This window comes from Sander lucioperca, chromosome 19, assembly GCF_008315115.2.
Source record: "Sander lucioperca isolate FBNREF2018 chromosome 19, SLUC_FBN_1.2, whole genome shotgun sequence".
NCBI classification, from domain to species: Eukaryota; Metazoa; Chordata; class Actinopteri; order Perciformes; family Percidae; genus Sander; species Sander lucioperca.
In genome coordinates, this window is record NC_050191.1 from 22,776,086 (window position 1) to 22,846,413 (window position 70,328).

General features: G+C 39.2%; 3 protein-coding genes and 2 long non-coding RNA genes across 8 annotated transcripts; 2 read left to right on the top strand and 3 right to left on the bottom strand.

Moving 5' to 3' along the window:
• Positions 1 to 6,620: 6,620 nt before the first annotated feature.
• LOC116041986 lies at positions 6,621 to 7,245 on the bottom strand. Its single transcript, XR_004103074.2, has 3 exons — positions 7,155 to 7,245; positions 6,858 to 6,967; positions 6,621 to 6,675 (listed from the first exon to the last, which is right to left on the bottom strand). It is a non-coding gene; the product is annotated as an uncharacterized LOC116041986 (long non-coding RNA).
• Positions 7,246 to 10,083: 2,838 nt separating this feature from the next.
• Positions 10,084 to 29,128, top strand: agbl5 (ATP/GTP binding protein-like 5). 3 transcript variants are annotated; one of them, XM_031288094.2, is made up of 17 exons: positions 10,084 to 10,223; positions 11,470 to 11,758; positions 12,944 to 13,115; positions 13,250 to 13,416; positions 14,174 to 14,351; positions 14,454 to 14,632; positions 15,446 to 15,977; positions 16,201 to 16,370; positions 16,748 to 16,883; positions 17,137 to 17,354; positions 17,475 to 17,677; positions 20,220 to 20,396; positions 23,479 to 23,621; positions 23,732 to 23,784; positions 27,756 to 27,949; positions 28,323 to 28,456; positions 28,598 to 29,128. In XM_031288094.2, exons 2-17 carry the CDS (start codon positions 11,544 to 11,546, stop codon positions 28,673 to 28,675), a joined length of 2,949 nt encoding a protein of 982 aa, XP_031143954.2. In that variant the 5' UTR covers positions 10,084 to 10,223; positions 11,470 to 11,543; the 3' UTR covers positions 28,676 to 29,128. The 3 variants fall into 3 exon arrangements, with proteins under 3 accessions (XP_031143954.2, XP_031143953.2, XP_035850931.1); XM_031288093.2 differs by having other exon boundaries at positions 10,115 to 10,222; positions 11,465 to 11,758; XM_035995038.1 differs by lacking the exon at positions 20,220 to 20,396 and having other exon boundaries at positions 10,116 to 10,222; positions 11,465 to 11,758.
• On the bottom strand, positions 28,475 to 47,555 carry LOC116041985. Its single transcript, XR_004103073.1, has 3 exons — positions 47,414 to 47,555; positions 33,572 to 33,582; positions 28,475 to 28,493 (listed from the first exon to the last, which is right to left on the bottom strand). It is a non-coding gene; the product is annotated as an uncharacterized LOC116041985 (long non-coding RNA).
• Positions 30,427 to 32,305, bottom strand: ost4 (oligosaccharyltransferase complex subunit 4 (non-catalytic)). Of its 2 annotated transcripts, XR_004895821.1 has the most exons (3): positions 32,061 to 32,305; positions 30,784 to 30,921; positions 30,456 to 30,554 (listed from the first exon to the last, which is right to left on the bottom strand). XR_004895821.1 is itself a non-coding variant. In XM_031288100.2 (2 exons), the coding sequence occupies exon 1, from the start codon at positions 30,918 to 30,920 to the stop codon at positions 30,807 to 30,809; it is 114 nt and encodes a 37-aa protein (XP_031143960.1). In that variant the 3' UTR covers positions 30,427 to 30,554; positions 30,784 to 30,806. The 2 variants fall into 2 exon arrangements, 1 of the variants encoding a protein (XP_031143960.1); XM_031288100.2 differs by lacking the exon at positions 32,061 to 32,305 and having other exon boundaries at positions 30,427 to 30,554; positions 30,784 to 30,920.
• selenoi (selenoprotein I) lies at positions 32,401 to 47,505 on the top strand. Its single transcript, XM_031288096.2, has 10 exons — positions 32,401 to 32,626; positions 35,763 to 35,831; positions 36,364 to 36,472; positions 37,130 to 37,204; positions 42,097 to 42,359; positions 42,506 to 42,614; positions 44,323 to 44,371; positions 44,465 to 44,645; positions 44,786 to 44,965; positions 46,986 to 47,505. The coding sequence occupies exons 1-10, from the start codon at positions 32,570 to 32,572 to the stop codon at positions 47,091 to 47,093; spliced, it is 1,200 nt and encodes a 399-aa protein (XP_031143956.1). The 5' UTR covers positions 32,401 to 32,569; the 3' UTR covers positions 47,094 to 47,505.
• Positions 47,556 to 70,328: the final 22,773 nt, after the last annotated feature.

Here is a 70,328-nt window from a genome sequence, read left to right on the forward strand (position 1 = left end):
TTAATGACTTTCTAATTCCTCATCAGTGGGTAGCTAGCCTCCACAGCAGGCAGACAGAGAGCAGTGGCAGGGTGCCATCCAGGAACAGGTGGTCTTCCATGTTGTGCTTATGCTGTCCGTAGGCCCCAGTTACATCCTTTAGGTTGCTTTTAAATTAGGAGCAATACAGTGGGTTCAGTGCTGAGCTGAACGTTTCCTGCGCACTGGACTTTTTTGACTCCAGATGCTGATTAATTTGTGGCTGCTGCTAACTTGGCTAGCTTTGTTTTTAACACGGTGGCAAAGTTAACTGGTTGCAGCAACAGTGAGCAGGAAAGAGATTGGCTATGTGCTAAAATTATGTGAAAGCAAGCTTGTGACTAAAGGAAATCAAAGCCACATCACATGGAGGGTGTTTTACTGTGTCTTTACTGTGTATTGTGAAAGAATATAGCACAAGGTCTCCATGTATGTGTTTCTGATTTGTGCCAGGATGTCTCCGGACACTGTTTAATGTGACTATACTGCATATTTACAGTAACAGTACACATTAGATGATTTTCTCCAGAAAGAAAACAAGTGACAGTGATTTACACCTGTCAATCTAAACTAAATCATTAACATAACTCCATTTAAAGTCTTATGAAGTTCTTAGAGAACATTAAAATGTAAACTAAAGGTCAAACTGTTATGTCAGGAGGGGAATATGTAAGATGTTTATGTTTCTTCCATGCCAGTGACAATATTTTATTGTATCAGGTTACATTTTACAAATACCGTACACTTGAACTGTCAGAATCACTAAGCAAATATTTTCATTTTTTTGCTCATTAACTCTCAAACAGTCTTGTGTGTTCCCATGTGTTCTCCTTCTATCTAATTTAAGGCTTCACGCTCTCACATTGCTCAATATTGACAGACTGACATCTAGGACAACCAATTTCTTTACATCTCCCTGGATATTTTGCGGGCTCTGCAAATCACTGTGTATGCACCACCTATCTGCCAGGTAGTACAATACAGTAGGTACTTCTTATTTGCAAGATTAAGAGTCACGTATAGTTTCCATACAAGATTAGCACGAGAAAAAAAGAATGTTTATCTTGATCAGCTGTTGTCAGTTTTTTTCTTATTGTCTTTTTATAGTGTTTTTGTTGCTTTGTTGCTGGTCTCTTAAGGCTATTAAATGAATATCACATGCAATTGTGTGGTGGCATTGTAATCTTTGCGTGACTCCAAAACATCTGATTTACACTGACATCAACAAGGTTCCATCAAATCTGCATATGTGTGTACTAAATCAGTTTCTTTCTAAATCTAGCCTAAATCTGGCAACCCATATTCAAATCATAGGATGAAGTATCATATTTTTTGAAGCTTGATTTAAAAGGGGAATGAATTTTGAAGTTGAATTGAAGTTTTCCATCAGAGAGGATGGCATTGCGCTGACATCCTTGCTTCTTGTATTAACCCCTGACCAGCTCAAATATTGCAAAGAAATGACAGAACATTCACAATGTTTACAATGTTATTTAGACAATACATACAATACATATTTTAAAGTGCATGGAAGGGTTTTTTTCCAAAAGAAATATCTCAGTTTTAATTTTTTCTTATGTTTTTTTTTGTGCAGTCAATGTAATACAATTAAACTGGTTTCGGTTCATTCTTTTTTTTTCGAAAATGAAACTCTACCAGTTATTTACATACAGTTACAATTAATCCAGTGCAGAATAAAGACAATACTGCTGGGGTTGACTATATGATGTCAGCCCAGAAAAACAAAGAAAATATACAATAAGAATAGGATAAAGTCAAATAAAACAGGGGTTGGTGATGGAGGGTGAGGATGTAGTTTTTCCTCTTTGTCAGAAGCTGAATCAAGTATGCCTGCTGTAAGAAATACGGGAAGAAACAGGGTTGTAAGACTTGCAAGTTCACAGAGTAGCATGTAACACCCCTCTAAAGGTCACCCATGGGTGCCAAAAAATTGTAAGTAGAAAGAGTTTAGCTACCACACTGTCTGTTTCAGGTGTATGCATGTACATGCCAAAAAACAAAACTGTGTGTACCAAATATCAAATCTGCATTGTTGGTATTGAGTGTGGTGTAGTACATTTTATAATAACCTTGATAAATGAAGTATTTATTGTTGGAGCCAGCTTACTACTATTTGCAGTAGGGCTGGGCAATATATCGATATCATATCGATATCAGGATATGAGACTACATATCGTCTTAGATTTTGGATATTGTAATATCGTGATATGACATAAGTGTTGTCTTTTCCAGGTTTTAAAGGCTGCATTACAGTAAAGTGATGTACTTTTCTGAACTTACCAGACTTTTTTAGCTGTTCTATTATTTGCCTTTTCCCCACTTAGACATTATATCCACATTACTGATGATTATTTATCTAAAATCTAAGTGTGAAGATAGTTTGTTAAAGCACCAATTGTCAACCCTAGCATATTGCCGCAATATCAATATCGAGGTATTTGGTCAAGAATATAGTGATATCTGATTTTCTCCCTATCGTGAGCCCTAATTTGCAGTTGTTTAAAGTAATTTACAGCATGATAGTCAGCTAAGCAAAAAAGAATCCTGACAGTTGGAAGTAAAGCAAATTCCTTCAAGGAAAACCTGCCACAGACACACATCCCAGTAAGTCTGTCCGCAATGACACCTCTCCTCCACGACGCTGGTCAGATCACTCATAGCAACATAACAGCACACATCTACCGGGCCTCCTCTGATCTCACCCGGGAAGGAGACAACACTTTCATATCAATACACCTGTCATCTCACAATGTGGCATCTTCCCCTTTGAAGGCACAGTAGCATTGTTGCAGTTTCTCAGATGTGAAACTCTAGCTTTTATCATCCTGTTTTGGGCGAGAAGGAGAGGAGTGGGAGATGAAGGAAGCGATTTCTTTTTAACTTGGACCCACCAAAGTGGAAAGAAACAGCACGTTGACAGGTGTGTGAAAGGAGTGCTGCTGGGTCAACTGGGGAACTTCAGAGACCAGTTTAGAAGCCTTCATAACATCTCCGTAGAGGAGGCATAGCAGTGCTCACTGGCAGCAGAGTATCAACGCTATCAGAAGTCAGCATCGAAGGCTAGTTTCTATGGATGCCTGCACCAGATTTTACCATAGATTATTGTTCGCTCAGATCTAGCCACATAATGGAAGGCTTTGCTAACATACCACCAAAGAGTCTAAAGCCAGAGAGATTTGCTCCTTGTCCTGAATTACCAGCCAGCTGTAAACTACAAGTCCCATTCCACAGCAGGAGGATCACTCCTCCCATTAGCCCTGGCATAGTGCCGACTGCAAATGTGAGATCCGTTGTCGTCAGGAGGCCCAGTTGGGACAAGACCCTCTGTCACTCACGACGACACATGTCATAAACTCATTGTCTTGCCATCAATCTGGGGACCTAACCACCTCCGCAGCAGATGGAGGCCCAGCAGGAAGACAGGGGGCCATGCCCTGAGCCTCTGCCCCACACAGAGTGCACGCGGCGGGAGTAAGAGGGGCCACAACTATAGGGGAGCCCCATACCCTAGACTGGACCTCCTGTGGATACACCTCTGGATGAAGTCCTAATGTTGTCCATGATTAATTAGAGACAAATGTAATTATGCCGTTTCTGTGTAAGAAAATAGGCTTGCTTTGCTGTTGATAACTATTTAAAAGTGTGTCTCCCTATTCAGCTTCTCCTTTATGTCAGCAGTTACTCTGCATCTATCAGTAAATACATGAAGGTCTAAAACCACAGTGAGCAACATCCCTCCCAAATTTAGGAGTGAAAATAGCGATAAACATGGTCTGCAAGGGATAAAGATGCCTCGCCTCCCCTGAATGGGGATATATAATGATATTCATAAAGAGCCCACCTACTGCATGGGGACACAGCAAAAACTGTTCCTAAGCAACAACATACACGCTCTTACAAGCTACATCTTGGGAAATTTTGACCGGATTGGGATGCAAACAACAGAAAACCCTTAACTAGGCCATGTTATGAGTCTGCTCCCTATGGCTGGGTATCTGGGTGTCTTGTCTGGCACGGATTCCCCCCCCCCCCGACTAATGATACATACTGTATTTCAACAAAAGACAATAGAAGCAAGCTTGTGGTAGGTTGTTTATCCAAATTTCAACTATTGTCAATCAGTTCAAAATGAACTGATGACAAGTCATGTTCATTAATCCATCAAAGGTAAAAGTCAAGTCTCATTTTTCACAGGAAAAAATACCTTTTGAGCTCTTTTTTTCTTTTATTGTACAAGACTGCTGTACAAGTTCATGTACAATGAATGCATACTTCAGAGGTCAAGAACTGGTCAACCTAACTATCTAATTCCTGTTCTCCCTCCAGCACTCAGAAACCATTTCACATTATCAGTTGATGAGAAAACTCTGATGGCCCAGGTGCATTAAATACGTCTTATGCCCATTTTATGTAATTAATTGGTTAGTCCTGTTCACAAATTTGCATGGTGGGATTACTGAATGTCAGAAATGTTACATTTGGTGAAGAAAAAAAATCAAAAGCCAAAGAAGAAGGTGAAAATTTAGTCAAAACCATGGGAAAATATGAAACTACCTTATAAGGCAATGTAGCATTTTGTCATATTTTCTACTGTGGATGCTATTTACATATGTTAAAGAGGACTCTGTGATGTAAAACTAGGCTTTAGACACTTTAATTCACCAGTTTCATCTTGTCGTCTGCGATGCAATGGTGTTAGATTGAGTGTGATTTTTGTGGTACTCAAATCTTAAGTATACTTGCTATTATGCTCTTCATTCAAAAAGGCCTATAAACAATTACCATTCAATAATGAGTGATGTTTGTTTCTCCCTGTCATTAATTACAGTTAATCAAAGCCAGCAGATGACTTAAAAGCGCCACTCTGCAAAGAGCTCCCACGGGTCAACTGACAAAACATTATCCTCTGGGTACAGCACTTCCAGGAAAATGATCAAACAACAGCACGAAAAAGGAAGTAAATATGTTTTTAAAGGACAGTGTGATAGATCATCCTCACAAATGCATCACAAAATTATTAATCAGCACCTCAATACTAATATATCTGCTCTGCAAATCAACACATTAAGGTGAAAAATGCAAGCGCTCAAAATCCTCATTTTCTTTCCGTGAGGACTCGGCCATTTATAAAAAGATTACAGAAGGTAAAGATGCTCCCTTAACTCTAATATGCATCAGCTTTTGCTGTCACCAAGTGACGAGTCTTTGAACGATGTGTCTGTGTGCGCCCAATCCTTTGCTACGGTTGAGGAAGAGGCCAGCAGAAAGGCTTCATTGCCCTCTTGTGGTGAAAACATATGACATTGGCCCAGCCCTATCAGTCCACCTTACAAGAGGCCTTCTACGAATCTTAGCATGAATACTGCATGTGAGGATGTCTGTCATATGGGGCACGCAACAAGGTAGGAAAGAGTAGAAATGTGTGCAGCTAGAGAGAAGTTTCCATTCTAGTTCTCTATTTTGATAAGTCGAATTTTGATGGCGAGTTTCACAACTGTAACAGGCTCGGTGACTCAACAGTGGGCAGACTCTGAGAGGGAACAGACATTGAGGTAAGTCACAAAATATGAATGTCTTTTAGACCAGCATTTTATAAACAGTGTGACAGAGCAGCAAAATAGGTCTCTTAAGACTTAGTACAAGCTGAGAAGTTGTATTTAATAGTGTATGTCAACTTAACAGAACACCTCTGAAGATAGTTTTGCATCCCAGGTCAATTCTGACTTTCTTGGTCGGCTTCTGAAGCTCAGGAGTTCAGGCTCTCTTGGGGCTTGGTGAGGTCACACTTTGAGCCGGACTGACTACTGAGTGAATCATCAAATCATAAGAGATGTTATCTCAGGACACTTTCCAGATAAAGTAGTTCTAGACCACACTATAATTTACAGAGACCAACTAGTCCCCCAAGAGCAAGCATGTTTGTTTGGCTCCTCGTCAGGTTTGAACTTGTTAGAAGAACTTTCAGAGTGGGGAGAACCAGGTCTCTTTGTGGCCCCGTGGACTCATGGAGGGGGAAGCAGCTTTACTGGGTGTGGACGCTTGGACAAATGAGCCGTTAGTCACAGACACTGATTCAGAACAAGGACAGAACAAGGAATATTTTAGTTTTTTTGTGTGACAACTGTAGCATGGGCTTGGTTGGTTGATTCCATTTTTATTCGCATCTTACCACAAGTACTTGGCATATTAAAGGAATATTTTTTTTTCACATCCAAAACCTGGTTTAGCTTATCTTGTCAGCTTTGGCCTTGGCTGGTAGTGTGTGACTATCTGGTAGTGTGGCAGAGATTTTCCGGCTCACTGTGGGCTTCGGTTTCGGACTGAAGACCCTTTCGCGTTCTCCATTAGGTATCTCCCAGCTGACATTGTCCCCGGTCACGTATGTGGCTGATATGGTCATCCCCTCTGCATATATCTTACAGCTGTCTGCCAAACTGTAGACTGCAACAGCACAAAATATGATTTGTAATTTCACACAACATTGCTCGATTTCTACTGAATTTAGAAAAGTAAAAATTATAAAACATAATAGCATCATTGAAGGACAGGAGTTCCAAGGTCAGGTCTAGTTTTAGGTTTTCAGAGCCCTCCGTATTAAAGACAAGTCCAGTCCGCCACCTTGTGCTCATTCGCTCTCTGAAACAGAAATACAGGCCAATGAGTACCAAATATTTGTTGCTGCAAACTGAGATTAAATATATAGCACCAGAACAAAAAATATTAATGAGTTAATAGAAATTAACATTATGTTAAGGGCTAATGCTCAAGAGAACTTACCGCCATAATTAAAATATAACCATAAAATCATGTGTCCTTACTTGGATCTGGATCCAGGGAAGGACTGAAATGAATGTGAGCCAGGGAATCGTGCACATTTCTCTCCATGTTTCCCACCAGGAGTCTGATTTTAGACTCCACCAGGCCAACCCTGACAGCGTGAACACAACCTAATTTTCAGAAAGCACTACAGTAGGTGGAAATAAAACATTAAAATTGTTTTCTCCTCCAGCGAGAAACATGGGGTTCATGAATAAGAAGCATTCTCACCCAAAGATATGAGATTGTCTACATTCGTTCCAGTTTTACTTAAACTTGGCTTTGCTCTGTGTACTTACCATTCAATCAAATGCTGTTTCTCTGTAGCTGAAGTAGTGTTCAGCTGAATGTAATGCCTTGAAACATAAGAGACAAAACAATGGTAACAGATTACACAGGCTGGAACCTTACTACTTTACGAATAGTCGTACTGTAGTTGAAGGGATAACTGATTGATATTTCAAGCAGGTCACACACTACAGCACAATGTGTAACATCACTAAACAAAGATGGACACTAGTCCTAATCAATTAATTATAAACTTTAAACATCTATTTTAAAAGACACAAACCTATGTTCACTGTTTTAAAAGGTGAGCAATGTAATGAATCTGCGTTCATGTATTTCATGTTAAATCTCAACAACTCAACTGCTTACTTCTTACTCAAGCTGGTAACTACATCATTAGGCATATCAAGGGTAATGCTTGTTCTGATCCTCCAATTGCTAAGTAACTGTGTCATTTAAAGGTGCTGTAGGTAGGATTGTGAAGATCCAGGATTTAGCCAAAGAATTTGAACATCAACTTCTCCTAAGCCCCTCCCCCCACAAGGGAGAATGAATGCGTGTGCATGAGCAGTGATTGACACGCAGTTAGACACCCTCCTCCCCGGCCCTGATTGGTGCATCTGAACAGGGGGCGGTGGATTTTTGCAAATCGCACTACAGGCTGTAGGTGGTGCCAGAGGAGCCGGATTTTATTTTAAATTACCTGCTTCATGTAGTTCTACTCGAACATAGGACCAGTTTCAGCAAATATGACAGAAAGTTAGTTTTATAAGTCTTACCTACTGCACCTTTAAGAAAAGGAGATCATGAAGCATTTCAGTTTATTTCTACTTGGAAACAGTACGTTCAATTTTTCCTTGATGTTGTATGAGATGACTCAACATAGACAACTTTGTGAGAAAGGTGCTAGCTATACAGTTAAAGGGACAGTTCCCTCCAAAAACAAAAATACACATAGCACTAGAGAAAAATATGTATTTTTGATTTTGGGGTGAACTGTCCCTTTAAGTAAACCTGTGTTTATTTCTGCAAAATAGTGATTGGGCTGGTGGTTGCCTGGTACCAAATGTAGACAAGACAAACAAAATAGCCATGGCAACATGAGACACTAAAACACATGAGCCATGGTAACGAAAAGCGAACAATGGCTGTGTCTGAAAGCACGCTCTTGAACTCCTTCACTATCCCCCACATCATAAACACTCAATACTTCAAATTGTGAGTGAATAGTGAATACTAAATTGAGATTAAAGTGATCATTTTGCACCACTGCATTGTTTGTGCAAATGTAATTATAATGTAAGGGGACCAGTCCCCAAAATAATCGTCAGCAAAGCGAGTCTGAAGTCATAAACGTTTGGCATGAGCCTGAGGGTCTCCTCTGTAACAAAAAATAGAATATGAAAAAGATTAAGAAATGGAAACAGTCACAGTAATAAAAAGGGGAAACCACAGTAGAGTAATAAAGAAAACTGATCATTTTCCTTGTGAGCGAACTCCCAGATGATAGGAGCCAAATGGGAAGATCTTTCCTCCAATGCTTTCAGTTACCAATTCAGGTAAGTTTTAAAATATTTCAATATTTTTATATGAATATTTGGTCAAATTACTACGTGTAATGTGAAAGGTTTCAGTAGAGACGACAATACAGAAAATGATCACCTGACTCTGCAGTTCCCCTCAGCTCTACAGTGAGTCAGATGTTTTAGCATTTTTCAGCTCATTGTTTTGGTGCAATCTCACTGCTCTCATTGGTGTTGCTTTTGGCTGCAGCATGCAGCTGTTTTCAGTAAAAACCCACTGCATGCTATGTGCCCAGCATCAAACTACAGACAGTTAGTGAAGAAAACACAGAAACATAATGGAGCATTCAGCTAAAGGGACAGCTTTTTTCTCAGGAGATGGTAGAGAACATGACAGAACTAAAAGGAGGGTGAATATTGAACTAACATGTGCCAGGTGACCAGACTCCGTAGTAATGACTTCAAATGAATGATCTGTGTCTATCGCATGTGTAAACAGGCCACAGTTTGCTAACAAGTTCACCATATCAACTTATATGTCAGTGTTGTGTTTACAGCTTGTTTCTAAGTTAACATCTCCCACCACGGATGATTGTATAAGCAAGCAAAAGTGTGTAATTAAATGTACTGTAGGTGTCACATCTGCCTCAGTTCATTTGGAATGCCAGAGAGAGGGTTATATAGATTATCTGACAAACTAAGGAGGTTATTTCATACCAAGTCTGTAACTAATTTACCGCCAAGTCCAAAGAAGAAACATGGTTTTATTAGGCTGTCAGGAAAGCCAATTGTTCAAACAATTGGTGATGATGAATAAATCACAGAAACAAGATAATGCAAAAAAACAACAACATAGATGCATCTATATCCAAACTATTTGACTTACCTATTCAAGCAACTGCTTCATAATCGGACAAAGTCCAAACCTTTTGTTTACTCGAGATAATTAGCCTAAGCCATTGTGACATAATTAAACCTAAGCCAAGAGTGGCTTCCATACTACAGTATTTCACAATTTTCTGTATTTAAACACAGCAGTTCAGTTAAACATCAACACAAATACAACACAAAGGTAGGCCTTATGCTGCAAAATGTGCATTGTTGCTGAGATTTGTTTTGTTTAATTGCTATATATTTGATTTGATTTTTTATTTATTTTTTACACTTTGTTTATTCTTGCTATTGATTTTTTTTTTTTGCTTTCTGTAAGTATTTTGCACTGTAGGGCCACCAGAGCCAGCGTCATAACCATAGTGCTGGTCACTTGATAAGAGTAAAATTGTGTGTGTCTAAATGTAAATATGGTTCTTATTGTCTCTGACTGCTAATATCTGTTACTTTTACAAACTTGTTTTACTACAATTATTGCCATTTGGAGCCCGTAAATAACAAAAAAACATCGTACTACTTGTTACTGTAAAAAAAAGCGAAACGACATTGAAATTCCAGGCAGCGGTCATTTCTACAGAGAAACCTGAACGCAGCATCCAGAGCAATGAATTGAGGGTTAAGAAGGACGATGACAACAAAAATGGACATCGAACGACAATAGCCTTGTAAGACTGAAAATTAATTTTGTCACCTAAAAACATTGGTGCAGCTACAATGTATTAACAGTGTAACGATGGAAAAACTTCTATTTGCTAAAAATACTGTCGTTTCGAGCAACGACTGCTAACGTTAGTTCGGTAACGTTAGCTAAGTTAGCCTCAGTAGCTTGGAAACGTATGCTAGCGTTATTAGCTGTGTGTAACATTAACGGTAACGGTAACGTTATGACAATGGCCACTAAGACTAGCATAGTAGTAAATACAAGCTAGCATTTGCTGATTTAAATAGTGTTTAACGAAAGCATCTTGTGAACCGACTGTAAAGCTTCTAGCTGTTAACGTTACTTCACACCCCCTTATTGCGTGCTAGATCTCGGTCAGCTGTTGTTGTTATTGCTCTCTGGCACTGAAATCAAACAGCAGCCATTGTTTTATCCTGCAGGACAGAGGTGCAGACATGTTGTCATAAATGATAAGCATGCAACAATGAATCTGCGCCAGTGGTACACTGCGTTGTAACTGTAGAAAATGTTGTATACACTTTGGCTATGGTTGTATTTTCGTTAGCGACCTCAGGTTGTCGCTGTTATGCATTTAAGCAAGATTTCATTTCCATCTAAATGATATCTCTAATTACATATTAACCAGCAAAACGGATACAGCCTGTTTTGCCCTTAGTTTAATTTAAATATCTTTAATTCAGTTTTGATCTGAAATATATGAATTCCATGTAACGTTACCTTCGTTGTTATTTTCAGTCAAATATATATTTCCTAATTAGTGTTAAGAGTTACCAAAACTATCTTTTTTTGGATATCTAAAACAAAGATATTACTCCCAAATGTGTGATAGGCTACTACCACAACATGCAATTTCAAATATCTAGAACTGGCAGTATGGCTACTCAAAACTAGAGTAGAAATGACATTTGACTTTTTACTAGTCACAGTCCCTTTTTAAGATATTTACAATATGGTCAGTCATGCAGTGTCCTGGTCATGTCATGATCCAGCAACATGCATGCTGTTTGGGTGTGACAAAACAGTGACAAAATGAATAATGACACCAATTTTGGAGGGCAAAAAACTGTCATTGCAATACAAGGCTGCACCATACGCATACAAGACTGAGGGGCTGTTTGTATTTTCGTTATTTTACTGGAAGTTCCACTAGAAGCACATCTTTTTCTTTCCTTATATTTTTTTTTCTTATTGTAAATTTAATTGCGTTTGTCTGATTTAATTCCAGGCTGTCTATGTCAGACCTCTGACTGGCACTTCACAAAGAACTAGCGGGGAGAAAAAGTGAGAGGCCAGAGTCCAGAACCATGGAGGCTCGCTTTGGTAATATTGTCTTCAGCTCCAAGTTTGACTCCGGCAACTTGGCACGTGTGGAGAAGGTGGAGAAGGGCAGCTCCAGCCCTCCTACCGATATAGCTCCTGGTGGGAGTGCCCTCTCAGGGCCAAACATTACCCCTGATTATGAGTTCAATGTGTGGACGCAGCCAGACTGCGGTGGCACAGAACATGAGAACGGAAACAGGTACAAAAAAAATTCTGCTTATGTAGCAAGTATTTTATGTTATTCACACGAGAGGACAGCAAAAGGCATTAGCAATGCCTCTTTGTAGATAAATGTGTTTACTTTCTGCACACAACCCTTACACTAGAGCCACACAGAGATTCCAAAAAGCGCCGCAATGAAGGTTTGGCTGTTATGTCAGCTTTGTTTATTCACACAGAACCAAGCAAAAGCAGCATAATGCCGCCCCAGTGTGTAATTTCACATAGCATACTGTAACACAATAGCCTAGAAATCTAGACACACCCTATTGGCAGCAAATGTAATTTGCAGCCAGGGTCGTCTAGCAACTCTCCGTTGGCTTGCAAGCTGGAAAAGCCAAACTCCAGCCGGGCCAATCACATCGTGTATAGAGTCAGTGGGCGGGCTTAACATAGTGACGACAGAGTTATGACGGTTCTGCGTGAATTCCCTGCTACTTAAAACAAAGAAGATGGCTGCTGCTGCTGGGAACAGCGGTCTTTCGAATCGGCTTTGGCCGCGACTCTGGAAGACTTGGAGTTAAGTTTTTCTTTGAGAAAAGAACAAAGAACGGCACTGAAGTCATTCTTAAAAAAGGAAGATGCGTTTGGAGATTTGCCGACCGGATACTTTCTTCGTTGCTCTGGTTGGTTGTAGCGCTATCCTATTGTGTGCAGAGGGAATTTGAAAGACAACTGTTTATCCCGCCCCTCGGATTGAGCCCTGCCAATGGTGAGTTCCCAGACCCAACATCTTGATGTGGGTCTGGCTTGTCAGGCTAGTAACACAACAGTGTCGTTGTCTAGTTTGTGTAAGCTGATCCGCACCGATCATCAGCCACGTGAACCCGGCCTGCGAACAGCATAATTGTCGGTAGAGAGAAGGACAGAGACGGCCGCAAGCCTTTGTTTCTGTAAGTTATTAATAACTTTGGCTACTCGGAACGCTGCTTTGTCACTTTTTGACCTGCCTGTGGGTTGACTTGGGCATATTACATGGGCATATAACGTAGTCCCGCCATGCCGGCTGTCCCTTTCACAAAGATGTTGGTTCGGCTCTGTTACGGCTCTGTGACTACCTCTGCTGCTGGCTTAAAGGTGCAACAACTCTGTCTTGAACAGGCTGTGTGAAAGGGACTTAGGTTACATTACTCCCAGCATCCAAAATCATGCTTTTGTGTTTCAGATCATGGTTTTACTTCAGCGTGAGGGGAGTCGCACCTGGGAAGATACTGAAAATCAATGTGATGAACATGAACAACCAGAGGAAGCTCTACAGCCAGGGCATGGCTCCTCTCGTACGCACCTTACCTGGCAAGAACCGATGGGAAAGGATCCGGGACAGACCCACATGTGAGGTATTTAGACATCCTGTGGCTGTCAGGGAGAGGATGTGGGCATCAGGAGCCAGCGAGGCAGAGTGCTGTCAGTCTGGCTTCTGACAGCTATTATTATCTTACATAATATGTCTCTGTCTTCTGTTGTGTTGCAGAATGTAGATAACCAGTTCATCCTCTCATTCACTCACCGGCTGTTGGAGGCGAGAGGAGCGACCACCTACTTCTCCTTCTGCTTCCCGTTCTCTTATAGTGAGTGCCAGGAGATGCTGCAGCAGTTTGACAAGAGCTACCCCAATGCTGCTCAACTCAGTCCGAGCAGGTAAAGCACAACACACACACAGAGATGCCTCTAAAGGTGCTGACACACCAACCCGGTTATCGGCCGTCGGACAGTCTGGCGAGGTCGGTGACTCGAGTCTGTTTGGTGTGTTCTGTGCCGTCGTCTGTTGGAGGAGCTGTCGGCATTCATTTTGGCCGACCCGACATGTTCAGTCGGAGACAGGGCAGTCGCGACTCACCCTGAAAATGAAATGGCGAGCGGATGAGCCTCTCAAAATCCGACGAAAATCTTTTGAACTGACCTTTGTCGATCTGAAATGAAGACAGATTCAGCAACTGCATGGCCTATTTCTCGCTTAAAATGTTTTCAGAAACACGTTTCGGTGAACTATTTTAGTACAATATGAGATTGTATTCTGAACAAGCCGCCATGACAGTCTGGCTGTGAATTTCCGGAGAAATCAGCTGCCGGTTTTCATTTTCTGGGAAACAATACAGAGAAGCGCCGCCTGCTGCTATGGAGACGTATTACGTTCGCGCACGTGCAGAGCGTACGCTCAAGTCGGCGTCGCCTCAGTGTGTTTTGAGGTGTTTTTTTGGACCTCGGGGACCCGACTGATCAGTCCGACTGCCTTTTCTGCCGACGGTCGGCCGTCTGGTTGGTGTGTAACAGCTTTAAAACAGACACAATACATGTAGTTTGAAACTTTTGGCTTTTTTTTTTTAATTATTATTACTGCCCTTCTAATTTAACTTCTTACTTTCTCTCCCACCAATTTCCATCCTCTCACTGTCAGTGAACCAGACAGTGTGTATTATCATAGGGAGTTGCTGTGCCACTCTCTAGATGGCAATAGGGTGGACCTGATCACTGTGACCAACTGCAACGGGATGCAAGATGAGAGAGAACCCCGTCTGCCTAAGCTGTTTCCCGACGCCAACACTCCAAGACCACACCGCTTCTCCAGCAAAAGGGTATCGCTCAGTCGTACATAAACACACAATCAGTATTCTCTTTCGTAATGTCAAAACAGTGAAGCCGACCGTGGGCCCTCGTGTGGCTGCGTGTGTTCGCAGGTGTTTTTTCTCAGCAGCCGAGTGCACCCCGGGGAGACCCCCTCATCCTTTGTGTTCAACGGTTTCCTCAACTTTATCCTAAGAAGAGATGACCCTCGTGCTCACGTGCTTCGAAAAATATTTGTGTTCAAGCTCATTCCCATGCTCAACCCAGACGGGGTCGTTCGTGGGCACTACAGGTAAGAATTGCACACGTAGTCAACATGCACCATCCTCACACCAACAACGTCAGTGTCGTTGATGGTGTGGTTTGTTATATTTTGTCTTTGTGTCACATGGTTTTGCATTGATATATGCACTTTACATTATATGTAAGAATTTTCTATTTCTGTTTCTCCATTAATGTGTTTTTGAAAGGTTCTGTCAATAGGGCTTGGGAATGTGACGTCATGTATTGTCATGCTGCACGGATCCACCATTGTTGTCACAAAGCTAGTTTGCTCTCTCTCATCATATGGCTCAGCCTGTAGCAGGGCTGCAGTTAAGTTACAGTGCAGTTACAATTTTCAGCAGTTAACAGGTGTTTGGTTGGCAGTGTTTCTTTTTTTCTTGTGCCAGTAACACAATCAGGTTACAAAGGAAATCATTGATTGCGCTTACATGCACTGTAGTAACGCCTGACTTTATTTTGGAAGGATTACGTACTAATAATTTAACCACAGTGATATAGTTTGTGTGTGTGTGTGTGTGTGTGTGTGTGTGTGTGTGTGTGTGTGTGTGTGTGTGTGTGTGTGTGTGTGTGTGTGTGGGTGTGGGTGTGGTGTGGTGTGGTGTGTGTTAGAGGACAGGATGTCTTGCATGTAAACACACTGCTGGCCAGGCAAATGTTAGAAGAGCCAGGTCGGATGTCACGTGTTGACCCTTTCAGCAGATGCAGACCCTTTCAGCAGATGCAATTCAATCCTGGAGCACTGTGTCTCAGACAATGATGTATTAAGGGTATCAGTAAACAGTGTTTACAGTGTTTTCAGTAACCTGTCTCTTGTTTGCAGGACTGATTCCAGGGGTGTGAACTTGAACAGACAATACCTGAACCCCAGCCCTGAGCTGCACCCTTCCATCTATGCAGCCAAAACACTTTTGCTCTACCACCACACACACAACCGCCTGCACAATCCACAGTCCAGCATTCACTGTAACAGCCCCCCACACCCGCAGACCCCGCCACTTAGCATCAAACCCGCCAATCAGCATCAGTCCCCTCCCTTCACTGCCCTTGAAGTCAACTTGAACCAACGGAATGCCGAGAAGGATGCAAATCCCGCGCTGCCAGAAGTTCCCATGGTGATGGAGGAAAACGCCTGGGTCACCACAGAGATGGGGAGGGGGGACCAGAACAGCTCATCAAGCTCCCCGGAGACTGTAGCTCCTGTTGCTGTAGAGGTAACAGTACCACAGGTGGAGGAACAGGAAGCAATTCCACCCCAGGATGGGGGTGTGGCATATTATGTGGACTTACATGGCCACGCCTCTAAACGGGGATGCTTCATGTACGGAAATAACCTTTCTGACGAGAGCCAGCAGGTACAAATTATGAAATATACTCAGCCTCCCTTTGCAGTGTTTTTGTAAAAATGCCAGAAATATTCAGTTCGTTTTTTTTAGCAATTAGTTTCTTTTATTTTACTGAGTTGTTTTGAATCATGTCCTTGACATATTTGTTTATCCCCATACGGCAGCCACAGCACACGCGGTACTATACTTTATACATCTAAGCTCCTGTGCACTGTGCACTCTCTCTCTGCAGGTCGAGAACATGCTGTATCCAAGGCTGATCGCGGTGAACTCTGCCCACTTTGATTTCCTGGGCTGTAACTTCTCTGAGAAAAACATGTATGCACGAGACAAGAGAGATGGTCAGTCTAAAGAAGGCAGCGGGCGGGTGGCCATTCACAAGGCCATAGGGCTGCTTCACAGGTCAGATTTCAATGAATTCACCGAAACCCAACAGTTGATGTGTATGGCTGTCCGCTCAAAAAGCACATACGCAGCTTTAAAAAAATAATCTATTTTTTTTAAACAGTTTTTTTTTTTTATCTCTGAGAGTCAGAGTAAGCCTTTCTGGAACGTAGAGAACAGTGATAATCCCACTGTTAATCAAAAATCTTTCATGGTGCTTTTAATCATGCTTAACTCTGTCAAAATGCAGTTTACAAGGGTCTAAAATTGAACTTGCAGAAAACAACTGCTGTAACAGTTCTTTCTCAGTCATTACCTTCACTGTAAATTACCTGATTTGTGTTCAAGCTTTAAATGTATATTTTTACAAGTTTCTGTTATTGGGTCCCCATCAGCTACACTTTGGAGTGCAACTACAACACAGGAAAAACCATGAACACCATTCCACCTGCTTGTCATGACAACGGACGGGCAACCCCCCCTCCACCTCCATCATTCCCTCCAAAATACACTCCAGAAATATTTGAACAGGTGGGAAAACAAGAGTGGTTTCTGTACAAGTATTCCTTCTCATTCAGAGGGGAATGTGATTCTTTGATTGAGGATTGCAGGTTTTTGGGAGTATGTGAATGAATAACTTTTCAACACATTGCATCTTAAGCTATTGATTTCCTTGCCATCAAACTGATAATTCCACAATAGCTGCACATTCATGTTTTTGATATGTGATAACTGCATGCAAAACCATACCTTGAGAAGTAAACCAGTGGATGTTGTGCATCAGGTGGGGCGTGCCGTGGCTATCTCAGCCCTGGATATGGCAGAGTGTAACCCCTGGCCACGGCTGGTGCTGTCGGAGCACAGCTGCCTGATGAACCTTCGAGCTTGGATCCTCAAGCACGTCCGCAACACCAAAGGCCTGAACACACATATCCACGCTCAGCCTCCAACAAGAATACACCACAATGGCAGCAAGGCGTCACCGCCAAAGAGCTTCAACAAGTGAGTTTACATCGCTTTTATTAAACCAAAAAAGACTACGCGCTTCAGTTCCCATAGTTTCTTTGTCACACGTAACATTTGGGTCATGGGTTTCTGTGCTTGTCTCGATTTTCCGAGCAGCTGTCTGTCTGGCTCGGCGTCGGAGAACACCCTCAGTCGCATTCGCTGCAACAGCCACAGTAGCAGCAGCCAGACTCCCTCCCCAAAGATGCACAGCTCCCCGAGCTTTACTTTTGGCTGCCCCCCACCCCGAACTCACACACAGCACAACAGCACGCACGGCAGCGGACGTGGAGGCAACAAGACGCTCGGGCCAGTCAGGGGTAAGTTGATCTCTCTGCCATCTGCTTCTGTGTTGCTGGCTGGCATTTTCTATCACGTCACATCATTTGTCATCTTGTTTCTCTCTTTCTTGCTACAGTCCTCTCTTTCTGCTGTTGAAGTTGTTAAGAAAGGCTACTGTGTGGCCGGGTTGGATCAGTGGGTAGAGCAGGCGCACATATACTGAGAGGTTTATGCCTCGACGCAGAGGTCCAGGGTTCGAATCCGACCTGTGACGATTTCCTGCATGTCTTCCCCCCTCTCTCTCTCTCCCCCCTTTCTCACCTAACTGTCCTGTCAATTAAAGGTGAAAAGCCCAAAAAATAATTGAAAAAATAAATAAATAAGAAAGGCTACTTTGTCAGTGCCTGTGTGACGGTTGGCTTCAGGTTTATTGTAGTCTCGCATTGCCAGACCTATCTCCACAGCGCTGTGGTGGAAGGTCTGGCAACAGGAGCATACACTGGATAGGAGAAAAAACGGTCAGGGGTTGTTTGCATTTCTTTAAACCAATCACAATTGTCTTGGGCGGTTGCAAAATGGTCTTGGGAAGGAACTTGTTTGGTGGAACATTTGCAGCCCACAAAAGGAAACGCCACATACAATAATAAATGACGTCAACTGTTCAAACAATACAGTAACGTGAGCTATAAAAATTAGCTGGATACATGATTAAACTTAATTTGCTCTTACCAGTGTATCACCGCGTGTACTTCGTCCATAGCTAATCCCCGCCAATCGGTCCCAAAACGTCCCAGTTAGAGAGTAAATGCCGTAAACATATTCTTTGTAAATCTTTGCAGTCATTCCCAGAATGAACCAAGCAGGCCTGCCTGCCTTGTTGCATGATCCACATTTTCTTTAAAACTTGCCATTTTCAGCATGTAACATTGCTCGGAGGTTCCGGTTAAGGCGCTGACACACAGCGAAGTCGGTGACTCGAGTCTGTTCGGTGTGTCCTGTGCCGTCGTCCGTTGGAGGAGCTGTCGGCCTTCATTTTGGCCGACCCGACATGTTCAATCGGAGAAAGGGCAGTCGGGACTCACCCGGAAATGGCGAGCGGATGAGCCTCTCAAAATCTGACGAAAATCTTTTAAACTGACCTTTGTCAATCTGAAATGAAGACAGATTCAGCAACTGCATGGCCTATTTCTCGCTTAAAATGTTTTCAGAAACACGTTTCGGTGAACTATTTTAGTACAATATGAGATCGTATTCTGAACAAGCCGCCATGACAGTCTGGCTGTGAATTTCCGGAGAAAATAGAACCACGTGGCGCGTTCGTCCTATCAGCTGCTGGTTTTCATTTTCTGGGAAACAATACAGAGAAGCGCCGCCTGCTGCTATGGAGACGTATTACGCGCAGAGCGTACGCTCAAGTCGGCGTAGGATTGGGCATCGAGAACCGATTCCTACTTGGAATCGTTTAAAAAATTACGATTCCAGTAGATTTGTTTCTTTATTGGAATCGTTTGGAATCGTTTAGAGGATTTGGTTTCAAATCCGATCATCGCTTCCCAATTTCCGAAGTGACCAGGCTCTTGTTGTGTTGCAGCCTTTATTTTACATTGAAAAAGCCCGGTAAAACTGCAAACCACCATTGAATCAAAATAAAACTTTCCTCTTATTTGTGAAAATACGCATATGATCCGTTTCATCTCCACCCCTCATAGAATCGGAATCGAGAATCGGTAAGAACCGGAATCGAAAGGAAGAATTGGAATTGGAATCAGAATCGTTAAAATTCAAATGATGCCCAACCCTAAGTCGGCGTCGCCTCAGTGTGTTTTGAGGCATTTTTTTGGACCTCGGGGACCCGACTGATCAGTCCGACTGCCTTTTCTGCCGACGGTCGGCCGTCTGGTTGGTGTGTAACAGCTCTTAATGTTGCTCGATCCGACCGGAGTTTAAAGTAAACAAAGAGAGCAGAAAGTGAGGGACATCCGGCGGAACTTCCGGCGGCACCGGAACTATCCCGTAAATGAACCGTCGTCAATATAAACTAGGTTTATTGTGATGGTGAGGTGAAATTGGTCCCAGGTTTGGGGTTAGCTGGATTTCAGAGACATGAACAAATAAATGAATGCCCTGGATGTCTGTGGCCTGGAACATCAGTATGACCCCTGCATGACTCTTCATACCTGCAAACTATCACTAACTGTCACCTTTTTCAGCCCTTCTGAGTTTGCAGGTATGACTCTTGCTGCTGCTGTCTGTGCATGCATGTTTTCACCTTTACAGATTAGTTCTACTCAGGATGAGCCCTGTTCCAAGGCACCAAGACCAAATAGATTTCTTGGGTAGAAAGATTCTGAAACATACTTTTTTTTTTTTTTTTTACCCACACTTGCATATTTTTCCATCATACAGATTCTGACATACAACTCGTCATTTGGCGTACCAAGAGCATCTAAACATCACGTGTGTCTCAGTACGTGGCTCATGTGAAGGGCACTTTGTGTTAGTCTGATCCTCGATCCCTGCATGTCTCTGAGCTGGGGCATGTGTGTGTGTGTGTGTGTGTGTGTGTCTCCTTCTCTGTAGACCCTAAGCCTCAGGAGAAGAGACGCCCCCCCCACCACCACTCCATCCTACGGTCTCCCAGCAACAGCCACACATCCGCCCGCCCCCCACTCTCACCCACTTCCTCCTCGTCCTCCTCGTCTTCCTCTGTGTGTGCAGCGGGCTCCTGTCCCCTCCCAGCCTCCGTCACTATGACAGGTCTGTACTCCCTCCAGTCCCCCAGCCTCTCCACCTTGCTCCCATCCCTGCAGGCTCTGCCCCGTACCGGGCTGCTCTCCAAACTCAGCCCCCTGCTCCTTCAGGGCCTGCAACCGCCCACCAATACTCCAGATGGGCCCACCCAGGACTCAATGTAACCTAACCTGTGAGAGCTTGGGCATAGTGTGTGTGTGGGTGGATTGAGTGTGTGTTAGCTCTTGAAAATCGCACCAGTACTAGACAAGTCAAGACACTGTGTGTGTGTGTGTGTGTGTGTGTGTGTGTGTGTGTGCACCTAAAAAATATCACTGGTGCTAGCACTACTAAAATATGATTGTTTTTCCATCTGCACATATCTGTGTAATGGCATGTTTCTGGCACAAGCGATCCTCAAATCTCAATTGTGAGTAAAATGTGTTGAAAATGTTTTTTTTTTTTTTTTTTTCGTGTAATTACCAACGATGAGTCAAGCATTGCTTATTATTACACTGTCCTCTCCTCTGGCATAGTTTTTGCTGCTTGTTTTACAGTCCCCTAGGACTTACATAATATACAGGATATATCTACAGTATACATTAATATTGGAAATATTATACTAATGGATTACATTACACTGATGAAGTCTCCTTTTTATTCTGTATACAAGTAATAAGCTACAAAGAATACCATGTTACTGTGCTGATATTTGGGAAATAGCATAATAACGTTTTTCTTTACTTTTTGCACACATACTGTTGAAATGGGAGCAGTTCAGGATCAGCTACAGTATGAATGATATACTTTTACTTTAGCCCTGCTGTGCTTGAATTTTTAATTATTTATTGGTTTTGTTTTATTTTTGAGAATTTGGTTTTGCCGAATTAGACTGAGCATAGTGTGGCTTTCTGATTCTGTAAAATCTGTCAAAGCACCTTATTACCTTTTTTGTTTCTTTTTTCCAATGTATTTGTATTTCGCTCTGTAATGTTTATATGTGAAACATTGCAAGACGGAGGCTAATCCCACCATCCACGTATAGTCATATTTGGAGTCAGTTCAAAGTAGAATTGAGCATTCTGTAGATTATATTTAATTTCTAGTGAGGGTTAGTTTTGTATGCAAGTCTGTGATTCATTTCTTTAATAGTTATGAAACCTGTATCATTCCAGTGTCAGTCCAGTGTTGGTCTTGGCGTTGTGATCTTCACAGCGTAGCCTGCTGCCAGAAACCTCATGTGGACCATAACTGAGTTTCTTTGAGATAAATAAAAGGTTGCGTTATGGAGCTGTTTGCCAATAAGCAATACGATATAACAGCGCTTTGTTTGGTCCACTGTTCAAGCAGTTTGGCTTGACGAGAAGAGAAGTTCTGTTTAGAATTTTTTCTAATACAATTCCCATATTGATTTTAGTGTGAATAAAGTGAACAGTTAAAAAAAAAAAAAAAATGGTGTTACATGTTTCACCAAACTAGTGAAAAAAAACATTGATCATTATTTATTCAAGCACATGTGTGTTTCCTAGTTTGAATTGAACCTGGCAGGTATTTAGTAGGCTGTCCATTGTCAAAGTTAATATATTTTGTGGTTAGCAGAGATGAGAAAATATCTTGTTGTCTTGGTCTATATGTAAGCCTCGTAGATCAATTGTGGAATTATTGTGTTTTTCGTCTGTAAATTCAGTTTTGTGTGCCGTCATCCAAGTACTTGATGATAGTCTGTGTTTTAGGACCAGCCATTTCAGATGCACTGAAGATGCAGAGGTAGTGCGTGCGAGACCTGGAGAGGTTTTCATGAGCAGCAGATAAACCAGATCACGAATCAGTTGGATCCAAATAGCTTTCAGAACATCTGGCCTTGACTCGCTGTAGCCATTCTGTTCCAGTGCTGTGTGACATTGTAGTTATGATGTGCCTTGCCCTGGTGTCTGTTGTAAGCAGTAGGTTTTGGAGGCTCTGCTCATTTAAAACAAATGGATCTGGTTGGTGATCCATCCTGCCTCCTTATCTGCTTTGTCGTAGATTTTCATTCATATTAAGGTCTTTTGTTGACCTTTTCACAAAAGATAAAGCTAGCTAATTAGAGCAGATATCAAACTAAAACTGATGCCAGTGATTGTCGTGCAGCATCGCCCTCTCTTACATAGATGGAAATGTTTCCAAAAAGAGAATATATGCCTGAAAGAGAAATCTCCGCTCTTAGAGAACCAATTATGAGGTTACCAGGAGTGAAACTCAAACTTCTACAAATTTGATCGTCGTTTTGTGCTCTGGGGATATAAAAGTCTTACTTAATGCTCCTGTAATATCACTAAAGCGAGGATTTTCATGTAGCCTCTGCCCACTGCATGCCACGCAGTGGGAGGGCTGTCACTTTACATCAGTGCCCTGAAAAATGTAGAGGGTACTGTAATTTTATTCTGCTTTCTCACTGTGAACTTTAATTTCCTGTTTCCCGGTTGTTTCAGTCCTAAAGCGTGTGTGTGTGTGTGTGTATATATATATATATATATATATATATATATATATATACACACACACAAATAAAGCTTCAGGTGGAAACACTTTATGCATAGTCACATTCTCACCAGGTCTTTCTGCTTTATACTCCTTATGAGAATTGTGCCGTTTCCTTCAATGTGGTGCTAACCTTCTATACCAGACTACAGTTGGTAGTAAGTGTTTGTCTGTGTAACAGAATATCACCTTCTTGAATGTCTGCTGTCTTTACCGCCTTTCTGTTTAACCTCTGGAATAAAAACTATCCCTTTGTGAAGCAACTTCTGTGTGTGGGTCCTCTACTGTGTGTGTGTGTGTGTGTGTGTGTGTGTGTGTGTGTGTGTGTGTGTGTCACAAACGGGTCAAAACTGCTTGGAAGTCAAAGCTCTGTCCTATTAGATTGGATGAGACTCTTCGTCAAAACACTGATTTACTGTATGTGAGATAAAGAGAAGGATCCACGGTAGATCGATTTCCAAATTTTTTTTTTTTTTTTGTTATTTACCATGAACATGGTGTCCATCTTTGAACACTGTGTTACTGCCACACACTGGTTCTCCTTTTTGTTCCTGTTCCTTGTATTTATGTCCCTTCGTCTGGTTAACAGGCCTCAGCTGCCCAGACTTTCAGGCTGGTGGACCCAGTTCAGTGGGTTGGTCCAGAATTCCTTTCCCCATGCATCCTGGGCGTGTGAGGAGAGGATGCCGGACTCTTACAATCACTCATCACCCCGCAGAGGCCCGCACAGAGGTTAGCTGACCTTGCAGGCTTACTCCCAGAGTTTTTTTTCTACAATAGATCCTACATATGACATACATTTGTTTTATGAAGTCTCACTGTAATGTCTCCATCTGTCACAGACTGCTAAAGCCTTGGGGCCTGAACACATCCTTTCCTCCATCAAATTTAGCAAGTGAGTCCAATCTTGTCTATGTATCTTGGAGTTTTTAAATCTCACAGGAAACAATTTCAAGCCAAGTCAAAAAAGGGTTGGAATTCACAAATGGTATGAAATCTATATGAAAAACGGTGCACAATGATGACAAAAATGATGATTAAAAAGGTTACACATAACGAAACTTTATTCTTGTTCGTCACATACAATTGACAGTACAGTGTAGTGAAATAGGATTACTGCATTTGAACCCATCCTACATATTAGGAACAGTGGACAGCTATACATACAGCACCGGGGAGCAACTTGGGGTTCAGTGTCTTGCTCATGGACACTTTGACATGTGGCCGGAGGAGCCTGGGATCTAGCCGAGCACTCTACCTCCAAGCCACCGTCACCCAACATCTGCATTGTCACCCTGAAACATTGTATATCATTCCTGCCATGATATATCGATGAGTGGTGAAACCATAGAAATAGAATGAGAGTAGAACGGACATTCCCATTCAGATAAACATAGCAGGATGGTCAGAGCGGCGGCCATATTTATGTGTACCATTGCCATTGCAAAGAACTGTTACCATCGTAGCGGACTTACTTCCGTATAAACTTATGTTTAAACTGATTTGCTGCAATTCGGGGACTCACTGAGGTGAGGTTTTGCAGTAATGACCATACTAGCAGTGGAGTGTAACAAAGCGTAGAGAGCCAATGAATAAAATTTAACAACTCAATGCTTCGTCCACACACTTTTGTCACAGCGTAGGAAAGCACATTGCTATCGCCAGATAAGTGACGACTTTGTTTGGCTAATTTTCTGTATCTAGTATAGCATGAAAGCATGGCGGAATTAGCAAGCTAGGTAGCTTACTAGCTAGGGTTCAAAAACCCTATGAAAAAACGAGGTAGAGATGGAGTGACCCTGCCCGGAGGAAGCCCGGGGCCCCCATCTGGAGCCAGGCCCAGATGGAGGGCCCGTCAGCGAGCGCCTGGTGGCTGGGTTTGCCACGGAGCCCGGCCGGGCACAGCCCGAAAAAGCTACGTGGCACCTCTCTCTCCAACCCCTGGGCCCACCACCTGTGGGAGGAACCGCTGGGGTCAGGTGCGCTGCCACATGGGTGGCAGTGAAGGTCAGGGGCCTCGACGGACCAGACCCGGGCAGCAGACGCTGGCTCTGGGGACGTGGAACATCACCTCTCTGTGGGGGAAGGAGCCGGAACTTGTGCGGGAGGTGGAGCGCTACCAGTTGGATCTGGTGGGGCTTACCTCTACGCACAGTCTCGGTTCTGGAACCATACTCCTGGATAGGGGTTGGACTCTTTTCTTCTCCGGAGTTGCCCAGGGTGTGAGGCGCCGGGCGGGTGTGGGGATACTCACAAGCCCCCGGCTGAGCGCCGCTACGTTGGAGTTTACCCCGGTGGACGAGAGGGTCGCCTCCCTACGCCTGCGGGTTGTGGGGGGGGAAACTCTGACTGTTGTTTGTGCGTATGCACCAAACAAGAGCTCGGAGTATTCGGCCTTCTTGGAGACCTTGAATGGAGTCCTGTATGGGGCTCCAGTGGGGGACTCCATAGTTCTGCTGGGGGACTTCAACGCGCACGTGGGAAATGATGGAGACACATGGAGAGGCGTGATTGGGAGGAACGGCCTCCCTGATCTAAACCAGAGTGGTTGTTTGTTGTTGGACTTCTGTGCTAGTCATGGATTGTCTATAACGAACACCATGTTCGAACATAGGGATGCTCATAAGTGTACTTGGTACCAGAGCACCCTAGGCCAAAGGTCAATGATCGATTTTATAATCGTTTCATCTGATCTGAGGCCGTATGTTTTGGACACAGAGAGAGGCAGAGCTGTCAACTGATCACCATCTGGTGGTGAGTTGGGTCAGAGGGTGTGGGAAGACTCTGGACAGACCTGGTAAGCCCAAACGGGTAGTGCGGGTAAATTGGGAACGTCTGGAGGAGGCCCCTGTCCGACAGACTTTCAACTCACACCTCCGGCGGAGCTTTTCGTGCATCCCTGTGGAGGCTGGGGGCATTGAACCCGAGTGGACAATGTTCAAAGTTTCCATTGCTGAAGCTGCGGCGGGGAGCTGTGGTCTTAAGGTCTTAGGTGCCTCAAGGGGCGGTAACCCACGAACACCGTGGTGGACACCGGTGGTCAGGGAAGCCGTCCGACTGAAGAAGGAGTCTTTCCGGGATATGTTATCCCAGAGGACTCCGGAGGCAGATGCAAGGTACCGAAGGGCCCGAAGGGCTGCAGCCTCTGCCGTGAAAGAGGCAAAGCAGCGGGTGTGGGAGAAGTTCGGAGAAGACATGGAGAAGGACTTTCGGTTGGCACCAAGGTGCTTCTGGAAAACCGTTCGCCACCTCAGGAGGGGGAAGCGGGGAACCATCCAAGCTGTGTACAGTAAGGATGGGACGCTGTTGACCTCAACTGAGGAGGTAATAGGGCGGTGGAAGGAGCACTTTGAGGAACTCCTAAATCCGACTAATACGCCCTCTATGATAGAGGCAGAGCTGGAGGATGATGGGGGATTGTCGTCAATTTCCCTGGTGGAAGTTGCTGAGGTAGTTAAACAACTCCACAGTGGCAAAGCCCCAGGGATTGATGAGATCCGTCCAGAAATGCTTAAAGCTCTGGGTGTGGAGGGGTTGTCTTGGTTGACACGCCTCTTCAACATTGCGTGGAAGTCTGGCACGGTGCCTAAGGAGTGGCAGACCGGGGTGGTGGTTCCCCTTTTCAAAAAGGGGGACCAGAGGGTGTGTGCCAATTACAGGGGTATCACACTTCTCAGCCTCCCCGGTAAAGTCTACTCCAAGGTGCTGGAAAGGAGGGTTCGGTCGATAGTCGAACCTCAGGTTGAAGAGGAACAATGCGGATTACAGACCCTACATGTGTTTTGTGGATCTGGAGAAGGCGTATGACCGGGTCCCCCGGGAGATACTGTGGGAGGTGCTGCGGGAGTATGGGGTGAGGGGGGTCCCTGCTCAGGGCCATCCAATCTCTGTACGACCAAAGCGAGAGCTTACCGGATAAGCGGAAGAAGATGGATGGATGGTAGCTTACTAGCGGATGGCTGGCTAGTTAGCTACCCAGCTTGTTAGTCAGCGGGCTGGCGGCCGGCGGCAGCGCTGGTTCTAACGGTCCATCTGCCTCCCAGACAAGCTAGCTAACTCTGCAGCAATCCGTCTCCAGAGCTGCCGTCTGCTCTCCTCCCGACGAAGTAGTCTGTGATACACTGTACGGCCCCACTGACGTGTTTTGTCACCATTACAACTAAAATCAATCACCATTGTCTTTAGTACTAGTCAGAGGGATCAAATGTATTCACATTCATTACTCAGGTAGAAGTATAGATACTAGGGTTTAAAAAGACTTCTGTAGAAGTTGAAGTATCAACTCAAGCTTTTTACTCAAGTAAAAGTGCAAAAGTACTGCCCATTGAAAATGAACGCATTTTAGTAAAATGCAAATACATTAAAGAACCATATGTGTATTACTGAGCATTAACATGTGTTTCATGGAGCGAAAGATATGATGACTAGTTGCTTATAATGGTGCAAAAAGTCAAACTTCAGAGGCTGTTATCAATAGCCTTTATTGGAATGTAAATGTACATCCAAGCTTAGCTGCAGGAATCTGTGAGGGCAACGGATGTAAGATAACAAAACTGGACAAGAAAATTGGTGTACCCAGGGCAGGCTTAGTAACAATTACCCTTGTGTATATATAGGAGTAACGAGGCTATTTTTTAAATGTAAGAGTAGAAAGTACAGATAATTGCGTGAAAATGTAAGGAGTAGAAGTAAAAAGTCTGCTGTAAACAAATTACTCCAGTAAAGTATAGATACCCAAAATATCTACTTAAGTAAGGTAACAAAGTATTTGTACTTCGTTACTTGACACCTCTGGTACTAGTCAAATGACTACTCTTGTTCCATTTCCATGGGTAAAACATGCTAACCTCTCTGTTGCCGGCCCAGATGTGAGCTGCAACCTCATGTAAGCCGCATCCCCATCAGGAGGGTGGGGTCGACTGAAAGCCCTCCTGCACATGACAGTACAACATCTCCTAGCAGCATTAACCCAGTTCCATCAGGAGATAAGGAGGTGTCAGCCACCATGAAGGTCTGGAAGCTGCTTAGACCTGGCCTCCATCGACACCTGTCACTGTCAGGCATGTATACATACACTTACACATGTTGCTGTGCTATTGACTGTTTGGTCTAGAGACAATTACCTGACTAATGCTTGCACCAGTCAAAATAGGTTAAGTGACATTCAGGGTTTAGCTAATTTGTCGGTTTGCAAATTTGACGGTCGGTATAACACTTTGGACCAGGTTTTAGTGAGACGGTGAAACTGCTTCCCGTTTCCATACTTGTAGCTCTCAATATGGCTTTAGTATATATTCCCATACAAGTGTCACAGCTATTTTCCTTTGTTCCATAAGTTTAAAGTGCTGCATGACATTGCTTTTAGAGTTTACTCTTTCCAGTATGTAAACTGCACAAATCCACAGTTAACATCACGTTTATTTCCATCTACAGGTGTATCGGGGAAAAAAGAGGGTGCCGTGCAGTTGGCCTCTAAAGCACTAATGAAGAAAAGCCCAGACAGGAGTCTCCACTACACAGGAACTACTATTATAGAAACTGCACAGAAGGATGAGACAGTGCAACAGGTGAAAACAGATACAGATACACACACACACACACACACTGTGTGTGAAATAGAATAATGCACATTCAGAGAGAAACAAATGCTGAACGTGAATTAATCAAATTGCTAAAACTTAACCAGGCTGTATGATGTCTCCTTGAAGGTTGAGGAAACTCCAGTGATGCCCCTGCCTGAGACTGTGAACATGTGTGAGACAGTGACCCTGTGTGGAGAAGCCTAGGAACTGCACAGAAGAGGCTTGCGTATATGTCTATATTTGCTTCATGTGAGCCTAAATTCCTATATTGTGACCAAAACCATTTAAAACTAGGAAACCGGTATGGGGCACTGTCATCAAGGGAGGATTATTTGAGGCATCTTAGTGTGCAATACAATTTTAGCATTATTTATTCAGATTTTCCCGAGCATGCATGGTGTTTTCAACCATGCTGTTCAACAGTCAGACCGTGGAGCTGTCCATTCCAACCATTAAGCAGCTTTACTGGAGCAGCTGGAGGTTTAGTGCCTTGCTCAATGAAACCACAACTGTGGCTAAGGTACGGGAGAGGTACAAACCTTCCCCATCCAAATTTTCCAACTGAACAAGAAATATCCTTTAACATTTCAGCTGTTACCATTGTACTTCACATATGTTTTTGTGATTTTAGTCCTTGCCTTCTGATGTCCCTCTTCCCAAAAAAAGATGTTAAATGCACTCTCACCAACACTGTAACGCACTGGTATTTTTACAGTCAGCCACTTGTACTATTACAGCAACGGGTTGATTTTTATTCAGACTGACGAGCACAACAGCACCTTTATAACCTCCGTATTTCCATCGTGATTTTAGAAACTAAGTTGTGAGTGAAGTGTGTATTTAATGTAATTATTCCAGAAGTTCTTAGTGTTTTGCATATAGTGCCTATAAAAAGGTGTTCACCCCCAAAGGACATTTTCATGGTTTTACAACACTGATCTTAGTAGCAGTTGATCTTTGCTGATCCACAGCAAAGAAACTAACCTGGACTTTTAAGTCCAAATACGAAACAATAACTAACTGCACATATTATCACATGGGATGGAAATTACCTGTGTGTAAGCCATGTGTGACAAGTGATTTTAGGATAAATACACTAACAACCTTGTTGTTACTGTCCTTTCTGACTAGTAGCTGGACCTTTCAAGGCTCTGATTATCTCTTGGAGTAAAGTAATGAGTTATTAAAAAACGGAGGGAAAAACATGGCACAGCTGTGTCTGCCTAGAACAGGCCACCCTCAAGCGTAAATGTGAAAAAGGGCCCCAGTAAGAGTACCCCAAATCCAATAAAGCTTGGCAGTGGTTGCATCTGCTGCAGTCTACCAGAGAACTGTGATTTGGGACTTTTATTTCCCACATATAAAGCCATTTACACAAGTGGCTTAAAAGTAAAACATTTAAAAATGGTAAAACATGGTAAGGTCCAAAGTGTGGGTTAATACCTTTATACACACATATCTGTTTAAAATATACTTTGTCACATTCCTTTAGAGCTTTTTGCTCCACAGCACACCAATATAGAGGAACCTGTCATTTGTGTGTGTGTGTGTGTGTGTGTGTGTGTGTGTGTGTGTGTGTGTGTGTGTGTGTGTGTGTGTGTGTGTGTGTGTGTGTGTGTGTGTGTGTGTGTGTGTGTGTGTGTGTGTGTGTGTGTGTGTGTGTGTGTGTGTGTGTGTGTGTGTGTACACTCAAATGATATAAATATTTTGTGTAAGGCGAACGGTTACAGGAGTTGTCTTTTTAAATGTGATGAGCATATCTTAAACCCAGTGACATATGGACAGATTTTTACCAAATTACTTTTACTGTGACTGATATAATACTGTGTTGGAACTTGACTCAAACTTGAAGTATAAATAAATTAACTTGAACGGTATTGCAATATAATACCTCAATAAGACTGTATCTAGTGTGCATGCAGAATAACTTAAGGAATAAATGATGCATTAATGCAAAAGGCATACACATTTTTTTTATTATTAGAAAAAAACACTACTGTGCAATCTTACAAAGAAATTCATCTCTTGGGACTGGAAGTGGGGAATGTTGTTTCCATGGTGATGGCATTGAGTCCGATCTCACCTGTGGGGAGAAAAAGATTTTCAGCAGGTCAACAGATGTTAAACCCTGGAAAGAATAGTCCTCTGTAGCTGAATGTGCTTTGATTTTCAAACGAGACGGTGAGAAGTCACTCAAGTCTTTAAGTAACTTGACTTGATCAAGGTCACAGTGGAACATGATTGGCAGTGGCAAACAAAAATATATAAATATATCAAAGTGCTGAACCATCTTAGATATAAATTGCACTCACCTCTCCGACCATATTGGGGGACTCTACTCCAGCTTCTTGGGGTTATTGACAGCAACATAGTGATACAACACAACCAGCAGGAACAATGACACGCCAAGCATGTTGGCGAATATGGCCAGCTGCACGTCTGTCACCATTCTGCAGAGGGTAAAGAGATAGTGTTGCAAGCGTAAGTCAAAGTGTTAGTCAAAAGCAGCTAGGATCACTCAATTTACTATAAAGTTATGTTTACTTTGCATCATCTCTGTCCATTTCCCAAAGTAAATACACACCTTTCACACATCTATCTGAATGCATTGTATGACCTTCCAGACACTTGTTTACATCCATTTAAGTGAATGCACGTCATAAGCATTACTTTTTAATAGTAAAGCTAGGGCTGGGCGATATGGAGAAAATCAAATATCACGATATTTTTGACCAAATACCTCGATATCGATACCGCAACCATATTGTAGTGTTGACTATTGGTAAAATATTTACACAATGAGATTTTTGATAAATAATCATCAGTAATGTGGATATAATGACTAAGTGGGTAAAGGCAAATAATAGAACAGCTAGAACAGTCTTGTAAGTTCAGAAAAGTACATAATTTTACTGTAATGCAGCCTTTAAAACCAGGAAAAGACACCACTAATGCCATAGTACGATATTACGATATCGATATAATATCGATATATTGCCCAGCTCTAAGTAAGGCTGATGTTCACGTTATCTCTGCGATTAATTTATCAATTCTTATTGTATTAGAAAAATGCAACAAATAGCTGCTTTGACAGATGGATGGAAAAATTAATTTGAAATCTAAAAAACAAGGGGAAAAAAATCTTTATAAAATGCCTAGCAATGCGATTATATAAAATTTGATGTACAGTTACGGTCAAGTATCTAAAACAACCAGCATAAACATTATCATATCTATGGCCTTTTATGACATGTCATTTTTATGTGTAATAAGTGACTGATCACAAAACGCCGACACTTGCTATTCGCTGTATTCTGCTTATAAATATTATGTAGATGGATCTGAAAATCAGTTACTGCAACAGCCATCGCTTTTATTACTGATTACATGGTTGTTAATCAATCTGCCAAATCATGCTACATATGGACCACCAATCTGTGCAACGTTAACGTTGCTGCTAGCTAACGTTAGCTAACACCAACACTGGCTGAACTAACGTTAACCAAAAAGGGGACGCTACATATAAAGCTTCCAGAAATGTACGACATTACATTTATTGCAAAGTAGTTCAACTAATAATATTACTTACATTATCCCTTAAATTGGGTTTTTACACTGGGCTCGAGCGATACTTCAGCTGTTCAGCATCAGACAAGCAAACCTGTCTTTCTCTTCCGGCTGCAAAGGAAAGCCACGTCACGTTTAAGAAGAGAGAAGACGTCAGTGAACAATTAACAAAACAAACCTAGATACGACACCTCAACAATCATTATCCGTAGTCGATTTCTCAAGTGATACCATAATTAATTAAAATCGTGTAATTCTGGACCATTCGAATCAGAATTCCATGCTGTTTTTCTTTTAAAAAATAAAATCGCAATTCGCAAACATCCAGGCCAGAGGCGGCGGCAGTGAGCTCCAGTCAGTTGGATGTTTGCGCTCCGTAGGAGTGGCCCAAATGTTTCGACATCACCTCACCCGGCGTGAACGACAGCGGCCAAGCTAGATGGTACTTCGACTCGGCAGCTAACGTTGGGGTTCGCATTTCCAAAAGAAGACATATCCATTTATCTCATTGTGGGTCCAGACTGTACCGCCATGGCTCTTTACGAATATGTCACTCCGGAGCAGCTCGCAGGCTTCGACAAATACAAGGTAACGTTACGATTCGTATGTTGTAATAGCCTGCTAGTGCTAGCAACTGACGTTGGCCATTAAGCCGACCCTGTGCATAGCTATGCACCCTGTGTGTAGATGTGTTTAACAGTTAGCTAGCTGTCACGATCTGCAGGGTTTTCCCTGGCAAAAAAAAGAGTGTGTGAAGGTAACCGCAGTTAGTCAAAACCATTCCAGATCCTGGTCAGTTATCCCCTAGAAAATAAAAGCGTGATTGTTAGATAACGTAGCTAGTTATAACGTTAACTAGCTAGCTACAGTATGATCTCGTATGCTGCTATGACCCTACTGTTTTTTATAATGTTGTCCCCTCTATGTTAACCGTTGATTGGATAGCGTTCAAGTTTGGGGTCAGAAAGTAAAAGGCACCCTTTGAGGTGGGAAGTGGTGGTTGGAGACTCATCTCTGACTAAAGGATTTACTTTGTTCCTCCCGAAATATAAGCATTTTACACGCTATTTTAAGTCTGGTAAATACAAAAAAAACTATTCATTTTTCAAAGACATTTCTTAAGTGTCTGGATTTTTGGGAATAACGTTACTCTTCACAAATAGTACTTCTGTTATTTTGAAAGTGGCGGCCGGAAGTGTAATAGTTTGCCATGTTTTGCTTGACATTGGCGCAAGTGTGCTAATAGTTAGCTAGCGACTCTTGCTGTTCGACAGTGCTTTGTTATGAATTAAGGCTTTACTTTGTGTTTTCACACATTTCAGATGCCCCCTGTATGTCTCCTCTTTGTATAGAAAGCCAGCAAAACGTTTACTGATATTGCAACCACAGAGAGAAAGTAAACCAAGTAGCTGCTGTAATGGCAAACTTAAGGGGAAACCACTCAACTTGAACCAGTCAGGTTACAATGATGTGGAACGCCGACAATAAACAAGGACTGACAAGCGAAATCACTTTTCTAAGAATTGTAGTGACCATATATATAACTGTGTTGTTAAAATGTTAAAACAGCAGAATCCTTTCTGCATGACACAAACATTTCAGTGTTCAGTTAATTCCCATAAAGATGAGCATCAATGTGGTAGTACAGATACAAAGAGCTTGTTGTCCTGTCTCTGGCTATGGAGGACAGTAGAAAACAGGAGTGGCAGTTATTAAAGGATCTAACAACACAAGGAAATTGAGTTGTTATAAGGGGGATATATTTTCACCTGGGCATTGTTCACACATTAGTCTATGATCAGTACCATTGTACATAACGGCTACAATAGCAATGTGTATTCACTCAGAATCCTCATTCATTTATATCTTTATGTTTTCCAATAATTCTTAAGACAGTTAGGCCCTGTTCACACCTGGCATTGGCATCTGTCCTGAGTGATCCGATCACAAGTGGACAGCTCTAACTACAGGTGTGAACACACCCAGGACACATTGAGGACGCATTGAGATCCGGTAGCTCAGACCACATTTCACCGGTGGTCCGGGCTGCATATGAATACATTCTTTTAGCAGTGTTTACGGATATCTGTCCTGGGCATTATTGAAAGACCGCCTACTCAACTTATGTCCTCTGCGCAAGCAGAAATACATACTCATTCACTGGCTTTGTCCCCAATGTCTGAGCTATTGGTAGCTCTGTGTATTTTGGCCGTTTTTGTATTTTTGGAACATATGTGTAGTATTCATCATCACGTCACAGAAACCACAGAGAGTGACTCTTGTATTTTAGATGTTATTTTCATACTGTCTGTGATGTGTGTTTTCTTTTTTTCGGTGCTCTGCACAGATCTGACACCTGCCTGCCTGCTCTTATCCCGGGCTCTCTGGAGCTCAGATCGCCGTGGTTGCCTAGCAAAAGCGAGGTTGTCGGTGGCCCGGCGACTGCCAGTAGCCAATAACCTCATTTTAAGGTTTATAAAATGTAAAAAAAAAAAAAAAAATGAGATGAAAATCCAAACACATCATGCACATATACCACCGTCGGGCGGAGAAATACACCCATTAGCACACAGACTGAAAACAGTGGTCACCTCTGGCTCCAAAATACCAAGATGGCGACGGCCAAGGGTGTCTGTTCCTGGTCATGTTCTTTGTCCTTGAATGACACAAGCATAGGCCATTCAGGCTCTTTTTTAAATACTGTCTCCTTCGATTACTGTGGGAAACTGCTTCCCTTAACTGTACATCATGCAAGACCTTTTTTTTTTACAATAATCACTTTTGAAGTGGTTCCCTCTCTGTGTTGGCTACTGTGCCTTGAGCAACTGTGGCCGGAGGAGAGTGGAAGATGACAAATGTCAGTGAATGAAAGTACTGGGTGTTGACTCAGTTGCAAATGGAAAGCACATGAGAGCGAAGGGTTGTTCAACTGATCGTCCCACTCTCTTTCATGCTGTCATCCATCTTTCTGCCTCTCACATCCTTTGTCACACTCAAGAGAAACTGCCGCCTCCCTTGTATCTCTGTGTGTGTGCTTTCATGTGTTCAGTCGTGTTTGTAGAAGATGCATGTTTTCGCATATGTGGTGAGGATTAGTCACATTCGTTATCTTATTGATTTGAGGAACACAGACTATTGACATTACACAACATAATGACTCTCTCTATCCACAGTGGACATTCTAAAGGAAGTGCTTGAGTTATTGCTTAGTCTCTTAAGTGCAGTTCAAAATCAAATTGCAGCCACCTGAAAATGCAGATCCCAGTCCTATTTCAAGTGAATTAGGGGTGAGAGTGAGATCTAAATCTAAAAATTGAAACCAATCACAGAAAACAGTGCTGCAAGAACACTGGCATCAGAGAGGCAGCATTTCTTCTTAACTGGAAACCCTAGCATAAACACACAAAAAGCAGCCTCACACACATCCTAAATTGTATGAACACCATAGAGGGTACATTACGCTGTAGCCTACACACTGATTTTCCTCATGCCTGGATAAAGTAACAGAGACTGGGATCAGGTTTATTTTAATTCTGAATGATGGCAGGCCACCAAAATTATCCAGTAAACAAATTACACGGGAGGCCATGTGGCCTTGTATTACAAGCTGTAAAAGACTTGCAATGAGATGATCAAATGTAAAAAAAACAAAAACAAAATGCAACCAAAGAACTGTTTGTGTTTGATAATCACATCCTGACTGATTGATTGTGTCTCTTTACAGTACAGCGCAGTGGACTCAAATCCCTTGTCTGTCTACGTCATGCATCCTTTCTGGAACTTTGTGGTGAAGGTGAGAAAAAAAAACCCTGTTCAGCTCTGTGTGCGCATGTGTGTAAATACATCATTAATGAGGTTTCCAACGGTCTGCTGTGATACAGTAACAAGACGGCCTCATCCTTCTTTGTCTGCCTCCGAACACATCATTCTCTGATTGTAATATTGTGTTCTGGTCTTTGGAGATACTGCGTTGATTTGAATGCAGTCATGTACCTGATAAAAATGCATCAGTCTGGGTACTTGTGAACAGGATGTTAAGACACTAACACATTTATCTTCTTGTCTATATTGAGCCTTTATTTCATTTTTACGTTCATCTCTGCTTGACTGCGATCTGATAAGTTTTACAGAATTCCCCGCCTTGTCATAAAGAGTATATCTGCCTAACAGTGATGCCACTGTCCATTAAGTGTGGCAACAATAATTAATGTCTAGTTATTTAATCAGTGTCAGTATCCGGATGAGAAGACTCTATTTATCAGCCAAGTGACATGTTAATTCACTGTTACTATCTTATTGTCTCTGTCCTATCTCTTTCTCAACAGTTTCTACCAACATGGTTGGCTCCAAACCTCATTACATTCACAGGCTTTATGTTCCTTGTGTTGAATTTCCTTATGTTGGCCTTTTACGACTTTGACTTCACTGCCTCTGGTAGGTCCTATGTGCTACTCCTTTTCCCCCTAGTTGTGTTTGACTAGTGCGTGAGGGAGTGTTCCGTTTATAAAACAAACTATGCTAGTTGAATCCACCCCAACTGTTTAGAAGCTGGCAACAAAAAACTAGAAGGGTGCATGTTGGCAAGTTTGTTTACTGTCTAGGCAAAGTCCATCTCTTACTGACGCACCGGTGGCTATGGTGGCTCAGGCTAATCACTAACCCATTGCATTCCTACAAAGATGCACACAAACACTGAGCTACTACTGTTAACATATGCAACAAGATCTCTAGAACATAAGCAAAGACTGACCCACAACTCTGCAAATAGATACTGTGCTCTATCAGTCTGTTGTCTCATATAACGTGGTACACAGATAAATGGACAGGCACGACTCATACGCAAACTGTCCTCACAAGAATATTTGTTGTCAAGGTCTCATTCCTTACAAGAATAGCTTAACCAAATTATGCACGTGTTAATTGTTCACCTAAAAATATGCTGCTCAGAAGTTGCAGAGTTGTTGTGCGTTGCCTTCAATTTTAGCTGAGATAAGTTTTAACAGGAAATTTAAGCAAAGTCAGAAAAGTGAAAATCATTTTGGCTAATCTATGGCTCTCAGTTTCTGCATATTTACATTCTTTGTGTGTCAGCTGCAGAACATGAACACGTGCCTAGCTGGGTCTGGGTTGCTGCAGGGATCTTCAACTTCTTGGCCTATACACTCGGTGAGTCCTAACCCCCGCAACCCCTGTGTGTTGTTCTTCTCCGACTTTTCCAGGGGCGCCGGGCGAATTCTTCCCAACGGAATGTATTCTATCAGACTCTATTCATAACCAGTATCATATGTCTTCAGCTAGAATGTACTGCGCCTGATATCGTGGAGGTTTGGATATATTTAATTCAGTTTCATCACGTTTCCTTAGATAAACAAGGTACTGTGTGTGGTGTGTTGAAATGGGATTGTTTATGAGAGACACACAATCCTGTAGTTCTTGCATCAGGCACAAACTGATAGCAAATCACCAGGATGCCACATCATCAATCAGCAGGGTTATCAGTTGAATGTGCTGGTTTACGAGAAGATATGGGAAAAACATGATTAAGATTGCATACATACAGTATGTGTTCCAGTTGTAAGAACTTCAAAGACATCCGGCCGATATCTTATACTATAATAAAGATTTATAATAGTAGGTTTTAATATAGTAAACATAATACTTCTCAACTCAAAATAGAAAGTTTAGATGGGTTTTTTTAATGGGATGTGTGTGTCACATAGGAAACATGGTGGGAAAAGCAGGCCATAAAACATGGGTGGGGAAATGAATTAGATACACTCTGCCTTCTCTTAACAACTTGCCCTTGAGCAAGACATTTCAAGCTGGAATATGATCACAGCATTCATAGCATCCTGGAACAACTGTAGCTGACTGTCAACATGGACAACTTGTGCCCGAGTGTCCGCTGAGTGGTTTACAGTTCACATAAATCGGGCTCTACAGTTTTATTTAAAGCTTCCCTAATGTGGATGTGATGAATGTGTGTCACGTGAACAGGGTTGCTTGCAGCAGATATTTTGGATGGAGGACCCAGAAACGTAATTAATGCAGTTTTAATGGTATGTAAAGTGGAGATCGTTGTGCTCCAGGTCAGGAATTAAAAGGACGATTTGACTTAATGGTTGAATTAGGGCTGGGCGATATGGAGAAAATCAGATATCGCGATATTCTTGTCCTAATACCTCGATGTCGATATTGTGGCGATATTATAGGGTTGACAATTGGTGCTTTAACAAAATATCTTCACAATGAGATTTTAGATAAATAATCTTCAGTAATGTGGACATAATGTCTAAGTGGGTAAAGGTAAAAATAATAGAAGAGCTAGAACAGTTTGGTAACAGAAAATGACAACACTTTACTGTAATGCAGCCTTTAAAACCAGGAAAAGACAACACTTAAGCCATTTACGATATTACGATATCCAAAATCTAACACGATATCTAGTCTCATATCACGATATCGAAATAATATCGATATATTGCCCAGCCCTAGGTTGAATGTTTACAATTTGGTGCGATCATCCGAGGCATTTAAAGGAGATTGTAATTTGCGATGTCACTGTGCCAGGGCTGCACGATATGAGGAAAATATGCGATACGGTTGTTGAATATCGCGATAACGATATTACTGGCGATAAATAAACAGATATAGAAATGTACTCAGTTCTGCATTTCTGCTGCTTTCAGTATTCTGCTAAAATACAACAATTGCTTGTTGAGTTTAAAACAAACAAAAGGAAATCATTTTCAACATTCTTTGGTTGAACAAATTGAACAGTGAATTGAATAGAAAAGGCACCACTTAAAAAAAGAACGACAGTTACAATTAAAAATGCAGTTTTCTACTGATAAGAAATCTCCGAGTGCCTTTTGCGATATGCCACGGCCTTTCACGATATGTGTATTGCGCTAGTTAATATTGCGATGACGATAAAAAAAAAACCCGATACATTGTGCAGCCCTATGCCACACCCTTCGTACTCTCCACCGAATCCTTCAAGCAAGATTAGTCACATTAGCAGAGCAATATTTACACAGCAAGGTGTAACATTAAGCATGGTAAATGATTGGACATGTTTTGTATTGACAGATTTCCAGACTAAGAGCCCCCAAATATCAGTGAGCGTGACACATGACATTGCAGTGTTTCCCACACATAGACTAATTTGTGGCGGTGCGCCGCACAATCACACATTAAAAAGTGCTATACACATATTTTATATTCTGAATACAATGTTGTCAGTGTGTTAATGCTGGAGTCCCGACCCGACTCTTAGCAAACAAGCGATTGCGCCTGCTTTAGAAAGTTAACTAGTCGCAAGTTTGCGGTAAAATGCAGTTGGGTTGTCAAGGTCAAAACACTATAAGTAGCAGCTGAATCAAATAAACTTATTATAAATAAGGTTATGTCATTTTTTTTTTTTTCAGGACCAGCCTGAACCGGAGGTATCAGTCTGAAACAGAGCTGAACAGTCCGACCAGTGTAATTAGTTATGTTATTTATTTGTTTACAATATTTTCAGGCTTCTACCAGTGAAAGACAGGGTCAGGGAGAGAGAGAGAGAGATTTGTTAGACATTGAAGAAAGAGGAGGACAGCATCCAACAGCGTGTTGGACCCCCCCCCACCACGAATTGCTTTCTAATCTGTGGGAAACGCTGCATTGAAGTTTGTAGCATTGCTTCACAAATAATTAACTGAACATTCTAAGCTCATAGGAATTTTTTTTTCTCACATTTTCCCCGGGCTGTTTGGCAGCCAAATAAATACAGATTTATTTTTACGGTCAAATTCCTTCCCTGTCTGTTTGTGTGTAGACTGTAGACATGTACTCAGTGAACCACACTAAAGTCAGTTTAAAATCATGCTGACTATTTTGTGAACCGTTAAAATAAAACCAACCATCTTATGAGGATGTGTTTGCAGATTACTTCCATGTGCTCGCTGGCAGGTTTTATCCACCAAACCCTGAGTTTCTCTCTGTGTCCTCCCTCTCTCTCTCTCTCTTACAGAGCCAATCACACTGTTTCACTTCATTTCCTCATTGCTCCGTCCGTATCGACGCGCATATCGAAGCGTGTTAATTAGTAGAGGTTGACTTTATTTCAGAATCAAAAAGTCCTGGTTGGATATTAGTTTGTGACTCAGGACTGTCTAAAGTTGCTGCTTTTATGCGCTGTCAGTCATTTCTTGGAGCAGTGTTTTTTGCCCTCATATGCTCATAAGTTTATGAACCCATGCTAAAGTTGACTAAAAAGAGGTATAAAAAAAATGATGATGAGGAAAAATCCAGCCTTTAAGGACACCAATTTTCTTTGTGAATGAGTAATGTATCATAAATAAATAAATGTTCTTCCTTAAAATACAGGGGGCATAAGTAAGTACACCCCTATGTTAAATTCCCATAGAGGCAGGCAGATTTTTATTTTTAAAGGCCAGTTATTTCATGGATCCAGGATACTATGCATCCTGATAAAGTTCCCTTGGCCTTTGGAATTAAAATAGCCCCACATCATCACATACCCTTCACCATACCTAGAGATTGGCATGGGGTACTTTCCATAAAATCATCTCTCAATGCAAATCAAACCAGCTATTAGGCTAACTGAAATAAAACCATGCCAATCTCTAGGTATGGTGAAGGGTATGTGTTTTGTATTTTTGTATTTTAAGGAAGAACATTTATTTATTTATTTACGGTAGATTATTCATTCAAAGAAATTCTTTTTTTCATCACAAAGAAAATTGGTGTCCTTAAAGGTTGGATTTTTCCTATTTTTTTTAATTAAGGCATTAAGATCAATTTCCAAAAGATGATTTTTTTTTTTGTATTTCTTTTTTAGTCAACTTTAGCATGGGTTCATAAACTTATGAGCACCACTGTACAAGCATCAAGTCAGCTCAGAGTAAACACATAAGACAGCTGTCAGTTTGTAAGAGCAGTAGGGCTGTCCTTGACTAAAGAAATTCTTAGTCGACTAACACTTATATGATTTTGTCGATTAATCGATTAGTTGATGTAATCGACAGAGCTGTGCTCTTTGAGAGGTGGTTAAGACTAGAAAAGCACAATATAAATGTAGTTAATTAACCATCTGTAAAACTGACTTTCTCCACAATTAATCCTGCAAAAGCACCACTTTAAATCTTGTGTTTACCAGAAATGTGCCCATAAGTTTCTTGGAAATGAGTAATTAAGCATGAATAAGCATAAAAAAATAACTCAACTAAAGAAATCTTAGTCGACTAAGACCAAAACGACCGATTAGTCGACTAATCGACTAAGAGGTGGCAGCCCTAAAGAGCAGTTCCACTAAAGTGTTTTATTGCACATCATGTGTAATCTTAGTTTAAATTGTACAAATCGGTATAAAAACTTAAGACATGTATGATCACTGAATAATTATCACTAATGGTGTGATTGTTCACACTGATGGTACATCATTTCTATAATATTGGAGATTAAATGTTAGTATTTCTGAGTGAGCAGGATCGTGGTGCAGCTACAGAATCTATTTTGAAAATGATTTTTCTTTTTAAATAGGCTGTTTATAGTCTGAACGTGTTTTAACATTTAAGAAAATATAAGTACAAACTTTATTGTGTTTAGCCGACTTACTGACACTCTCCCGCTCTGACTCGGGATCTTTTTTTTTTTTTTTTAAAGATAAATGTGCACATTCTGCATACACATGCATTTATATCGCTTTGTCCACAGGATTAAAATGCAGGCTCTGCCACCTTCTATGTAGCTGTTGCCATGGTTAATTGTGGTATTAGAGCTTTATCAAGCTTAACTCAGAATAAATAGACTCATAGTTTCCCAGTTTCCCATCTCAGGGTTAGTCGACTCAGAGTTCAGTGTTAGGCTCAGAGTTTGGTAAACCTGCTTTCTGTAACGGGGCCGATTCAGACTTTGCAGAAGACGTTTTACACTTATGCAGGCCAGCAGCTTTGGTCGAGTGGAAATGTGAGACATGTAAAAAAAATATAAATGTTGACATAAACATGTACCGTACCAATGATCCGCGTCTTCTCTGTTGTCGTCGTGTGTAGATGGTGTTGATGGTAAGCAGGCTCGTCGCACCAACTCCTCCACGCCACTAGGGGAGCTGTTTGACCATGGCCTGGACAGTTGGGCCTGCATCTTCTTTGTGGCCACCGTCTACTCCATATTTGGACGTTTGGAAAGTGGCGTGGCCGTGCTCACACTGTATTACATCCTGTGGGTGGTGCTGTTCTCATTCATCCTGTCTCACTGGGAGAAATATAACACTGGCATCTTGTTTCTGCCATGGGGATACGACATCAGCCAAGTGGTAAGAACACACACACGCATGCGCACACACACACACACACACACACACACACACACACACACACATAAACACAAATGGAGGTAAGCAACTGCTCACCACCTTCACAAACCAGCCTTGTAATGACTTGATGTCTCATCTCCTTTCAGACAATCTCCCTGGTTTACTTGGTCACTGCTGTGGTCGGCGTGGAGAAGTGGTACCAGCCATGCCTTTGGCACTACCTCTATAGAGACCTTTTCAGCTTCATGATCATCGGTGAGCTGTGATTGGTCACTCTGAATACATTCATTCACTAGCTGAGCTCCAGGTCAGGAATTAAAAGGACTATTTCACCTAATGGTTGAATGGTTTGGTGCAATCATTAGAGGTAGGGCTGTAACGATACACCAAACCCACGATTCGGTTCGCGATTTCTGACCCACGATTCGATACAAACCACGGTTCTTTTTGGGGAGGGGGGGGTTGGAGGAGAGTTATCGTAATACAACTTTTTTCTGCCACATGGCATCGTTTGATTACATGCCACTTTGCAACACAGTAATACAACAGAGACCTCATTTATTGATATTGATTGATTTCAATATCGATCGATCCAACACCAAAGATTCTTTTGTACCTTAAAATAATGTTTCCAAAATCTTTTCAGTGGTTCATCAACTCGTAACAGGGTAGCGTATCTGTAGTTCGAATGAGACATAAGAATAATGGTAACGGTAATGGACAATTCCGCGTCCAACCTGTAGGGGGGCCGAAGAGTAAAAGTGCTTTGGTGTTGCTTTAAGGTTAGCGTACTATAAAGGTGCTGGTTGACAAGTAGCTAATGCTAATGCTTGGTCTATAACGTTAGCTAAATCTTGGTGGGTAACATAAGATTACGACATTGTTCAACACGCTCAGTTATTTTTAGTTTTTTAGTTTTGACCACGGTTAACAACTCTGGGTTAACCCACAAATTCATCAGTAACGTTAACTGTATAGATAGACGACTAATCTAATGCTAATTTAGCCAGCTAGCACACCGGTCTGTCTGCCTCACTCTCCCGGCGCTGCAAGGCTTCAGTCGGGATGACAGCTGACAACAGTCCTGGCCCGGGGACACATCCACAGTCAGCCCCCAGCCAGCTAGCCGCCAGCAATCCAAACCCGGTCAGCACTTAACTCCGGTGCTAAGGACGCTAACGGCAGTTTACTGAACCGTCGGGAAACAGACCCAGGCACCTGAGTCAGAACAACGGACTCTGATGAAGATGAAGATGTAACTCTACATCGAAACGTTAGTCACTGTTATGCACCTTAAGTAATAAAATTATCAAGTAAGAAGACATCTGTGTTGCACCGGCTATTTTTTGTCACTTTATACCATTTTTGTCCAGCCTCGGTTGCACCGGATTGTTGTGGTCTGCAGAAGCGCAGAGAACTTCCTCTTTTTTATCAGAACAGCGGCCATTAGTAACGTTACACCTCTGTTAGCGTTACCGGTGTTTGTGCCGAAAATCTCATCACTGCCAAATCCCCCCCCCACCCCCTTTGCGTTTAGCTGTCTTTACAGTTAGCTAAATTTAAGGGGGATAAGGCACCAAAACGACTAATACTAATAGTAATTTAAAGATGTGGGAGCATTGGATCTGGACAGGAAGGATAACTCTGGGAGTTGGAAGGGGTGTGTCGTGATTCTGCCTTTCACACCGCGACACAGGTTCGTGGGCCTGAGTGTCGCGAATTCGGTTGCATATCGCATATCTTTACAGCCCTAATTAGAGGCATTTAAAGGAGATTATATAAATGTGACTGTGCCACAACAAAGCTAGACAGCTTTGCTGTGCCTAGTTACTATAACAAAGGTTTAAAGGTTAAAAAAAAAAAAAAATCACTATGAACACAGAGCCAGTGTGGGTCCCACTCATAAAAAATAAATAAAAACACCACCTACAATAATGAATATCTTTTTTTTTTTTATTTCCAGTCTGTTCCTTCACTGTGACCTTACCCATGAGCCTCTACAATGTCCTGAAGTAAGTACACTCCTTCCTTAGCGTTTTATGATATTGGATTATTATTGTTACACACAGCGCTCTGAACTCTTCACCCTCTGTGTTGTTTTGCAGAGCTTACCGCAGTAACACCCTGAAGCATAGCAGCATGTACGAAGCCTTCCTGCCCTTCCTTTCTCCCGTCCTGCTCTTCGTCCTGTCCACCACCTGGGTGGTCTTCTCTCCATCCAACATCCTCGAGCTGCAGCCCAGGATCTTCTACCTCATGGTGGGCACAGCCTTCGCTAATGTCACGGTGAGTGTCTGCTGATTTTTCACACACATCATTATTATTATTTGTTGTGCTTTTTTTGACAACCATGCAATACATACGTACATGTCTGTGTTCAGGTGTTAATGTGTGTTTATTCCCGTGTGAATGCATTTATCTCGCAGTGTAAGCTGATCGTGTGTCAGATGAGTAACACACGTTGCCAGGCGCTGAGCTGGCTGTTGCTGCCCATGACGCCGGTGGTGTTGTTAGCGGTGACCGGGGTGGTCGCCAACGAGACCCTCCTGCTGTATCTGTGGACGGCTGTCGTCATACTAGCACACATACACTATGGAGTTTCAGTGGTAAGAGTAGACGCATAAAGGACCTCTGTTGAAATAAAAAAATAAAAAATGTCATGTACAGTAAATATGTAGCTGCAGCCACTCAGCTTAGCATAAAGACTGGAAATGGGGAAATGACTAGCCTGTCAGAAGGTACCAACGTCCACCTACCAGCTCCTCTAAAGCTCAATCATTATCATGTAATGGCTTGTTTCTTTAATTCAGTTCAAAAACTGAAGTGTAACAATGTCAATTTGCAGGGGGTTATGTGTGGCAGTATTTCTTTGCTCTGAGTAGTAACTTACTGGATTTTCCGCTGGTTGCCTGGCGACTGGTCCTGGCCGAAAATAGTCTGGCACGTAACCTCCCGTATAACCGCAAATTTGTGCGGATTAAACAAACAAGATTTAGCGTATTAAATGGAGAACTTTTGTAACCTTTGGACAGAGCCAGGCTAGCTGTTTCCCCATTTCCAGTCTAGCTAACTGGTGGCTGGCTGTGGCTTCATAATTAAAGGTGGTCTAAGCGATGTCACACGTTTTTTAGGCTACGTACAGCAAACATCTCCTCACTATCTGTACTAGCTGCCTGTCCCCTGAATACACTGTAAAAAAATACGGTCTCTGTAGACAGCCCAGGCTCCACAAATGCCAACAAGAACAAACTGGCCAACCTGCACCACCAAACATAACAAACAGTCTTCCAGCGTTCCAGCCAATAACTGACAAGAAGGATTTGGGGGTGGTGGTTGGGGGGTTAGTGGGCGGAAGCACGGAAGGGAGGGAGAGGGGACGGGATGAGGAGGGAGGGGCAAGTTAGCCTCGTTTTGTTTGAAAATACTTTGAATGTCAACAACAAGTGCCGTCACCCAACATCGCTAACTCCGGATTTCCACTGAATGCAGAACGTCTGCGGACCTGCTCCGCTGCGTGTCGGCTCCATGCTCCGCCGTCCATCAGTACCCACCAGGTCCGGATTTGTTGCGGCACGGCTGCGACCATGACTGATAGCTGTAGTCACGAGGACCCACGAGATCTCGCGAATTCACGTAGAATAGAACCACAAAACCAACAACAGTTTGTTTCCATCCAGAGGAGTAGAGGGGAAACAAACTCTGTGCTGTGTTTTCAAGGTGTAGTGCAGGGAAATATGATCCGCCGTGAGCACGGTGTATTTTATTTAGAAAATTAACCGGATGTTTTATTTTGTTTCTGTGCTCGACTTCCTGTCCCGCACTATCTGAATTGTGCTGAATTGCTGCGGAGCTCTCCGGCGTCCGACAAAAATAGAAGCTCTGCGTATCTGCTCCGGAGGGCGCAGATACGCAGCCGTTTCGCAGTCAGTGGAAATACACACATTGACTTCAGGGTTCATACATTTTGAAAAAACCTGGAAAAGTTATGGAATTTAAAAAATGCAAATTCCAGGCCTGGAAAGGTTTTGGAAACATAAAAAGACCCAGAAAGTTTTGGAAAAGTCATGTAATATTTTTTTAACACCGTATAATATGTGATTAATAAATGTATTTCACGTCGTCCTAACCTCACCGTTCTATTCAGGGCGCGATATTACGACTCCCACTATGAACCACATAAATTGTCATTCATTTTATTGTTAAACCTCTGAGGGTAAACTTTAACACAGATTTTTATTCTTATTGTATAATGTCGACTGACATTTTCAGGAATACATAGTCATAGAAATTTGCCAAAAAGTCATGAAAAGGTCATGGAAAAGTATTGGTTAAAATGCGTATGAACCCTGTGACTAATGGAAACCTATTGACTCCACAGCCGTTGCAACCGGTGGAAATTGGGGGTTAGAGCACCTTTAAATAACAGATATGACAGTGGTGTTAAGCTAAACTGCAGACATAGTTTTTTTTCTTTCTCGGGTAACTATTTGAATGCCCCGGGGTTCAAGATAAAAGACAGAATTGCATGTCTGGTTCCTGTACTTCTAAATGTTAAAAATTATGCAGTTTTCTTTATTGAATCCACACATGACTGAGGTACAAAATAATGCTATTTTCCATTGCTAGGTAAAACAGCTCAGCAACCACTTCAGCATCTTGGCCTTCTCCCTGAAGAAGCCCAACAGTGACTGACAGGAGCAAGAACGAATCGGCTTGAAGGCAGCGGAGGTTTAGGCTTCTCAACTTATCGACACTTCACTCTCATCACCACGGAAACCGCACCCCCTCCCCTCCATCCATGAGGACTCTGCGAGTGGAATGGACTGTGTTTCCACTGTCCGCAAACACACACACACACACACACACACACGCACGCACACATTCACACACACATTCCCAACCAACCAAACTCTGGTCTCTGCGATGGGGTGGGCCCAGGGGCTCTGGCTTCCGTCATTGGTGATTGGCTAACTTGGTTGAGCCAATGAGGTGCAATTGTTTCCTACGGAAATGTGCTTCAGTCATGAGGACGGGCCATGCAAACACAGACACACACATACTTGTACATACTGCTTTCGTGCAGATAATTTATAACTCGTGGCAGGTATTTCAAGTACAAACACAGCCTCACACACACAAACGCACATAAACAGTTGCACTCACATAGTATTATGAATGTATAATATGCCTTGGGGAAACGCCATTTAAGTCTTATTATCTAATTATTATATTAACAGGAATGCTTCAAGTAGTGTTGTTTCAAACCTGACCAAACCTCTAAATTGTGGCCGCATGTGGCTCATACACATCCACAGCGGTGTCCAGAGTTTAACGGTTCTGTCACCTATTTCTTTTTTTCATGGGATGATTTTCTGTTGGAAATCCCAGTGATAATAAATATCACTAATATATATATATATATATATATATATATATATATATATATATATATATATATATATATATATATATATATATATATATATATATATATAAAAATAATATACTGTATGTGTTAAGGGGTTTGAGGCATTTTATTTTCGACTGAAAAGAAACTTAAAAAAGAAGATAACTCCTGTAAAACATTGTATAAATTTTCCTCTAATTCCACATTCTGCTCTGTGATGACGGTTGTAATGAGTAAACTGTGTTGGATTTTGTCTAACTAGGGCAAGAAATGACCAGGGTGACCCCTGACCTTTTGAACTCTACTAACCTTCTACTTGGGCCTCTGACAGAGCACCCGGGTCTCTCTACCTTCTGAGGTGTCGTGTCTTCATGCCGATTCGTTCTGTTTTAACTGTTTTTTTTTTTGTTTTTGTTTTTTTTTAAATATATATATATATATATATATATATATATATATATATATATATATATATATATATATATATATATATATATTCAAAAAAAAACTTATTAGATATACTTGGTAATAGTTTGTTAATCTGTTGCAATGGTTTGTGGTTTAGTTGCGCAGCGCTTGAATGAAGAGTGCGTTTAAAAACCGTTAACGGAGCGGACTCACTCTGAGGGAACAAGTTGTCGCACAGGACACCGCAAACGCCGCAACACCGCCTGGCGTCGCTCTGCTTACACAAAGATATTATCACATCTTTTATACTTGATACAAGATAACTTGTGGATTGTTGCGTTTTTTTTGTTGTTGTTTTTTTTCAATCCGTTGAACACCGTTTCTCTGTGTGATTCTAATTTGTGTTTCCATGGTGAAGGTGGAAATGTAGTTGTTACTGCAGACTGGACTTGGTTTCTCATCAAACTGGCTTCCACTGCCGGGCCAAATCCAATTTAAAAGGCTTACCGATCATCTGTGTCACCTCTCATTGCAAAAAATCTGTCATTTTGTTCATGTTATTAACATAGACTGATAGTTTGGCAGTAGTTTGGAGGAAATAAGTTATTTTGTGTGTAACCTGACCCTTTGGAATTCCTTTGGTTGAAAAGTAGCCTAGTCTTGTTTTATCTGCAAGACTTTCCCCCAGATCTACAGTATCTGTTGACATAAGACTGAAAAGAGTTTCAAAATTGCAAGCTTTGCCTGATCGGAACCGAAATAATCAATGAGGAGCCAAGACTTGGGGATGAAGTCTTCCACGAGTCTGTCTTCTTCATCAATTTTTTTTTAAACTGTGGTTCTCAACAAAACTAGACAATTTTAGCCCACAAAGTTTGTTGGGTTATTGGTTTACATGCCTCAAAAAGAAAAAGAAACCGTGGAACAGGTGGATCCAGTCAGCTAAACCATCGGTCCAATGTCCAATGGGACCGATGGAGAAGGAAAATGGTGGAATGAAAATGTTAAAATGAACCACAATAACAACTGTTGGGAAAGACTTGCACTTGCCTTGTGAACATCCAATTGGGAGATCTGTCTGTCCCTTATGTGAGTCTGAATGTGATGTCACAATAATTATCATCTCATATACAGTAAAAGTTTGACTAATATTAAAAGGTACAAGAAAACATAACATACACTGGGGATGAAAAATATGAAAATGTACTTGGAGCCTCATTTTTACCACGTGTCCAGAAGTTTTGTACATAAACTGTTAGTGAGCAACACTGATCATTTAGACGGCAGCCACGACCCTGTAGTGTCCCTGTAGTGCTATTATGACTGGGAGAGACAATGTAAGATCCAACTCTACTGCCATAATATCCAGTAAAGTAGCCCATGTTGGTTTGCAGCACCTCTGCACTGTAGCTGGGTAAAGCTTGCTTGCAGTCATACGCACATAAATAATAGTTGAAAGTTAATTTGCCCCACATCTGTGACTTTGGAGACCGTAGATTGTAGTGACGTGAGAACATCTGTGACTGAGATTTCGCCACCAAAATGGTGAAATGTTTTTTTCTGGTGGGTACATGCACTGTCTGGATATGTGCATATCCATGTGTACAAGCCTGTTAATGTTTGGATGTATACTCTGTATGTGTGGATATCTGTAAATACATATATTATGTCTTCATTTTTTTTATTTTATTTTTTAACCTACCTGTTATCCAGTTGGAGGATTTCTCCAAAAATGGGGTAGGTGCATCAGCTCCAAACCCTGCAGCAGTTCCTAGATCTGACAACACAGGGTTTATTTTTTTATTTTTTAACAATTCTCATTGCTGCTGCTCTACTGGCCGATTTGGATCTTTTCTCTGGGATAGTTTGGAGAGGGGGCGGGCTCTGGGTGTGAATACCTCCACCCCAGGCTGGAAACACTACAAACAATGCTGAATGCAACAATGGAGTTCATATCATATTACTAAGAAAAATGTTAGCTGGGTGAGAACATTTGTGCCAGCTAACAAAAAACAGGCAGAAATAGCAGAAAAACCAATAAAACAAGTGAAATTCTCATCCAGCTGGCAGGTGAATTCATTAATTAAAAAAGAAAAGAAAACAATTGTTAGCTAATTTTCTGGGCATTTTTTGTAGTGTGCTCCTCAGCTTCACTCACAACTTTCTAGAAAAAGTCTTAATTCCCTCCCCCCCCCTTTGGATCAATGAACCAAGCTGTTCAAATTGTGTCTAAAGTTGTTGTATAATGCTCCGGGGCTTCGGTGTGGTTACTTGTGATGTTGTATTTAACCAGTAAAAGAAAGGACGGCCCAGAAACAAATAAAAGTGAATTTTCTTTAACCGCTTTACTGTGAGAAACTTCAATGATAGTTTTTATAAGATTGAGTAAATCTAAAGTTCCTTTCATATCCACTAGGGACCATCCATCAGGGAGCAGCTTTGGGCCTTTATGTACACAGTGCATTGACTGATAAAGCATTTACATCTTAAGTAATTATATTTCTTCACTGTAGAGCACCTGTGCCATGGTTGCAGACAGGCCTCTAGGCCTTGTGTCTGTTCTGAAGTAGATATCAATGCAATTTCCCTTTTCTCCACACACATTTCTGACAAAAAGTTTGCAACTGCAGCTTCCCCAAACATCTCACCTATTTCACTAAAACTCACACTAACCTACTCTAATAAACCACAGGTATCAATACACATCTGCCAAAACCCTAAAACTCAACAACTTTTTTCACACACACACACACACACACCTTACACCTCGAATTTGAAGCACATGTGCCAATACATGCTCTAAACACAGCATTCAATAATAAAAGTATTGTCAAGCTGTGTGTGAGAACCTTGATGAATACACATTCAAAGTCAGCAATATTTGAATATTAGTTTTAAAGGAAGTTCCTGGAGATTCTCCTCAGTCATCGCCTTCAAGTTGAAGTTTTATGGGTAAACCTTACTTTTTGCAGTAAGAGTGCAATGGATAAAATTTATTGAGTGTTGTGCAGTAGCAGTTAAATGATAAGCCACAATTAAGAGGTGTGTATTTCAAGAATTGTACACGAGTGTAAGCAACAGAGAAAACTTTTAACAGCAAAACAACCTGCACTACACAGAGCCTTCAGCAGATGGAGCTGCAAAACAACACATGCTGTTGATGACATGATTTTCGGCTGATGGTTGCAGCAGTTGAGGACAAATAGCAGGGAATGATGACACTATTGTCTCTGCACACATTTGCCTAAACAACAGTTGGCATTTTTATGGACTCCATCACAGTGTGAACAACGTGTGTGCTGAACCTAACACCTCTGACCCATGTGGCTCTGCTTTCTGTTGCAGACTTCATAAGTAATTGATTGACTCCTTGTCCGTAAGTTTGTCTGGCACCGAAAGCTTGTGCTTGTTTTTGTTTTTTATCATCTTTGCTCACAGCTTTATTCAAGAAGTTTAGCAGGTGATGTTGACTCAGTGAATGAAACATTCAAACAGAGAAATGAGAAATCCATAAGTAATCTTTAAGAGAAACTGCCAGAGAACATAAAAAGAAAAGACTATATGGATTGTATATCATTCAGTCACTAATGTTTGAATGTGGAGAACCAGCATGTCTGTCTTGGATGGGCCTTTCGATTGTGAATGTATGTGAAGGTGCCAAGTTCTGCCTGTAAAAACAACAGCCGATCAACGGTCACTTATCTTGAAGGGATCTTTTTCATCCAGAAATAAAACTCTCATCCAACAATGACTCATCCAATGTGCTGTGAGCAAGCAAGAGGTTTGCTCAAGCATTAAATATGTGATCCAACTCATTGTCTGGGAACAGGCTACAGTAATAACATGTTGAAAAAAGTCATGAATAAGTTATACTATAGTATATTGAAAAAAGTCATGGTATAGTATGTCTAAAAGGGTCATAGTATAGTATGTCTGAAAAGTCATAGTATAGTATGTCTAAAAGGGTCATAGTATAGTATGTCTAAAAAGTCAGTATAGTATGTCTAAAAGGGTCATAGTATAGTATGTCTAAAAAGTCATAGTATAGTATGTCTAAAAGGGTCATAGTATAGTATGTCTGAAAAGTCATAGTATTGTATTTCGAAAATGTCGAAGAAAGTCATAGTAAAGTATGTTGAAAAAAGTCATAAAAAAGGCATAGTATACTATGTCGAAAAAAATTATAAAAAAGACATAGTATAGTATGTCGAAAACAGTCACAGTATAGTATGTTGAAAAAAGTCCGAAAAAAGTCCTAGTATAGTATGTCAAAAAAAGTCTTAAAAAAGTCCTAGTATAGTATGTCAAAAAAAGTCATTAAAAAGTCATAATATAGAATGTCGAAAAAAGTCATAGTATAGTATGTCGAAAAAAATCATAAAAAAGTCATAGTATAGTATGTCGAAAAAAGTCATAAAAAAGTCATAGTATAGTATGTCGAAAACAGTCACAGTATAGTATGTTGAAAAAAGTCAGAAAAAACTCATAGTATATTATGTCGAAAAAAGTATTAAAAAAGTCATAGTATAGTATGTCGAAAAAAGTCTTAAAAAAGTCATAGTATAGTCGAAAAAAGCCATAAAAAGTCATAGTATAATATGTTGAAAAAAGTCCTAAAAAAGTCCTAGTATAGTATGTTGAAAAAAGTCATAAAAAAGGCATAGTATAGTATGTCTAAAAAGTTATCCAAAAGTCATAGTATAATGTGTCGGAAAAAAGTCATAAAAAAGGCATAGTATAGTATGTCAAAAAAGTCACAAAAAAGTCATAGTATAGTATGTCGAAAAAAGTTATAAAAAAGTCATAGTATAGTATGTCAAAAAAGTCACAAAAAAGTCATAGTATAGTATGTCAAAAAAGTCACAAAAAAGTCATAGTATAGTATGTCGAAAAAAGTCATGAAAAAGGCATAGTATAGTATGTCGAAAAAAGTCATGAAAAAGGCATAGTATAGTATGTCTAAAAACTTATCCAAAAGTCATAGTATAATGTGTCGAAAAAAGTCTTAAAAAAGTCATAGTATATTATGTCGAAAAAAGTCAGAAAAGGTCATAGTATAGTATGTCGAAAAAAGTCTTAAAGAACTCATAGTATAGTCGAAAAAAGCCATAAAAAGTCATAGTATATTATGTTGAAAAAAGTCATAAAAAAGTCCTAGTATAGTACGTAAAAAAAGTCATAGTATAGTATGTCGAAAAAAGTCATAGAATAGTATGTCGAAAAAAGTCATTAAAAAGTCATAGTATAGAATGTTGAAAAAAGTCATAGTATAGTATGTCGAAAAAAGTCATAGTATAGTATGTCGAAAAAAGTCATGAAAAAGGCATAGTATAGTATGTCTAAAAAGTTATCCAAAAGTCATAGCATAATGTGTCGAAAAAAGTCATAAAAAAGGCATAGTATAGTATGTCAAAAAAGTCACAAAAAAGTCACAGTATAGTATGTCGAAAGAAATGAGAAATCCTCAAGTAATCTTTAAGAGAAACTGCCAGAGAACAAAAAGAAAAGACTATGTGGCTTGTATATCATTGAGTCACTTATGTTTGAATGTGGAGAACCAGCATGTCTGTCTTGGATGGGTCATTCTATTATGAATGTATGTGAAGGTGCCGAGTTCTGCCTGTAAAAACAACAGCCGATCAACGGTCACTTATCTTGAAGGGATCTTTTTCATCCAGAAATAAAACTCTCATCCAACAATGACTCATCCAATGTGCTGTGAGCAAGCAAGAGGTTTGCTCAAGCATTAAATATGTGCTCCAACTCATTGTCTGGGAACAGGCTACAGTAATAACATGTTGAAAAAAGTCAAGAATAAGTTATACTATAGTATATTGAAAAAAGTCATGGTATAGTATGTCTAAAAGGGTCATAGTATAGTATGTCTAAAAAGTCATAGTATAGTATGTCTAAAAGGGTCATAGTATAGTATGTCTAAAAAGTCATAGTATTGTATTTCGAAAATGTCAAAGAAAGTCATAGTATAGTATGTTGAAAAAAGTAATAAAAAAGGCATAGTATTCTATGTCGAAAAAAGTCATAAAAAGGACATAATATAGTATGTCGAAAACAGTCACAGTATAGTATGTTGAAAAAAGTCAGAAAAAAGTCATAGTATAGTATGTCGAAAAAAGTCATGAAAAAGTCCTAGTATAGTATGTCGAAAAAAGTCTTAAAAAGTCATAGTATAGTCGAAAAAAGCCATAAAAAGTCATAGTATATGTTGAAAAAAGTCCTAGTATAGTATGTTGAAAAAAGTCATAAAAAAGTCCTAGTATCATAGTATAGTATGTCAAAAAAAGTCATTAAAAAGTCATAGTATAGAATGTCGAAAAAAGTCATAGTATAGTATGTCGAAAAAAAATCATAAAAAAGTCATAGTATAGTATGTCGAAAAAAGTCATAAAAAAGTCATAGTATAGTATGTCGAAAACAGTCACAGTATAGTATGTTGAAAAAAGTCTTAAAAAAGTCATAGTATAATATGTCGAAAAAAGTCTTAAAAAAGTCATACTATAGTATGTCGAAAAAAGTCAGAAAAAAGTCATAGTATAGTATGTCGAAAAAAGTCATATAATATTGTATGTCGAAAAAAGTCATAAAAAAGTCAGTATAGCATGTCGAAAAACGTCATAAAAAAGTCATAGTATAGTATGTCGAAAAAAGTCATAAACAAGTCATAGTATGATATGTCGAAAAAAGACATAAAAAGGCATAGAATAGTATGTCAAAAAAAGTCATAGTATAGTATGTCAAAAAAAGTCACTAAAGAGTCAAAGTATAGTATGTTGAAAAAAGTCACTAAAAAGTCATAGTATAGTATGTCAAAAAAGTCATAAAAAAGTCATAGTATAGTATTTATGTCGAAAAAAGTCATAAAAAAGTCATAGTATAGCATGTCGAAAAACGTCATAAAAAAGGCATAGTAAAGTATGTCAAAAAAAGTCATAAACAAGTCATAGTATAGTACGTCGAAAAAAGTCATTAAAAAGTCATAGTATAGAATGTCGAAAAAAGTCATAGTATAGTATGTCGAAAAAAGTCATAGTATAGTATGTCGAAAAAAGTCATGAAAAAGGCATAGTATAGTATGTCTAAAAAGTTATCCAAAAGTCATAGTATAATGTGTCGAAAAAAGTCATAAAAAAGGCATAGTATAGTATGTCAAAAAAGTCACAAAAAAGTCACAGTATAGTATGTCGAAAGAAATGAGAGATCCTCAAGTAATCTTTAAGAGAAACTGCCAGAGAACATAAAAAGAAAAGACTATGTGGCTTGTATATCATTGAGTCACTTATGTTTGAATGTGGAGAACCAGCATGTCTGTCTTGGATGGGCCATTCTATTGTGAATGTATGTGAAGGTGCCAAGTTCTGCCTATAAAAACAACAGCCGATCAACGGTCACTTATCTTGAAGGGATCTTTTTCATCCAGAAATAAAACTCTCATCCAACAATGACTCATCCAATGTGCTGTGAGCAAGCAAGAGGTTTGCTCAAGCATTAAATATGTGATCCAACTCATTGTCTGGGAACAGGCTACAGTAATAACATGTTGAAAAAAGTCATGAATAAGTTATACTATAGTATATTGAAAAAAGTCATGGTATAGTATGTCTAAAAGGGTCATAGTATAGTATGTCTAAAAAGTCATAGTATAGTATGTCTAAAAGGGTCATAGTATAGTATGTCTAAAAAGTCATAGTATTGTATTTCGAAAATGTCGAAGAAAGTCATAGTATATTATGTTGAAAAAAGTCAGAAAAAAGGCATAAAAAGGACATAATATAGTATGTCGAAAACAGTCACAGTATAGTATGTTGAAAAAAGTCAGAAAAAAGTCATAGTATAGTATGTCGAAAAAAGTCATGAAAAAGTCCTAGTATAGTATGTCGAAAAAAGTCTTAAAAAAGTCATAGTATAGTCGAAAAAAGCCATAAAAAGTCATAGTATATGTTGAAAAAAGTCATAAAAAAGTCCTAGTATAGTATGTTGAAAAAAGTCATAAAAAAGTCCTAGTATAGTACGGAAAAAAAGTCATAGTAAAGTATGTTGAAAAAAGTCATAAACTAGAATGTCGAAAGAATTGTTAAAAAAGTCATAGTATAGTATGTCAAAAAAAGTCATTAAAAAGTCATAGTATAGTATGTCGAAAAAAGTCATAAAAAAGTCATAGTATAGTATGTCGAAAACAGTCACAGTATAGTATGTTGAAAAAAGTCAGAAAAAAGTCATAGAATAGTATGTCAAAAAAAAGTCATAGTATAGTATGTCAAAAAAAGTCACTAAAAAGTCAAAGTATAGTATGTTGAAAAAAGTCAATAAAAAGTCATAGTATAGTATGTCAAAAAAGTCATAAAAAAGTCATAGTATAGTATGTTGAAAAAAGTCATATAATATAGTATGTCGAAAAAAGTCATAAAAAAGTCATAGTATAGCATGTCGAAAAACGTCATAAAAAAGGCATAGTAAAGTATGTCAAAAAAAGTCATAAACAAGTCATAGTATAGTACGTTGAAAAAAGTCATAGTATAGTATGTCGAAAAAAGACAAAAAGGCATAGAATAGTATGTCAAAAAAAGTCATAAAAAAGTCATAGTGTAGTATGTCGAAAAAAGTTATAAAAAAGTCATCGTATAGTATGTCAAAATAGTCACAAAAAAGTCATAGTCTACTATGTCAAAAAAACACACAAAAATGTCATAGTATTGTATGTCGAAAAATGTCATTAAAAAGTTCATAATACGGCGAAAGTATCATATGCAATGAATGTCTTTGTGGTGGGAGGTTACTATAGTATAGTATGTCGAAAAAAGTCATAAAAAAGGCATAATATAGTATGTCAAAAAAAGTCACAAAAAGTCATAGTATAGTATGTCGAAAAAAGTCATACAATGTTGAAAGTCTTAAAAAAGTCATAGTATAGTATGTCGAGAAAAATCATCATATAGTATGTCGAAAAAGTCATAAAAAACGCATAGTATAGTATGTCGAAAAAAGGCATAGTATAGTATGTCAAAAAAAGACGTAAAAATGTCATAGTATAGTATGTCGAAAAAAGTTATAAAAAAGTCATAGTATAGTATTTCGAAAAAAATCATGAAAAAGGCATAGTATAGTTTGTCGAAAAACGTCATGAAAAAGGCATAGTATAGTATGTCTAAAAAGTTATCCAAAAGTCATAGTATAATGTGTCGAAAAAAGTCATAAAAAAGTCATGGTATAGTATGTCGAAAAATGTAATTGTATAGTATGTCGAAAAAATTCATGAAAAAAATTGTAGTATAGTATGTCGAAAAATGTCATCAGAATCAGAATCAGAATCAGAATCAGAAAGGGCTTTATTGCCAAGTAGGTTGCACATACGAGGAATTTGTCATGGTGTTGTTGGAGCATGTCACACATTCAAATATAAGAAGGATAAAAAGAATAAAAAGAATATAAACAATATAAGTATAAACATATACACAGTATGTTTTAATAACGATAAAATAAATTTAAATAAATAGTAAAATAAGTTAAACAGTAGTAAAAAGGAACGCTACAGCAGAGTAGGTACAGTGGCATGAGGAGCCAGAGGAGTAGTTTGGTAAGAGTCAGGGTGGTTTCCGGGCCTTGTTAATAAGGCTAGTGGCGGAGGGGAAAAAACTGTTTATGTGGCGTGAGGTTTTGGTCCTGATGGACCTCATCCTCCTGCCAGAGGGGAGTGGCTCAAAGAGCTTGTGTCCGGGGTGGGAGGGGTCAGCCACAATCTTTCCAGCACGCTTCAGAGTCCTGGTGGCGTATAGGTCCTGGAGCGGCGGCAGATTGCAGCCAATCACCTTCTCAGCTGACCGAATGACACGCTGCAGCCTGCCCTTATCCTTGGCAGTGGCAGCAGCGTACCAGATGGTGATGGAGGATGTGAGGATGGACTCAATGATGGCTGTGTAGAAGTGCACCATCATTGTCTTTGGCAGGTTGAATTTCTTCAGTTGCCGCAGGAAGTACATCCTCTGTTATGCATTATTCACGAGGGAGCTGATGTTCAGCTCCCACTTGAGGTCCTGGGAGATGGTAGTTGATCCTGGGAGATGGTAGTTATAGTATAGTATGTCGAAAAAAGTCATTAAAAAGTCATAGTATAGTATGTCGAAAAAAGTCATTAAAAAGTCATAGTATAGTATGTCGAAAAAAGTCATTAAAAAGTCATAGTATAGTATGTCGAAAAAAGTCATAAAAAAGTCATAGTATAGTATGTCGAAAAAAGTCATAGTATAGTCTGTCGAAAAAAGTCAAAAAAGTCATAGTATATTATTTCGAAAAAAATCATGAAAAAGGCATAGTATAGTATGTAGAAAAAAGTCATGAAAAAGGCATAGTATAGTATGTCTAAAAAGTTATCCAAAAGTCATAGTATAATGTGTCGAAAAAAGTCATAAAAAAGTCATAGTATAGTATGTCGATAAAAGTCACAAAAAAGTCATAGTATAGTTTGTCAAAAAAACACAAAAATGTCATAGTATTGTATGTTGAAAAATGTCATTAAAAGGTTCATAGTACAGCAGAAGTATCATGTGCAATGAAAGTCCTTGTGGTGGGAGGACACACACACAGACTCCACATAGAATCACCATGCCCTGACTGGGAACCGAACCAGAAACTTTGAGATGTCAACTCTCACTGGGGACATGGTCCTTACCACTGAGCCACGGCACTGTAGTCTACATTGTGGCCAAGTGACAAAAGAGTCATAGTACATTGTGTTGCAACAAGTCATAAAAAAGGCACAGTATAGTATGTCGAAAAAAGTCATAAAAAAGTCATACTATAGTATGTCAAAAAAAGTCTTAAAAAAGTCATAGTATATTATGTCGAAAAAAGTCATAAAAAAGGCATAGTATAGTATGTCTAAAAAGTTATCCAAAAGTCATAGTATAATGTGTTGAAAAAAGTCATAAAAAAGTCATAGTATAGTATGTCGAAAAATGTAACAAAAATGTCATAGTATAGTATGTCAAAAAAAGTCATAAAAAAGTCATAGTATAGTATGTCGCAAAAAAGACATAAAAGGCACAGAATCGTATGTCAAAAAAAGTCATAAAAAAGTCATAGTATAGTATGTCGAAAAAGGTTTTAACAAAGTAATAGTATAGTATGTTAAAAAAGTCATCAAAAGTCATAGTATAGTATGTTAAAAAAGTCATCAAAAGTCATAGTATAGTATGTCGAAAAAAGTCATAAAAAAATCATAGTATAGTATGTCGAAAAAAGTCATGAAAAAGGCACAGAAGAGTATGTCGAAAAAAGTTATCCAAAAGTCATAGTATAATGTGTTGAAAAAAGCCATAAAAAAGTCATAGTATAGTTTGTCAAAAAAACACACAAAAATGTCATAGTATTGTATGTTGAAAAATGTCATCAAAAAGGTCATAGTACGGCAGAAGTATCATGTGCAATGAATGTCTTTGTGGTGGGAGGACACACACGCAAACTCCACATAGAAACACCACGCCCTGACTGGGAACCGAACCAGAAACTCAGAGATGTTACCTCTCACTGGGGTAACGGTCCTTACCACTGAGCCACGGCACTGTAGTCTACATTGTGGCAAAAGTGACAAAAGAATCATAGTGTAATGTCGATAAAAGTCAGTAGATTATGTTGCAACAAGTCATAAAAAAGGCACAGTATAGTATGTCGAAAAAAGTCTTAAAAAAGTCATAGTATAGTATGTCGAAAAAAGTCTTAAAAAAGTCATAGTATAGTATGTCGAAAAAAGTCATAAAAAAGTCATAGTATAGTATGTCGAAAAATGTCATAAAATAGTCATAGTATAGTATGTCGAAAATAGTCATAAAAAAGTCATAGTATAGTATGTCGAAAAAAGTCATGAAAAAGGCATAGTATAGTATGTCTAAAAAGTTATCCAAAAGTCATAGTATAATGTGTCGAAAAAAGTCACAAAAAAGTCATAGTATAGTATGTTGAAAAAAGTCACAAAAATGTCATAGTATTGTATGTCGAAAAATGTCATTAAAAAGTTCATAGTATGGCAAAAATGTCCTTGCAATGAATGTCTTTGTGGTGGGAGGAGACCTATAGAAACACCATGCCATGACCGGGAACCGAACCAGAAAAATGGAAATGTTAACTCTCAGCAGGTGAATGGTGCTTAACACTGAGCCACAGCACTGCGTTCTACAGTGACAAAAGAGTCATAGTGTGGTGTCGAAAAAAGTCAGTAAATTATGTTGCAAAAAGTCATAAAAAAGGTACAGTATAGTATGTCAACAACAGTCATAGTATAGTATGTCGAAAAAAGTCATAAAAAAGTCATAGTATAGTATGTCGAAAAATGTCATAAAAAAGTCATAGTACAGTATGTCGAAAAAAGTCATAGTATAGTATGTCGAAAAATGTCATGAAAAAGTCATGTTGAAAAATGTCATATTATAGTATGTCGAAAATAGTCATAAAAAAGTCATACTATAGTGTGTCGAAAAAAGTCATGAAAAAGGCATAGTATAGTATGTCTAAGAAGTTATCCAAAAGTCATAGTATATATAATGTGTCGATAAAAGCCATAAAAAAGTCATAGTATAGTATGTCAAAAAAGTCACAAACAGTCATAGTATAGTTTGTCAAAAAAACACACAAAAATGTCATAGTATTGTATGTCGAAAAATGTCATTAAAAAGATCACAGTACGGCAGAAGTATCATGTGCAATGAATGTCTTTGTGGTGGGAGGACACACACGCAAACTCCACATAGAAACACCACGCCCTGACTGGGAACCGAACCAGAAACTTTAAGATCTTAACTCTCACTGGGGTAACGGTCCTTACCACTGAGCCACGGCACTGTAGTCAACATTGTGGCCAAAGTGTCAAAAGAGTCATAGTATAGTGTCGATAAAAGTCATAGTACATTAGGTTGCAACAAGTCATAAAAAAGGCACAGTATAGTATGTCGAAAACAGTCATAGTATAGTATATCGAAAAAAAGTCATGAAAAAGGCATAGTATAGTATGTCAAAAAAAGTCATGAAAAAGGCATAGTATAGTATGTCTAAAAAGTTATCCAAAAGTCATAGTATAATGTGTCGAAAAAAGTCATAAAAAAGTCATAGTATAGTATGTCGAAAAAAGTTTTAACAAAGTAATAGTATAGTATGTTAAAAAAGTCATAAAAAGTCATAGTATAGTATGTCGAAAAAAGTCTTAAAAAAGTCATCGTATAGTATGTCGAAAAAAATCATAAAAAAGTCATAGTATAGAATGTCGATAAAAGTCACAAAAAAGTCATAGTATTGTATGTCGAAAAAAGTCATTAAAAAAAGGCATAGTATAGTATGTCGAAAAAAGTCTTAAATTAGTCATAGTATAGTATGTCGAAAAAAAGTCAAAGTATAGATAGATAGTGTAGAATGTATAGAATGTCAATAAAAGTCACAAAAAAGTCATAGTATAGTATGTCGAAAAAAGTCATGAAAAAGGCATAGTATAGTATGTCAAAAAAAGTCATGAAAAAGTCATAGTATAGTATATCGAAAAAAGTAATGAAAAAGCTATAGTATAGTATGTCGAAAAAAGTCAAAGAATAGTATGTCGAAAAAAGTCATAGTATAGTATGTCGAAAAAAGTCATAAAAAAGGCATAGTATGTCAAAAAAAGTCACAAAAATGTCATAGTATTGTATGTCGAAAAAAGTCATGTAATATATTATGACAAAAAAGTCACAAAAAAGTCATAGTATAGTATGTCGAAAAGTCTTAAAAAAGTCATAGTATAGTATGTCGAGAAAAATCATCGTATAGTATGTCGAAAAAAGTCATTAAAAAAGTCATAGTATAGTTTGTCAAAAAAAGTCATGAAAAAGGCATAGTATAGTATGTCAAAAAAAGTCATGAAAAAGTCATAGTATAGTATATCGAAAAAAGTAATGAAAAAGCTATAGTATAGTATGTCGAAAAAAGTCATAAAAAAGTCATAGAATAGTATGTCGAAAAAAGTCATAGTATAGTATGTCGAAAAAAGTCATAAAAAAGGCATAGTATGTCAAAAAAAGTCACAAAAATGTCATAGTATTGTATGTCGAAAAAAGTCATGTAATATATTATGACAAAAAAAGTCACAAAAAAGTCATAGTATAGTATGTCGAAAAGTCTTAAAAAAGTCATAGTATAGTATGTCGAGAAAAATCATCGTATAGTATGTCGAAAAAAGTCATTAAAAAAGTCATAGTATGGTATGTTGAAAAATGTCATATTATAGTTTGTTGAAAGAAGTCTTAGTATGTCGAAAAAAGTCATAGTATAGTATGTTGAAAAATGTCATATTATAGTTTGTTGAAAAAAGTCAGTATGTCGAAAAAAGTCATAAAAAAGGCATTTTATAGTATGTCGAAAAAAGTCATTGTATAGAATGTTGAAAAAAGTCATAGTATAGTATGTCAAAAAAAGTCTTAAAAAGTCATAGTAAAGTATGTCGAAAAAAGTCATGAAAAAGGTATAGTATAGTATGTCGACAAAAGTCATAAAAAAGACAGGATAGTATGTCGAAAACAGTTATAGTATAGTATTTCGAAAAGAGTCATAAAAAAGTCATAGTATAGAATGCCGATTAAAGTCACAAAAAAGTCATAGTATTGTATGTCGAAAAAAGTCATTAAAAAAAGGCATAGTATAGTATGTCGAAAAAAGTCTTAAAAAAGTCATAGTATAGTATGTCGAAAAAAAGTCATAAAGTATAGATAGATAGTATAGAATGTATAGAATGTTAATAAAAGTCACAAAAATGTCATAGTATAGTATGTCGAAAAATGTAATTTTAAAGTATGTCGAAAAAATTCATGAAAAAAATTGTAGTATAGTATGTCAAAAAAAGTCATAGTATAGTATGTCGAAAAAAGTCATTAAAAAGTCATAGTATAGTATGTCGAAAAAAGTCATTAAAAAGTCATATTATAGTATGTCGAAAAAAGTCATAGTATAGTATTTCGAAAAAAATCATGAAAAAGGCATAGTATAGTATGTTGAAAAAAGTCATGAAAAAGGCATAGTATAGTGTGTCTAAAAAGTTATACAAAAGTCATAGTATAATGTGTCGAAAAAAATCATAAAAAAGTCATAGTATAGTATGTCGAAAAAAGTTATAAAAAAGTCATAGTATAGTATGTCAAAAAAGTCACAAAAAGTCATAGTATAGTATGTCAAAAAAACACACAAAAATGTCATAGTATTGTATGTGGAAAAATGTCATAGTATGGCAGAAGTATCATGTGCAATGAATGTCTTTGTGATGGGAGGACACACACACCACAAAGAAAGACCATGCCCTGACTGGGAACCGAACCAGAAACTTTGAGATGTTAATTCTCACTTGGGCAGTGGTCCTTAACACTGAGCCACTGCACTGTAGTCCACGTTGTGGCCAAAGTGACAAAAGAGTCATAGTATAGTGTCGCTAAAAGTCATAGTACATTATGTTGCAACAAGTCATAAAAAAGGCACAGTATAGTATGTCGAAAAAGGCATAGTATAGTATTTCGAAAAAGGCATAGTATAGTATGTCGAAAAAAGACATAAAAAAGTCATAAAAAAGGCATAGTAAAGTATGTTGAAAAAAGTCATAGTATAGCATGTCGAAAAAAGTCATAAAAACGTCATAATATAGTATGTCGAAAAAATTCTTAAAATGTCATAGTATAGTATGTCGAAAAAGTCATAAAAAAGTCATAGTATAGTATGTCGAAAAGTCTTAAAGATGTCATAGTATAGGAAGTCGAAAAATGTCATGTTATAGTATGTTGAAAAAAGTCTTAAAAAAGTCATAGTATAGTATGTTGAAAAATGTCATAGTATGTCGGAAAAAGGCATAGTAAAGTATGTCGAAAAAAGTCTTCATTTGTGGTTTGTGGCAAAAGTGACAAAAGAGTCATAGTATAGTGTCGAAAAAAGTCATAAAAAAGTCATAGTATAGTATGTCGAAAAGTCTTAAAAATGTCATAGTTTAGTATGTCGAAAAATGTCATATTATAGTATGTTTAAAAAAAGTCATAAAAAAGGCATAGTAAAGTATGTTGAAAAAAGTCATAGTATAGCATGTCGAAAAAAGTCATAAAAACGTCATAATATAGTATGTCGAAAAAATTCTTAAAATGTCATAGTATAGTATGTCGAAAAAGTCATAAAAAAGTCATAGTATAGTATGTCGAAAAGTCTTAAAGATGTCATAGTATAGTATGTCGAAAAAGTCATAAAAAAGTCATAGTATAGTATGTCGAAAAGTCTTAAAGATGTCATAGTATAGGAAGTCGAAAAATGTCATGTTATAGTATGTCGAAAAAAGTCATAGTATAGTATTTCGAAAAAAATCATGAAAAAGGCATAGTATAGTATGTTGAAAAAAGTCATGAAAAAGGCATAGTATAGTGTGTCTAAAAAGTTATACAAAAGTCATAGTATAATGTGTCGAAAAAAATCATAAAAAAGTCATAGTATAGTATGTCGAAAAAAGTTATAAAAAAGTCATAGTATAGTATGTCAAAAAAGTCACAAAAAGTCATAGTATAGTATGTCAAAAAAACACACAAAAATGTCATAGTATTGTATGTGGAAAAATGTCATAGTATGGCAGAAGTATCATGTGCAATGAATGTCTTTGTGATGGGAGGACACACACACCACAAAGAAAGACCATGCCCTGACTGGGAACCGAACCAGAAACTTTGAGATGTTAATTCTCACTTGGGCAGTGGTCCTTAACACTGAGCCACTGCACTGTAGTCCACGTTGTGGCCAAAGTGACAAAAGAGTCATAGTATAGTGTCGCTAAAAGTCATAGTACATTATGTTGCAACAAGTCATAAAAAAGGCACAGTATAGTATGTCGAAAAAGGCATAGTATAGTATTTCGAAAAAGGCATAGTATAGTATGTCGAAAAAAGACATAAAAAAGTCATAAAAAAGGCATAGTAAAGTATGTTGAAAAAAGTCATAGTATAGCATGTCGAAAAAAGTCATAAAAACGTCATAATATAGTATGTCGAAAAAATTCTTAAAATGTCATAGTATAGTATGTCGAAAAAGTCATAAAAAAGTCATAGTATAGTATGTCGAAAAGTCTTAAAGATGTCATAGTATAGGAAGTCGAAAAATGTCATGTTATAGTATGTTGAAAAAAGTCTTAAAAAAGTCATAGTATAGTATGTTGAAAAATGTCATAGTATGTCGGAAAAAGGCATAGTAAAGTATGTCGAAAAAAGTCTTCATTTGTGGTTTGTGGCAAAAGTGACAAAAGAGTCATAGTATAGTGTCGAAAAAAGTCATAAAAAAGTCATAGTATAGTATGTCGAAAAGTCTTAAAAATGTCATAGTTTAGTATGTCGAAAAATGTCATATTATAGTATGTTTAAAAAAAGTCATAAAAAAGGCATAGTAAAGTATGTTGAAAAAAGTCATAGTATAGCATGTCGAAAAAAGTCATAAAAACGTCATAATATAGTATGTCGAAAAAATTCTTAAAATGTCATAGTATAGTATGTCGAAAAAGTCATAAAAAAGTCATAGTATAGTATGTCGAAAAGTCTTAAAGATGTCATAGTATAGTATGTCGAAAAAGTCATAAAAAAGTCATAGTATAGTATGTCGAAAAGTCTTAAAGATGTCATAGTATAGGAAGTCGAAAAATGTCATGTTATAGTATGTTGAAAAAAGTCTTAAAAAAGTCATAGTATAGTATGTTGAAAAATGTCATAGTATGTCGGAAAAAGGCATAGTAAAGTATGTCGAAAAAAGTCTTCATTTGTGGTTTGTGGCAAAAGTGACAAAAGAGTCATAGTATAGTGTCGAAAAAAGTCATAAAAAAGTCATAGTATAGTATGTCGAAAAGTCTTAAAAATGTCATAGTTTAGTATGTCGAAAAATGTCATATTATAGTATGTTTAAAAAAAGTCATAAAAAAGGCATAGTAAAGTATGTTGAAAAAAGTCATAGTATAGCATGTCGAAAAAAGTCATAAAAACGTCATAATATAGTATGTCGAAAAAATTCTTAAAATGTCATAGTATAGTATGTCGAAAAAGTCATAAAAAAGTCATAGTATAGTATGTCGAAAAGTCTTAAAGATGTCATAGTATAGGAAGTCGAAAAATGTCATGTTATAGTATGTTGGAAAAAGTCTTAAAAAAGTCATAGTATAGTATGTTGAAAAATGTCATAGTATAGTATGTTGAAAAATGTCATAGTATGTCGGAAAAAAGTCATAAAAAAGGCATAGTAAAGTATGTCGAAATAAGTCTTCATTTGTGGTGTGAGGAGACCTACACAAACTCCACATACTAACACCATGCCCTGACTGGGAACCTAACCACAAACGTCAACGTTGAGTGTGGAAACGGTGTTTACCACTGAGCCACGGCACTTTAGTCTACATTAGGGCAAAAGTGACAAAAAAAGTCATAAAAAAGTCATAGTATGTTGAAAAAAGGCATAGTATAGTATGTCGAAAAAAGACATAAAAAGGCATAGTATAGTATGTCGAAAAAATTCAAAGTATAGTATGTCGAAAAAAGAAATAAAAAGGCATTATAGTATGTCGAAAAAAGTCATAAAAAAGGCATAGTATAGTAGTCGAAAAAAGGCATAGTATAGTATTTTGAAAAAAGACATAAAAAAGGCAGTGTACTATGTCGAAAAAAGGCATAAAAAAGCATTATAGTATGTCGAAAAAAGTCATAAAAAAAAGGCATAGTATAATAGTCAAAAAAAGGCATAGTATAGTATGTCGAAAAAAGACATAAAAAGGCATAGTATTGTATGTCGAAAAAAGACATAAAAAGGCATAGTATAGTATGTCGAAAAAAGACATAAAAAGGCATAGTATAGTATGTCGAAAAATGTCATATTATAGTATGTTGAAAAAAGATATAAAAAGTCATTGTATAGTATGTCGAAAAAAGTCACTAAAAAGTCGTAGTATAGTATGTCAAAAAATTTTATTAAAAAGGTCATAGTATGGCAAAAATGTCTTATGCAATGCATGTCTTTGTGGTGGGAGGAGACCCACGCAAACTCCACATAGAAACACCATGTTTCAGGGGACTGGGAATCGACCAGAACTCTAAAATGCTTGCTTTCAGTGGGGCAACGGTGCTTACCACTGAGCCACGGCACTGTAGTATACTTCGTAAAAAAAGTCACAAAAGTCTTATAGTATGGTTAGTTGAAAAAAAGTCATAGTGTAGTATGTCGAAAAAAGTCACTGAAAAGTCATAGTATAGTATTTCAAAAATGTCACAAAAATGTTATAATATAGTATGTAAAAAAAAGTCATCATATAGGCTTTTTAGGCTGACCACCCATGTATTGAGGTTAAGGGCAGTTCCTATGTGTTGAGGTTAAGGGCAGTTCCTATGTGTTGAGGTTAAGGGCAGTTCCTATGTGTTGAGGTTAAGGGCAGTTCCTATGTGTTGAGGTTAAAGTGACACTGTGTCCCTCTGGTCAGGGCGTCTTTTAGCAAAATTAGCTGGTGTTGACCCTGAACCGACAGTTAATCAGAGTTGGCATCAATTAAACAGCCTTCGGCTCGGGTTGCTGCTCTGCGGCGCTGGCCGTTTTGTGCGCCGCTGACCCCCGTGACTCATACACACACGCTGTCATGGCGAGCAGCCGGAGGCTAGTTAACCACCACGCCTAACTGGACCGGTCCCCCTGCGAGGGTACACTCAATTATTGATGACCTTCATTAGAAACCAGACACGCGGGAACACAGGCTAGCCCAGACTGACACACACATACACAAACACTGTGATAGGCACAGCGATTATTCTCAGAGACACCCAAGACTATTGAAGTGCTAATGGAGTAACACCATCCATTTAATTCCATAACCACTGCACCCGTAACCCCTGTGGCCTCCAGGTGACCATCAGTATACATTTTCCATATCAGTACCCTATCATCATTAGGTAATTAAAATTGTGTCAAATTATGATATTACCCTGAACTAATTACATTTCATTGCAAAAATAAGTATTTTTCAAGAAACCGAGTTTTGGTTTATCATCCAATTACAAAATGGTATTCCTATAAATTGTATCTGGAGGTTTACGTTGGGGCAGTCCCTTTGTCTTGGCTCTTAATCCGGCATTCATTCTATGAAAAAGACTATACAAAGGACACATCTCTCATCAGTCATTAACAGGAATTAGGCTGCAATACATTAAAGTGCCCATATTATGAAAAAATCACTTTTTCTGGGATTTGGGGTGTTATGTTGTGTCTCTGGTACTTCCACACACATACAAACTTTGAAAAAAATCCACCCATGCTGTTTAGAGTGATACAGTTTCTGAATGTGTCCTGCCTTCAGTCTCTGGGTGAGCTGTTGAAAATCGGCACGGCTTGTGACGTCACAAGCCGAAACGAGCAGGCTAACCACAACCATCAGCTCGTAGCGTTAGCATGCTAACGCTAATGCTAGCATGCTAACGCTAGCATGCTAATGCTAGCGTTAGCATGCTAACGCTAATGCTAGCATGCTAACGCTAGCATGCTAATGCTAGCATGCTACCTCGTCCTCAGTAGCAAAGCACTGCCACAACACACACAAGTTCACCATAATCTACAAAAGAACTACTTACATGTGCGCCCTCATTTAGAAGTCTCCCAGCTAATCCTGCCTTGTAACTGACCGAAGTTGTAGAAACAGCCTCTCTTTTACTGTCTATGGAGCTAGCTAGCTGACATGATCTACATCTGAGCTACTGGGCATGTGCAGTGCAATCAAAGATAGTACAGAAGAAGAAGAAAAGAGGTCTCACTCTGTAGCTAAAACAGAGACCAGCTGAAAAGAGGATCTGCAGCAGTGAGAGAGAGCACTGCAGTACAACAAAAATATGGTGTTTTTTGAAAATTAAACCATGTAAACCTATTCTGGTACAACCTTAAAATACAATTATGAACCTGAAAATGAGCATAATATGGCTGCTTTAAATGATGGCATAGACGGTCATACAGCCATGTGCACACACACAAGGCAGGGAGTTAAACATGTCAGGAGATGATATTGAGGCCCCTTCCAAATAAATTTAAATTTCCAGACAACTACCTGTTTGAGCGGTATCGTTTTTCTTCACAGTCGATCAGATATGTAGCCTACATAACCATATCCGTCCTCATATCAATAATGTCACCCATCGTGGACATATTCTTACATCCGAGTAGATTCTTTGTGTCGCGATATGTTTTTTTGCAAACGACAGTTTTCTTTACAACATTGGTGATGTGGAGCATATTAGTAAAGCCACTGTTTGCTCTGAAACAATTTTTTTACGTTTTTGTAGTGTTCACCTGGACACATACCAGTGAGAGACATTAAAAAGGAATCCCACAGAATTGCAGGCAAATTATGTAAAACCCTTTGAAATAAATTATAAATTATAATGCTGTTAATGACATGGTGCTGCAACCTCAGAATGGGATTAGTAGTACTTTTTTACTCATCCCAACAGTTTACCAGTAATATACTTGTGATTAAATATAAAATACACTATATTGGAACATACACATTGACTCGAGCAATGTTTTTCTCCCATGTCAATTCTCTTTTGCAGCAGCAGACATGTTGCTTTTAATGAAATATATGTTCAAACTCACCCTATGTGCGCATGAGTATTTCCAGCGCCAGAGGGGTAAAGTATGCCGACTGTTTCTTTTGTGGTTGTTGCCATGGTGAATCATAGTATCATGGCTCCATTTGTTTGTGTTCCTTGTTATTCTGGCATTTCCTTTTGTGTAATAATCTCAAACAGTATTCAAATGTATTTTTTTGTATTTCTGAACAGTTAGAAATGACTTATTTTCTCTGTCGCATATAAAGGTCTTAACTTTAGCTACTTGGCCCAATTAGGAGAGAGTAAAAAAATAAGGTGCTCTTAAAATATCACTGTCCACACAAATTCACTTAAACTGGTTCAATGGATTAATTCTGATTACCAATTCATGATTTAATATTCCATGGCATGCATTTCCAATCCATTTAAAACTAAAGTTTTTTTACGACACCCCTCTGATACCTGGTAGTAATATTCTCATTTATAGAGATAATTGTACAATTGAAAAATGGAAACTAAAATTAAGTTCTGTGATGGAAAATCACAAGTTTCTCC

What these genes read in the sequence shown, in the direction of transcription:
- agbl5 (XM_031288094.2), top strand. Translation starts at nt 11,544, where the DNA reads ATGGAGGCTCGCTTTGGTAATATTGTCTTCAGCTCCAAGTTTGACTCC. An exon ending in ACCGCTTCTCCAGCAAAAGG is followed by an intron (nt 14,352 to 14,453) that starts GTATCGCTCAGT and finishes GTGTGTTCGCAG; the next exon opens with GTGTTTTTTCTCAGCAGCCG. An exon ending in AGGATGAGACAGTGCAACAG is followed by an intron (nt 28,457 to 28,597) that starts GTGAAAACAGAT and finishes GTCTCCTTGAAG; the next exon opens with GTTGAGGAAACTCCAGTGAT.
- ost4 (XM_031288100.2), bottom strand. Translation starts at nt 30,920, where the DNA reads ATGGTGACAGACGTGCAGCTGGCCATATTCGCCAACATGCTTGGCGTG.